General features: G+C 39.9%; 3 protein-coding genes across 7 annotated transcripts in view; all 3 read left to right on the top strand.

Annotated features, from left to right (window-relative positions):
* The window catches only part of LOC138441627 (hepatitis A virus cellular receptor 1-like), a 21,215-nt gene extending 13,604 nt beyond the window's left edge, over positions 1–7,611 (top strand). The window contains exons 5-7 of the mRNA XM_069592736.1: positions 3,706–3,930; positions 6,997–7,092; positions 7,595–7,611. Of these exons, the coding sequence (XP_069448837.1) occupies positions 3,706–3,930; positions 6,997–7,092; positions 7,595–7,611 (338 nt within the window). The remainder of the gene's footprint in view (positions 1–3,705; positions 3,931–6,996; positions 7,093–7,594) is intronic.
* A 6,147-nt stretch (positions 7,612–13,758) lies between these two features.
* LOC138441852 (hepatitis A virus cellular receptor 1 homolog) lies at positions 13,759–19,556 on the top strand. The gene is made up of 3 exons (XM_069592903.1): positions 13,759–13,859; positions 14,700–14,736; positions 18,448–19,556. The coding sequence occupies exons 1-3, from the start codon at positions 13,772–13,774 to the stop codon at positions 18,548–18,550; spliced, it is 228 nt and encodes a 75-aa protein (XP_069449004.1). The 5' UTR covers positions 13,759–13,771; the 3' UTR covers positions 18,551–19,556.
* Positions 19,557–39,148: 19,592 nt separating this feature from the next.
* Positions 39,149–70,992, top strand: LOC138440455 (T-cell immunoglobulin and mucin domain-containing protein 4-like). Of its 5 annotated transcripts, XR_011257038.1 has the most exons (8): positions 39,325–39,609; positions 39,846–39,899; positions 43,473–43,553; positions 55,631–55,964; positions 64,358–64,413; positions 66,757–66,865; positions 67,746–67,787; positions 70,072–70,992. XR_011257038.1 is itself a non-coding variant. In XM_069590005.1 (5 exons), the coding sequence occupies exons 3-5, from the start codon at positions 41,883–41,885 to the stop codon at positions 55,807–55,809; spliced, it is 450 nt and encodes a 149-aa protein (XP_069446106.1). In that variant the 5' UTR covers positions 39,149–39,609; positions 39,885–40,053; positions 41,826–41,882; the 3' UTR covers positions 55,810–56,225. The 5 variants fall into 5 exon arrangements, 2 of the variants coding, with proteins under 2 accessions (XP_069446106.1, XP_069446107.1); XR_011257037.1 differs by lacking the exons at positions 66,757–66,865; positions 67,746–67,787; positions 70,072–70,992 and adding an exon at positions 41,826–42,072 and having other exon boundaries at positions 39,149–39,609; positions 39,885–40,053; positions 64,358–64,538; XM_069590005.1 differs by lacking the exons at positions 64,358–64,413; positions 66,757–66,865; positions 67,746–67,787; positions 70,072–70,992 and adding an exon at positions 41,826–42,072 and having other exon boundaries at positions 39,149–39,609; positions 39,885–40,053; positions 55,631–56,225.
* The last annotated feature ends 826 nt before the right edge of the window (positions 70,993–71,818 follow it).

Raw genomic sequence — 71,818 nt, 5'->3', positions numbered from 1 at the left:
GGTGCCCTCAGAGGAAGGGATATAAGAATCCTATTAAGAGACAAATGGTCAACTCTGCAGATCAGATGAGATGTCTGATAGAAAACAAAGGAGAGATTTCAAGAAAGGAAAAAGGAAACATAGCCCTGAGAAATCCCAGTGAAATTTTTTGGTGAGGAATGAAAGGTGAGTTAAATAACACAGGACATCAGTCCTATGAAAGGAGTGACCGGAGCACAACTGCAGAAGGAACCAGGGAACCAGGAACACTGCTTTGTGCCTCTTTACCAAGACTCAGCCTTTGGACAGTACTTTGCCTTAATGTAAGCTCAAGAACTTGGATATTCTTAGTTGATTTTCTGTGCTGGTTAATATGTGCATCTCCCTGGAAGGATGTATAGATGGATAATTAGGAACTTGAATAAGGTCAGGAAATCCAGATTGGGGTTCTTATGAAGGGAGTGTATTAGTGCCAGCTCCAATGCCCTGCTCCACAAACATGAAATAGCACTGGTATGAACCCAAGTTTAACTGGGTGTCCTTCTTAACATGCACAATTGTAGTCTTTAGGGGAATTTTAAGTGTATAAAAAGTGAAATAATCTTGTCTATTGTTAAGCTCTCCACATCATCATTTAGAGCAAATTTATTAATAATAATAAAATATCTATATGGCAGGGTAATGCATCATGGCCATCCTTGAATTTTTCTCTAAGAAAGGGTCAAAGAGTAATTCCTGATTTTTGTTTTGTTATTTTTTTGGTAGTGGAAATTTTCCTATGCAAATTATACATTAATCTTCCTTTCTTATCCCTCGTTATGCCCCAAATATTCTTGTTCCAAACATTATTAGCTAAAAGGAAATATTTGTGAAATTAATGTTTTTTGAGCACAGAGAGTGCAGTTCCTCTTGACAGTGGCCTGCATTGCTGTGGTATTGAGAAGGTAGTTCAATGACATAAAAAATATCCTCGAGTTGTGTAGGAAGACACGTGAGCTTGTATTTCTACCTACTTTGATCACTTGCTGTGAGCTTCCATGGTTTTTTGTTTGATATAACTTCTTCTTTCATTAATAAAATTATAGGTTCCTATAGTCTTATTTTCTAATCACTCTTGGGATAAAATAACTTTTTATCTACACAAATAACTGTATTTGTGTAGAATGAAGTGTTAACACTAAACTTGATTCAAGACCATAGGCTAGAGGAACTTCCCAGTCAGAAAAGACTGCTATCTCCTAAAGCAGCCTTCAGTAGTGCCAGTTGGCTCATGAAAAAGCATCCACTGTTCCACACTGAGATATAGTAAACATTTTTATGGAGCTGAATTGATTCCACTTGAAGAACTGTCCTTTTCTCTGAGATTATTTCTCAATAGGAATTTTAAATATCCTTTCCTAACATTTTAGGACTTACAGAGAATTTCACATGTATAAAATAGGCAATATAATGTCTGATCAAGTATTTGTATAATTTGGCTTTAACAGAGGCCAGTTCAGTCTTGTTGTAAATACATTGTATGGGCCTTTATCTAATATAGTTTCACTTCCTCCTTCTGCCTTGTCTTGGATTTTTTGAAACACATTTCATACCATATCACTAAATTACTTCTTTAAAAATTAAAACAGGCTTATTGCAATATGAAAACACTTGCATCTCAATAAATGTTCACTGGTACTTTTAAAGAATATTGTGAAATAAAAAAATCAGGGAAGTTTACATTTTTCTATCTTGGAGTAGACATGCTACTTTTCCTTACCTCTTGATGAAAGGACAAGATTCTTCAGGATTTCCTGGTTTCTGGTACTCTTTCCTAATGAATGTTCTCCCACAAAAGTCTTCTATCGAAAATAGAACACTATACTCAGGACGTCATAAGTTATGTCTCTTTTTTGCTTTAAATATTTTGATATTGCAGTCTTCCAACTTTGTGCTCTGTGTCCTTGATGAAGGCAAGTAAAATAAGGTCAGTTCTGATGGAGAAGACACTGACTCTCAGGAAACTGCGTCTAGGAGTCAATTAATGGAAGCCAAAGAGGCTGGCCATAGAGACATACAGAAGAGACAGCTTGTGAAGAGATCATTTTTGGAGTTGTGATATTATATGATTGGTTTAGCTGAATATATTTTAAAATGACATAGAAGGAAATTAGGGAAATTTTGTAGTGCTCAGAAATCTTTAATAGATGAATATTTACAAATTCACTGCCCTGTCCAGAGGGAAACCAGTCCATAACTGAGCCAAAGTGACTCTGCCTCCAATCCAATTCTTTGCTTAAGTTTTCTTGCACTTTTGACAGGATGAACTTACTTTTCAACCTTCTGTTCGGGCTCTTCCTCAGCATCTTCTTCTACCCTTAGCTTCCTAGCTTCTTCCTCAGGAAATATTTACCACCAAGGAAGACAGTTAGTTAAAAAAAGCCAAGTAGACTTGGCATTTTTTTTGTTATAGTCCTTTGGTCAGATTTTTTTGCTTGCTTCCTCTTTTTGTCTAGATTTGATTTCAAAAAGAATGGAGGGGATTGGGGTGCACTTTTCATCAAAACCTCTGACTACACTTTTAGACTAGGGTTGGCAAATTGTAGCTCTAGGACAAGATCAGATTGTAAGACAGGCTCACCAAAAGTTTGATAAAGTTTTATTGAAACACAGATTCAGCCATTCACTTATATACTGTCAATGGATATTTTCACACTGACAGATCAGAGCAATTATAACTGAGATCACAGGACTCCCAAAGGCTAAAATATTTACTAATGCCTTGTACATAAGTACTTGTTGAAAAAAGCTTTTGTTCTTGAGGACAAAATTGGCTAGTTTCCAAATTAAGCTGACTTGAATTCCTCAAATGAGTTTTCACAGCAGTTGTCTCATATTAAAGAGAATTGATGTTCTAATTTATATTTTGTAGAGTTGAAAATTGAGAATACTGCTTGTGGGCAAAATAGATGTCCCTTGAGGAAAAAAGTCCGCATTCTTGAGTCTACCCTATAACTTTTGCTCTTGTGCCAGGCACTGTGTTTTGGCTCACTTCTAATTTCAGTTCTTTCTCTGGGTATGTCTGAGGACTTCAATAAGTGGTTTGGAATCCCACAGGATTTCTGATTCTGGAAAGCACCAAAGTTATTACCTGTGGTCATTATCTCTCATGTAGAAAGGAACCTTAAAACAATCTAGTCCACCTTCTAACCAAGTGCATAATGCATCTGTGTTATCTAGCGTATGCGTTTGGTGTGAATTAATCTGCATTTAGGATGCAGGTCTTTTGGAAGGGTACTCATAAGGCCGACTGACTGAATGGCATTTCTTTGGTAAATAGTCTGTTTCTTAGGAGCTACTATTTAGGTCCTAGTCATACACCACTGAAAAGACAAATGCAGCTTCAGGATCTAGACATCTTCCCCTTACTCACAGATGTTTATTTAGATACATAAACATAATATACATGACTAGTTTTTACAAAGTGTTCAGCACAAATCCCAGGTGTCATTGTTTCTATGTCCATACCTCCCCAATACTTGTCCTTTCAATGCAGCTGTTTTCTTGTTGTGACCATGTCTTCACTCACTCCTCAGTCAGAGACTCTAGTTGACCAGTGATGTGAACTCCGAGTTCATGGGAGACAAATGTTCATTTCTGCCTGAGGACAGTCTCCTTGGTTGTATTGATTCACAGGCTCTTATTTCCTGCACTATGATGAATCCTTGCTTTCATGTTGATTTCTAGCTCCACCTACGACAACAGTGAGCCCCAGTACCACTTCTGAAAGCACTTCTGAAAGCACTAGTACTACCAATATTCCAAGGACCACCTACACCACTGGTCCAAAAAGGAAGACCACTATTCCAGAAAGGAACAGCACTACCGCAGTAGTCACGGATACTCGTACGACAACGGGGGCCTCTACCTCAGCTCTTCCAATGCCAACACCCACAGAGGACCACAAGCCAGGTAAACAGTTGTGCTTCTGAGCCCAGAAGCCTCTAAAGGATTGGATATAGACCTTCCTGGGCACAGTGTTAAGGCTGAGGTATAGTCTAGGGTAAGGATTCTTAACAGGCTTCCAAATCTGGCTTCACAAAATTTGTAACTCTCATTCTTATTACATTCACCTTTTGGAAGTATAAGCATTTTCATAGTGAAGGGGACATATGGCTATTTATCTCAACTTCAAAGGAATTCACTAATGCAAAAAAAGCCAGACCGCTGATCTTCGACATTTAAGGAGGATAGTGGATTGGGCCATGTTGTACACAAAATTATAAGGAACAAAATAGAGGTGCCAGAACAAGGTCAGGTAAATGAGAATCTGTCTTTACAATGAGCTGTGAATAGAGGTCACTTAATCCATTCTGAGGCCTAATCCAACACTTGAGGAGAAAATTTCAGTGGAGATAATATTTATTCTGTTTCCTGAGTCAGGAACCAGCCTAACCACTTCTTAAGTATTAATCCACTTAATTCTTATGATAACCCTATGCACTGCAGGTGTGACTCAATCCTATTTTATATTTGTGAAGACTGAGACACAGTGTCTAAGTTCATCATTGGGTTGAGTCTAGATTGTCCCATTAATTTGAATTTTGGGCCTCTCTGCATTCTATCCTGATCATAGATCATGTGTTTGGATGAATTTGTCCTGTTCTGACATCTTCACTGGAAGCCCCTTTATACAATTACCCTGTCTTTTCAGGGTGTCAATGACTTACACACTTTTGCTTCTAGCACCCTTTAATATATTTATGTAGCAGGAAATGTACTCATATTCTAATATAGTAAGCATCAGATTTAAGGACTGAAGAGATTTAAAATGCACACGTTTATTTTTTTAATTCAGGGTCCAGAGTTTATACTTCCTATTTCTGTGAGATAAAACTTTAGGTTTAATACAAATGGAGAATAATTTGACGTATGGGTAGGGAAATAGCTTGGCATTCAGAGGACCCGTTTATGATCAAATTTTCTAATTTTTGGGTTAAAAAGATAGCTTTTACCTTTGGAGATTCCCAAAGCCTCCCCAACTCTTTGACACCTTGAAGTGACTCTGGAGTCTGAGAAGTAACAGAAATATCACAACCTCTTAGCCAAAAACATCTGATGGAACACATTGATTTTTCTTCACTCACATTGAACCGTGTGTGTATTCAACTAGGGAGGATCTGAAGGACTGGACTTTGATCTGAGTTTGGAAGAGAGGACTTTAGGTTAAAACTATGAATTTAGAGTCATGAAAGTTTGTTAAAAAAAAAGTTTTCTTCCAGGTAGCAAACACATTAGAGCATCTGTTGACTTTCTCAATATTGACTTACTTCTTAATAGTTTGTCTGCTGAGGTGCCTGGATTAGCGCTCCTCGTTTGGGGAACACGTTATGGCCCTTGTTTAAAGCAGAGGTTCAGAAAAAAAGTCTTGGTGTATTTGTCCATAGGACCTCTGCGTGGATAGAACTCACTGAGTATTACATGTATCCTGATAATTTCCCTCAAAGTCTGAGATTACAGTTGAGCTTTACAGGGTAGAAGGAAGGAGAACACAGAAGAGCCGCTGCAGGGGCATTTGTCCTTACATCCGTCCCCTCTGTATGCTCTGTGACCCTGCACGTGCTGGTCACCTGGAATACTCCTGCACTGGTTGGATGTGAAATCACACGAGCCCACCTGCTCCTTCCCCCCGCCGTGTCCACACACCTCTTCTCTATGTCTGTGTCTCTATTGCTGGCCTACTAATAGGTTCATCAGAGCCATTTTTCTACATTATCTTCTGATTAAAAAGAAATGTATTTTTTTAAATAAATAAACAAAAATTAAGTCATAGAGGCAGTGGAGAAAAGAAAGATGCCCACAAAGACCCAAACTAGAGAAAGAAGTTAAGCAGAAAAGGTCTTTCTCAGATTTAAGTTGAATAAAGACTCTGATCACCTCACTTTCTTGTTGCCCTTGTTTTAGTTCCTAAAGTGAGCCACATCCTGTTGTAGATTTGAGCATTGGGGGAAGGAAAAACAAACAAAAGAGAAAACCAAAATGCTACTACCAGAAGCAGTGACTAAACAAAGAAATGAGAAACTCCACAAAAAACAAAGACTGCTAAGAACAAGAGTAAAGGTGTTGAAATGTGAGGTCCATGGTGAGCAGGTGAAAAGAAGACCAATGAGAGGCAATAAGGAAAGTCCAGGTTTGGGAGCTCTTGTTCAGGCAGCACCGCTAACTTGCCTGGAAATTCTGCAGTGCCCTCAGAGGAAGGGATATAAGAATCCTATTAAGAGACAAATGGTCAACTCTGCAGATCAGATGAGATGTCTGATAGAAAATAAAGGAGAGATTTCAAGAAAGGAAAAAGGAAACATAGCCCTGAGAAATCCCAGTGAAATTTTTTGGTGTGGAATGAAAGATGAGTTAAATAACACAGAATATCAGTCCTATGAAAGGAGTGACCGGAGCACAACTGCAGAAGGAACCAGGGAACCAGGAACACTGCTTTGTGCCTCTTTACCAAGACTCAGCCTTTGGACAGTACTTTGCCCTAATGTAAGCTCAAGAACTTGGATATTCTTAGTTGATTTTCTGTGCTGGTTAATATGTGCATCTCCCTGGAAGGATGTATAGATGGATAATTAGGAACTTGAATAAGATCAGGAAATCCAGACTGGGATTCTTGTGAAGGGCCTGGCTTAATGACTGCTCCAAGACCCTGCTCCACAAACTTTTAATATCACTGGGAACCCAAAATAACTGAGTGTCCTTCTTAACATGCACGATTGTAGGCTTTAGGGGAATTTTAAGTGTATTTAAAGTGAAATAATTCTGTCTTTTGTTAAGTTCCCTAGATCATCATCTAGAACAGATTTCTCATGATAATGAAATACCTATATGGCAGGGCAATCCCTCATGGCCATCCTTGAATTTTTCTCTAAGAAAGTGTAAAAGGGTAATTCCTGATTGTAGTTCTGTTATTTTTCTTGGTGGTGGAAATTTTCCTCCATAAAATTGAACCCCATTTTCCTATTGTTGTTATTCCTGTAGCTTCTTCATCTTCTCCCACGCAGACTACAAGAACCCGGTCTACCTGCCCACATAAAACAAATGTAACGCACTCACCATGGCACTCTACCACCTCAGGTAACTTCAGTTTCTTTTTGGAACAGCTGGGAGCTTTCAAATTTTGATAGATATTAGCGCATTTTTAAGAGCACATATTCTGAATTAAAACAAGTCTAAATTGACTGCTACTACTGATTACTCCAATTAGCTATGTGACTTGAACAAATATCTTACCATCTTTGAATCTGTGTTTACCCTTTGGAAAATGGATTGAATGTTACTTATTCTTACAAGGATCACCTGAGATAAAAATCTTAGGACACAGTTAAAATGTAAGTGATAGAGTGGCAATTATGATTATTACTTAGACAGTCTAGACGTATGTATAACTGAGTACATAGGAAGCTTGTCTGACCTGAAAATATCCACATGCATATCCATATTTTTCTAAATTAAATGAACCAGCCTTGATTTTCAACTTATTTCTTGGCTCACTTCCCTGGACAGAGCCTTAAAAGTATTAAATCCAAACTAAGCTGGTCGAGACCGAACTAGTGACCTGTTTGTGTTTCCTCCGGAGACTACACAGAGCCATGAGGCTCCCCTGCTGCCTTGTCAAGCTTTCATTCCATGTGGGCCCTTTGAGATGGGTTGAGCACATGCACACCAGCACCAAAGAGGCATGTCCCGCTGAGATTCTGCTGTTCCACCCCTAAAGTATTCCCTATTCTCCCTAATGTGGGCAGGTCTATATTCATTGGATGTAAGATTTGTCTGTCTTTTCTGTGATGGAGAAAGGTAATGCTGAGTCCTGTCATCTTTCCCATCTAACTCTGTTACCCATGGTGGTAAGTTTGGGGAGTGCCACATGTGAACCCCTTTGTAATGCATAATTGGCTTATGTGTCCTTGCACCTGTGAAACATCCAAGCAAGGTCAGGCTTCGCAAGACTCCTCATGCATATGACTCATCGTGCTCAGGAGTTGCTAATCTGTAGCAGACACCCAGTATGGCCTACCTTTCGCCAATCATTCAAGGAAACTCTTAATTGAAAATGAACATGCAGTGGGACTCAGAATGCTGCTGCTGTTGCTATGTCGCTTCAGTCATGTCTGACTCTGTGCAACCCCATAGATGGCAGCCCACCAGGCTCCCCCATCCCTGGGATTCTCCAGGCAAGAACACTGGAGTGGGTTGCCATTTCCTTCTCCAAGGCATGAAAGAGAAAAGGGAAAGTGAAGTCGCTTAGTCATGTCCGACTCTTAGCGACCCCATGGACTGCAGCCTACCAGGCTCCTCCATCCATGAGATTTTCCAGGCAAGAGTACTGGAATGGGGTGCCATTGCCTTCTCCAGGGACTCAGAATGGGACCAATTCAAATTGGGATTAGCTAATAGTTACATTTGGTTTTGAAAGTGGAATCCTTGGTGTGAACTCAAAATCAAAAAGAAAGCGGATTAAAATACAGGTAAGAGCAGTTGGAGCAATTGCACCTCACGCTTTTAGGCTAAGAGGAAGAACAAAGTAGGAAATGGGAAATCATTCTCTAAAATATGGCTCTACAACCTGGTCAAGGTAGACTTGCCAGCATGGAACAGACGTTGGAGCAGCTGTGTCCCCACGACTTCTGTGACTGCTGCCGTCTTGGCAGCATCTCTGAGGCCCTCCAGGCAAATCTGCACAGTGCCCAAGTCACACTTCAGTGAATTAAAGCCTCACAAAGCAAACAGTATTAGTCTGGAAGGAATTTTGGTCACCATATGGCCTGCCACCTACCTTTTCAGACAAATGTGCCAATAAACTGTTGTACGTTATCTCACTTAATTCTTCCAGGGCAGGTTTACTTCTTGCCATTGCCAGACTGGGGAGGACCTTGAGCTCTGCTTTGGAGCCAAGCAGCTTCCAATTCAACTGCCCGCCCATGGCAGTTTCAAGCTGCACGCCCATGGGCAAGGTGTTTCATTCCTCACTGCATGCTTGTAAGGAATGAAGGACGTGATATTTAGAAAATCCACTGCATGGTGTCCCCCACTCATTGCTCCTATCATTATATATCAACATAATAGTATAGATAGTATAGTGGATATTTTTCTAATATGCTGTTAAGCACCTTACATGCATCATCTAATGTGACTACTTTCTGAAACAGGTGCTATCAACAGCTTGCAGTTCAAGGTTACCCAAGTTAGAAAATTATACATTTGCATGCATACATATGTAATATATATGTAAAGAACCTTAATCAAGGTCACATTGGTAAGGGACATTGTCAACACTGAAGTCAAATTTTATCTGACTCCAATCCTTGGTGTTTTACAATATCACCCATTCTGTAGAGTGTTTAGTATAGAATAGATATTCCGTAAAGAGAGAATTCTGTATTTGACCTAAAGTTGCTTAGGAGGGTCAATAAGAGATATTTTAAAACACTATTAAAATCTGAATATTCAAAACTTTAAGACATAATATGTATATGGATACTACTTAAAACTTTAATAGAAAAACACATTATATTATAGGATATTACATTATATTTATTATATATGTTATCTCAGCCCCAAGGCCAATGTAGGATAACTATATACATATATATAGTATATATATAAATATATACACACTATATACACTATATTTGTCTTGGGGGCTGACATAACATGTTTTTTATAGCACTTTTGGATCAATATCTGGGCACACTGGCACATAATGTAGGAGTTGGATGCCACCTGTGTGGGATATCTTAGTGCATTTCACTCATATTTTAAATGTGAAACCAATGTAACATCCATTTTGCACAGGGTAGTTCAGTTCTTTGGTATGCAATGGCTTCTGAGCAATTGGCAGTTTCTTAGCTGTTGTGAAAACTCCGACTACCTACCTTAAATGGAAATTTTTAACCTAGCTCTGAGAAAGGGCCACTATGACTCCTTGAACTTGTAGGTAAACTTTCTGTGAACCTGCACCTTTTTCCATAGAGACAAAAACGGGTTTCATTTTGGAAGGGACCATGATAAAATGGTTAAGAAGCACAGGTTACAGGTTAAATTAATAAAAGTCATTGACTTGGTATAACTCCTGCAGTGCCTACAGTGTCTGGCCATATGATTATTCGACTTTTCTCACTCATTACCAGATGGCAATGTGCATACACTGGTATTTGCAGTGAAAATTTAATATTTCTTTATAATTCTAATTAATTTTCCTTCTTGTTTAGCAGGTGGGAATAACACTGTGATAAACTTACCAAGTGCTGTTTGCTGTAGCATTCAAACTGTAAGCATCTTCCATTTCTATTTCTATTTTTAGCTGGATTCACTTGTATGTCTCCCTCGAAGCAAGTTACATTTAGAGATTATTATTGTAAAGCTAGACTAGTCCACAGATTGATTCTTTGTAATCCATAAAACAAAGTAGGAAATGAATCTGACTCTTAAATAGGGATACTTTGTGCTCAGTCACTGGGTCACGTCTGACTCTTTTCAACCCTATGGACTATAACTTTACCAGCTCCTCTGTCAATGGGATTGTTCAGGCAAGAATACCAGAGTGGGTTGCCATTTCCTCCTCCAGGGAATTTTTCTGACCCAGGGATTAAACCCCCATCCTTTGAGTCTCCTGCATTGGCAAGCAGGTTCTTTAGCACTGAGCCACCTGGAAAGCCCAGAGATGCTTTAATTAATTTTAAAAGTTTATATAGATGCACTAGTTTGTTAGAAACACCTGAAAAATGGTGTACTCTACACACACACACACACACACACACACACACACACACATATACACACACACCACAGACTTTCTCCTGGCCAGAAAATTGGGGAAAAAAGAATGAATTAATTCAAGGATAGTAAGTAACATTACTACTAAGGAAGATTGTGATCCTTGTTAGAGAAATAACATGCCTTGAAGTGATGTGGTGGAATGGGGGCAATCCCAACCCAAAATTTTATGCCAATAAAAGTGTGCTTGCTTAAATATATGTCCCTAATATCTTTTTCCAAGTTAATTGTCCTTCTAGAGAGAAATTTTGAGGCCTCTGCTAAGTCTTTCTATGTATAATCCTCCCCATATGATGACTTATTAAGGTCCTAAGGTCTTGAACAACTTTGTGATTCTGTAGGATGTTCTCATACATTTTCACAGTTAGCTTGAGTGAAAAATCTAAGGAGTTCTAGTCTTGTGAAGTTCATCAAAGCCTCATCTTTGAAGAATTCTTTGAAGAATTTATTAATAGGACATTTTCTTTTGGCTCCCTTGGGTGAAACAACTTTCCTTTTATTGTGTGCAAATAACTCTTAGAAGCAATAAACAAAAAGAGTTTAAGTATGAAGTAATCCTGATCCTAAGTAGTGAGTAATTGTAGCATGGCCATTGTAAGAGAGAGCCCAGCTCAAAAAAAGGGGCTATTCACTATGAGGTCAAATGGCCTATGCTGCATACCTTAGTGACAATGCAAACACCACCACAAGATTTTAATCACTTTCATGGTATGGGCACTGATTGAACTGATGGATATGGACAGAATTTTTTTTTATGCCTGTTAAATAGCAGAACTGCCACCATGTAAGTGACTGTTGTATTGTTACATAGTCAGATTATGCTGGATTTTAAAAAAGAAACAAATATACTAAATGATGAGATTGTTCTTAGCTGCCAGACAGGTATGTGTAGCAGAAAGTAAAAGCTATATCTGGGCTTCCCTAGTGGCTCAGTGGTAAAGAATCCACCTGCCAATGTGGGAGACATGGGTTTGACGTGGGAAGATCTGCTGGAGAAGGAAAAGGCAACCCACTCCAGTATTCTTGCCTGGGAAATCCCTTGGACAGAAGAGCCTGGCAGGTATAGTCCATGAGGTTGTAAAAGAGTTGAACTGGACTTAGTAACTAAACCGCAGCAACTACCAACAAGCAACATAGAAGCAAGTTCACAATAGGCAGTAGCGAAATCGTGGGCTTTTTCGTGTCTTGACTTGAAGGTGTCACGCTGTCTCCCAGGTGTCCTGAAAACCATGCAGCGTGTATTCTGTCCCAGTACTAAATCAGTTTCCTGAACTCTACCTTAAGGAAAGAACTGAGCAGATATGTGAAGATGTATAAGAAAATATGTTCATTGCTGCTATTTATAATCATGAAATGTTATAAACAACCTAAATGTTCAATAATGAGGTTAATTACTTAGTCAATTAAGCACGCCTTCTTATGTCCATTAACAAGGTTGTCACTGCAGTGTATTTACTGACATGAGAAAATAGTATCAATTGTTAAGTGAAAAAACTAACTTTTACTATAGTGTAAGGACTTCTTTGATGGTCCAGTGGTTAAGACTCCACACTTTTTATATAGACGTCACAGGTTTGATCCCTGGTGGGGGTACTTAAATCCCACATGCTGTGTGATATGGCCAAATTTTATATATATATATATATAAATGAAACACTGTGTATGCTGTAGTATATATTGAATATGGTCACTGTTTCTGTTAGTAGAAATATTGGAGAAATAAAATTCTAGAGGAGTATATTTAATGAAAAATGGTGATAGTGGCTTTTCTGGATGTTGGAATTATGATTGACTTTTGCTTTTCTTTCTTTATGCTGAGCCGATATTGTAAAATGAACCTGAAAAGTTTATGTAACATATTTTTTAAAAAATGAAGCAAAGCCTGCTTCCTGTCATCCCATATTCCATCCAACCACTTTACTCCCAACAAGTAAGGTGATAACACAGCTTTTTCCTCCCAAGACACTGGCCATTCCCCCTTTAAGCAAGGATACCTCAGAGGCTAAGTCACCCTCCTCTGTATTCCTCACTCTGTTCATCAGGAACTACATAATGTACCTTTCCCAAGAACCTTATTTAATCTGCTAATGACAGAGAAACAGAGATTCAAAGGTGTTAAATAGCTTATCTAGGGTCACACAGCAACTAAGTAAAAGTTAAGCTGAAATTCTGGCTCCAGAGTTTAAACTCTAATACAGGAAGACACTTTAGACTTAATCTTTTTCTCTGGTCTTCCACTTTTTTTCTGTTAAGATACCTTCCCTGCAGGACATCTTTAGGATTAGGGTTAAGTTATATAATGGGTCGAACATGATGCCTGGTGTATTTTGGGGTTTACCACAAGAGGTGATTCCTTATAAGCCACACCAGGAGGCTTAAATAAAACTGTATTTTTTCCAATTGTGCAGAATTTTAATTGTTAAGCAGCACCATGTATATGAGCAGCTACTTCAAGTCTACTTATAAAGAAATATATAGAATCTTGAATTCTAGGTTAGAAAAAAAAGGAGTTCTTTAACAAGAGGCCAAATTCAATAATTGAGCACATTCATGTAATACCACCATATTAACTTATATGCAAACAAAAACTGTCTTCTTTTCTAATATAATGAGGATTATATATGAAAATACCTTATTAAATTTAAAAATATGTGTAATTTACATATAGTAAAGCAGACTTACTTGAAGCTTATAGTTTGAATTTTGTCAAATGTATACACACCTGTAAATACACAATATAGAACATTTCTACCATCTCCAAATACATTTTGAATTTTAAGTTGTCTTAGAATTTCCCCATGTGGTTATAAATTCAGATCATTTAGTCTCACCCTTCATGATGACTAACCAAATATTAATAAAGATAGATGTGTCTGGTTACATTATTTTCAGAAATGTTTTCTATCCATAATTCTAACAAGATTTTTTTTTTTATCTGCTGATGTTTCATTACCCTGTGGTGCTGGCACATGATCCGTGGATGATCGCCAACAAGGGAATCTACATTGGAATCTCTGTTATTGTCTTGATATTACTGCTCATGGTGGTGGTATTCATGATTAGCAAAAGTAAGTCGCCTCAGGACTGTGCCTACGGGGGTATTCTTGAGATAAGCTGCCTGTAGTCCTACACCTCACATGATTTCCATTTCACACAAGTTCCTTGATTATTTCCTTGTTCCTTTTTAATCTTAAAATGATTTTCCCATAAAGAGAAACATTATATTTAAATTCTCCATAGGAGAAATTAAATATGGAGAGTTAGCATTGGTTGGGTAGAGTTGGGATTTGGAAGTCAATAAACCAGTATAATATATAAGATCTGTTCACTCCTCTTTTTCTCATTCTCTCCAGAACTAATTTCTGTCCTTATAGGAGGTAAAATTGTTGAGGGTTTTACAGCACCCACTTAACAGAAGCAGCTCATCAGACTTTGGGAGGGTACATGATTTCAGAGCTAGGAGGAGAACAAAGGCTTTCATAAGAGTCATCCAGCGCCTCCTGGTCTCCTTCCACCAGTTGTGTGTGCGTATGAAACCTGTCATCAATGGGAGAGAACAATCTCCCATTTCAATTACACTGAAATGTGATTGTATTGAAGTAAGCTAGGGCATATGGATGAACATACTAATCATAGTAAACACAAGATACTTTACACCAAGGGGCTTATTTGACTCCTAGAGATTCAAGAAGTTAACCTGGAGTTATCAGAGAATGGTCCAGATTGATTTGTTTCCCCTTCTTTTTTAAAACATTCTTTCTGTTAACTTTTTTAGGCTCTGATGTCCATACAGATTTTGTTCATATTAAAGTAATAACAGAAATAATATGCTTGTTTGATTAAAAAAGAAATATCATGAACTCTTTGGCTTACGAGCTTAATTTTCTCTTCATTTCCCCACAATTTAGGATCTGTTTGCCTGGGTAACAAAATGAGGCTACTATGGTAAGTTTGAAAGATTTTTTTGTCAATGCTTTTTGATGTTCTTATTCTGATAAAAATTTCTTTGTTCCTTTCCTCTTTTTCTTTTGAGCTCTCCATTTTATACTCTGGGATTCTGAAAAATCTAGTTTATTGAGCACCTCCACAGCTGTCCGACCTTCCAGTAATGATTTTAGCATCTCTATTTCCCTGAAATTGTGCCAGAATTGCTACAGAAAAGCACTTCTCACCTTACCTGTTAAAACAAGAGACTAAATTGCATTTTGTTTGATGGACCATTTGAATGAGTTGTTCAGTTTGTTATTTGACTTGATTCAGTGCTTTGTTTATTGAATTCTTATTATATTCTCTGAAGAGATGAACAAAACAGACAGAAACATATAAATGAATAAGCAGGGAACTTCCAGAACTTCCAGAGAAATACCATGGGGAATACAGAGACAGGCAACAGACTATGTGAGTGAGCCCAAGGGAGCAGAAGGCAGCTCTGCAAAGATCTGGAGGAGGACAGCTCCAGGCTGAAGATGCACAAAGGCAGCGGCCTCCAATCCTCCATAGTTCGCAGCCTTGCCCTTTGTTCCACACCCAGCCTGCTCTGCTCAATTACATTAACTGTGTGGCCTCATAGGCATTTGAATTTACAGTTGTGCAAATCTATCCCTCTGGCCAATGAAAAGTTAAATCCTCTTTGTATACATTCCTGTAGTCATTTTCCCAAACACCTGTAAAGGTGGGAACCCACTACCTACTTCCAAATCCAAATAGCCTGCTTCATCTGGTCCAGTTTAGGCTTTAAGCAAGGTCTTTCTTCAATAAAATCCATCCCTCTTAGGCTGCCATCCATTACTCCTAGTTTTCCTTCTTTGGATGTTTGTACACAGTTTTCCTTATATATGAGTTAATCACATGATCCAGTCCACAGAACATGCCTTGAATAGTCCCCAGCATATTGCAAGTGTTCCATAAATGCTGGCTTTTTATTGCAGGCATGCCCTTCACAGCAATAAACCTGTGAGACAGGCACTTGTAGTATTCTCAGGTTACAAATTGGAAAACAAGTTTAGAGATGCTAAGTGGCATCCAAGGTCACATCACACAACAGGTAAAAGATTCCATCTTAGATCTTTTAGAGTCCAAAACCCAGACTTTTAGGAGTTTTTAACTATCTGCTTCCAAGAATGGAAGAAAAGAAATACTCCCTATGGACCGAAAAGTATGAAAAATAGCATCCTGTTAGTTCATTTTTGTCCTTTCACTGTTGAAGTTTTTTTTAAGGTTCACTTTTTATCTCATAATTAGAAAAGAAAATATTTATTGCAGAAAATAATGTATAATATAGACAAGCAACACAAAACAAAACGGAAAGTTTCCTCATAATTTTATTTTTGGAGGAGCTATAACACATTGACTTATTTTGAGCAACCAACACTTAAACTGTTTCCACAAATGTATAAGTAATTCATTTAAAGATCAGACTTTAATGAAAATTCAGTACATTACATATTATTTCTGGGAAGGTGTAGGTAATAAAAATTGTGACTATCAGTTTAGTCACTCAGTCGTGTCTGACTCTTTGCGACCCCATGAATCGCAGCACACCAGGCCTCCCTGTCTATCACCAACTCCCAGAGTTCACTCAGACTCAGGTCCATCGAGTCAGTGATGCCATCCAGCCATCTCATCCTCTGTCGTTCCCTTCTCTTCCTGCCCCAAATCCCTCCTAGCATCAGAGTCTTTTCCAATGAGTCAACTCTTCTCATGAAGTGGCCAAAGTACTGGAGTTTCAGCTTCAGCATCATTCCTTCCAAAGAAATCCCGGGACTGATCTCCTTCAGAATGGACTGGTTGGATCTCCTTGCAGTCCAAGGGACTATCAAGTCTTCTCCAAGACCACAGTTCCAAAGCATCAATTCTTCGGTGCTCAGCCTTCTTCACAGTCCAACTCTCACATCCATATATGACCACAGGAAAAACCATAGCCTTGGCTAGACAGACCTTAGTCGGCAAAGTAATGTCTCTGCTTTTGAATATGTTATCTAGGTTGGTCATAACTTTTCTTCCAAGGAGTAAGCGTCTTTTAATATCATGGCTGCAGTCACCATCTGCAGTGATTTTGGAGCCCAAAAAAATAAAGTCTGACACTGTTTTCACTGTTTCCCCATCTATTTCCCATGAAGTGATGGGACCGGATGCCATGATCTTCATTTTCTGAATGTTGAGCTTTAAGCCAACTTTTTCACTCTCCACTTTTACTTTCATCAAGAGGCTTTTTAGCTCCTCTTCACTTTCTGCCATAAGGGTGGTGTCATCTGCATATTTGAGCTTATTGATATTTCTCCTGGCAATCTTGATTCCAGCTTGTGTTTTTTCCAGTCCAGCGTTTCTAATGATGTACTCTGCATATAAATTAAATAAGCAGGGTGACAATATACAGCCTTGACATACTCCTTTTCCTATTTGAAACCAGTCTGTTGTTCCATGTCCAGTTCTAACTGTTGCTTTCTGACCTGCATACAGATTTCTCAAGAGGCAGGTCAGGTAGTCTGGTATTCCCATCTCTTTCAGAATTTTCCACAGTTTATTGTGATCCACACAGTCAAAGGCTTTGGCATAATCAATAAAGCAGAAATAGATGTTTTTCTGGAATTCTCTTGCTTTTGCCATGATCCAGTGGATGTTGGCAATTTGATCTCTGGTTCCTCTGCCTTTTCTAAAACCAGCTTGAACATCAGGAATTTCACAGTTCACATACTGCCAAAGCCTGGCTTGGAGAATTTTGAGCATTACTTTACTAGCGTGTGAGATGAGTGCAATTGTGCAGTAGTTTGAGCATTCTTTGGCATTGCCTTTCTTTGGGATTGGAATGAAAACTGATCTTTTCCAGTCCTGTGGCCACTGCTGAGTCTTCCAAATTAGCTGGCATATTGAGTGCAGCACTTTCACAGCATCATCTTTCAGGATTTGAAATAGCTCAACTGGAATTCCATCAGCTCCACCAGCTTTGTTAGTAGTGAAGCTTTCTAAGGCCCACTTGACTTCACATTCCAGGATGTCTGGCTCTAGATGTGACTATATACATCCTAAAAGATATCAAAACTCCACAAATGACCTTTTCATATACTTGATATATGAGTGTACATGTTACAAAGTCAAGTAACCCATGATTTTCTAATTTTCCCCGTAAGATATGGTAAGATTTTTAACTCCATGATCCAGTGCAGATTTATGTGGAACAATACTGTTTTATTATATCCAGTAGCTCTAATGTTTTGTATACTTAGATATATATTCACCTTAAGTACAAGATATAGACGACTAAATAGATTTAATTTAACCCTCACTAAATAGTTTCAGTCCGCAATTGGAAAAACACCAGCGAAACCAGTTCTTGACCATCTTTGAGAATGTGCATCCTAGTTTAATACTTTAATTTGAGGCCTGATACTAGTCTTCTTAGATATGAGTCTCTTGACAGATACCAATTTCAGGTTTGTTTGTTTTTTTTTTATTTTAATGACTGCTGAGGTTTTCCACCTCATTATTAAGACTTTCCTGCAACTTCATATTCACAACTCTGAAAGCTTCTTTCATTCCATAGGCTGTGGAATTGGCATCTGGGAAATGCAAATACCTAGTCTTGCTGAACATAAACAGCTGTGCAGCTCATCCTTGAGGAGTGGTGCTTTTCCCTCACTTGTGTTATTCTTTCTGCAGTATGATTCCACTGAAAGAGTCTCACATTGGAGCTTTGAAAAATGCAGCCATGAAGCCTGTCCGAGCAGAAGACAACATCTACGTTATGGAGGACATTCTCTAAGTCACGGGTTGAGACCTGGTGGCCTTCTAAGGTGTTATGTCCTTCACTGTAGAAGACAGTGACCAGATATCACCACGTCAGAGTCCTTTCAAGCAGCAGGACAGTTTTTTGGTCAGTTTCCCATGGCGTTCCAAGGAGTCAGGGATGTTGGGTAGAGTGAGTCTAGCTCATCTGTGCACAGTCAGCCTCTGTCACACAGTCCTAATTTTCTATACTAAAAGTGGCTCAATCTTTCTGGTCGTTGGAGAGCCCTCTCCAAAACATGAAATGTACTCTTTAGAATTGTACATTCTCTTTAGACCCTATGAATCCTGTTATCCCATCATTGAGAAGACAGATAACACACTTCTACCTTGGTTAACAAACTGTCAAGAAATGAATGCAACTTAAAATCAGCAAACCCAACTTGGGACTAAAGGACTTCACATGAAAACATCTCATGATTCTTTTTTCTATTTAAGTGACTCCAAGTGTTAGATTCCTAAGGACCTCAGGGGTTTCAAATCATGGGAGTGTACTGGTTTTTATTTACCCACTGGGAAAATAAAAGTGAGTATGATTTTGCCATTATAGGTAGATCTGGTTTCTCAGGGCTCTGGAAATAGAAGGCATTAAGTGCTTTTCCTGGGACCAGAATGGTATTTTAGCAATTAGAAGAAGGTAGGGAAGTGAGTGGTCTCGGAGACACCAGGAGAAGCAAATCCATTGCCATGTGATTTACACTGTTTCTGCTGCCTTGGTGCTGCAGTTCTAGGTGTTTATGTAGACAACTGGTGGGCTCTGATGGAATCTTAAGAATGTGGCAGGGCGGAAATAAATATAAGGAAAAAAGAGAGGGGCAGAGTAGCAAAAGAAGCTTTCTGCCTTAGAAAAGCGAGTGTGCAAATATAGTAGTGTTGTTTCAAAGTGTTAACCAGTTTCCACCAAAAGGCTAAATTGTCCTCAGACCACTTTTATTCTTAAAATTCTTTTGGAAGGATAAGGGGTCTTTTCTGTATTGAATCAATTCCCGTGTTGTATCTTTTTCACATCTCAATTAAATTTTTGTTTTTTCCAGAAAAGTTAGCCGAAGACTAAAAGTAAGGATATTTTAGTCACTGTGAAGCATTTCTACATGAACAGTTAAGAAGGCTGGAAAAGAACTTCACTTTGAATAAACCCTGACATAATTCATGCTTGAGTTATTTAGGGGGTGTTCAGAGTTACTGACACCAAAGTGGTCCATGAGGGCTGGATGGTTGTTTTTGAAGGCAATAGCTTTCACACTTCTGTGGAATTCTCAGAAATTAATATGACTCTGAATAAACATTGTATGGGCAAAGAAGATTGATAAACATTGTATGCTAGTTTTCGCAAATGGGACAGGACTGATATAGTTTTAAAAAATTATGTTCCAACTATGATGTTTGTTTCTTTAATTCAAGGGAATGTGCATAACCATAGAGATTTGAAATTAATGCCCCACATTGTAACTTGTCAAGGAAAGCCCTGGCAACACTTGGGTGACATGCCTATGCAGCCAGGGCCCCATTAGATGCTCAACATCCCTCAGCCCTTGCGTTACGTACAGCCTCATGTTTGTACCTGCTTTGTGTCTTGTGAACCTTTGAATTTATGACTCATGTTCTATTCTCCCTTTCCTTCCTGGAGTTTTATGATGGCGCTTTACAGGTTTGGAAATCTTCTTACTGTTGTTTAATCCAGCATTTCCAAAATTTGTTTGAAACCCCTGAGCACAGTGACTACTGGCATACCCAGTAGCATTCTGTGAAACAAGACCTGGGCATGGGAGAAAGCAGGTGGAACTCAGAATTAGAGACAGAACTTGAATGCTAATCCTAACTCACACCAGTAATATTTGGATGACATTATGGTAAATCCTTCCTTATGCCTAAAATTTTAATATATTTTTAAATGAATGTAGTTAATTTACAATATTGTGCTGATTTTTTTACATATATTAGAATTATTTCCACATGCACATTGGTGTTCAGTGGTAATTCCAGTGACATTTCTTTTGGGGAGAAAGATAAAAGTGAAAAACACTATAGAAATGCAAGGTTTTGTGAAGTCTGTAGTGAAAGGAAGGAGATCTACTATCAGTTTTCAGTAAATGATTTCAATAGTGTTGCAAATCTCTTGGTATATGGTCCATTTTTATTATTTTTTGAATTACATTTCTGTTTTGGAAAAGTCTATACTGGGTAATTTGGCTATTATCTTATATTGTAGAAAAATTTGTTTATAACCAAGGGGAAGAATGATTTATAAGGAGGGAAGGGGAGGTATTTAGCTAATTCTAAATTATTTTCTATATATATATATACCAATCATATTAAAAATATTGACTTGCTTTTGATCTTTTGAGATGATGAGCTTACATTATATACAGTTGATCTTGGGGCATTAGGAGACTGGTGTATTAATAATTAAAATCATATATTTGAACTTAGAAAATTTTGTGCATCTTTAAAAAGTAGATGAACCAAGCTTTCACTAATGGCTATGAAGATAGTTTTATGAGTACATGAAAGTGTGAGAGACTCCTCATCACAACTTTCATTCATATGTACACTCATTAATTAAATACACTTTTGTTTTCATTTTGGAAACTGACTTGTTTTCTTATTTTCATCATTTACTTGAGGCCAGGCATCTTCAACGTCTTGTGAAGCTCTGGGCTTCATAGGACAAGGACAAGTGGGACCACAGTTGAGAGTCAACGTGCCTGAAACTCCTCTAGGTGCTGGGGATGGAGCAGGGAACAACCCTGAACTCCAGTTCCTGAGAAACTCCATTCAGTAGGAAGGAAACCGTGGCACCATCAGTTCCGGTACTGATGATGCTAAGGAAAAAACACGTACACTGACCGAGCGGGACTCTTCAAACATGGCATTTGGGGCCAGCTAACCATTTGTGGGGGATTGCCAAGTGGTGCTAGTGGTGAAAAATCTGCCTGCCAATGCAGGAGATTCAGGAGACATGGATTCAATCCCTGGGTTGGGAAGATCCCCTGGAGTAGGTAATGGCAACCCATTACAGTATTCTTGCCTGGAAAATTCTGTGGACAGATGAGCCTGGCGAGCTACAGTCCATGGGGCCAGAGAGAGTCAGGCACAGCTGAGCGACTCAGCACACACACACCCCCCCACCCCCCTAGCCCCCACCCCCCACCCCCATTGTAGGAGGGCTGTGCTGCGCATATAGGACCATTTATTAGCATTCCCGACCTTACCCACTAGGGGGCACTTGTGTCACCCCAGGTGGTGACAACTGCAAATGTCTGCAGACCTTCCCAGTGTCCCCTGTGAGGCAGTGTCATCCTTGGTTAAAAAATGCTGGATAGAGGATGCCTGGAGGGTGTGGGGCTGTGGGGAACTGGTGTAGCTTTAGCTGGGTTGGTCGGGAGCTGCCTCTCAGAAAGTAGGGACTTTGAGTGAAACCAGGGAATGTGTAGGTGGCCGCTGAGGGAAGAAGTCCAGCAAGCGCAAAGGTGCTGAGGTCGGAAGAGCTTGTATACTCAGAGGGAGAAAGTAAGGTGTGTTCTAGGGTGGCTGAGGCAGAGTGAATGAGGAAGATTGAAAAGAAATGAAGCTGGAGAATCGTGTGCCGTTTCAGGCGCTGATACAAAGGGCTGTATGAATGTATCTGTTTGAGGAGAATCCCATTCTTGGAAACCAAAGCCTTTTGCTATTAAGAGTTAAACCTGCAGATTACATTTTAACATTTATTAACCTGCTTGGTGATACTGTTCTAAGTTCAGATATAAAAATCCAATTTGCTTGGGGTGACAGGAGAGGGTACCTAGGGTAAGGAAGGGGGTGGATCCTGGCAGCGAGGGGCTTTTCAAAGCGCTGTGTGAAGGCGCCCAGGCCTAGGAAGGAGGCTCCTGAAAGAAGAGGGCCAAAGTTTGAATCACATGGGCCTGAAAGCAGCTGAACTCATTCTTTCTAGACTTATAGCTTGGAATCCGTGGAATGGAGCCGTTGCTGCCTTCAGCTAGTCCGTGATGGATTTTTAAAATAGTTATGTGTTCTAATGTGTGTTTTTAGAAAATAATGCATCAAAACTATAATTTAGTGGACATTTTTTAGGATGACTAAAAATTTAAAGTTGACCTAAAACTACTTGAGTGAACGATGGCGAAAGGACAATGTGAGTATGGCAAAGGTTATGCAAATGTCTGAAGCCAGAGAGGCAATGAGTTAGATGAGGTGGGCCTACCTCCTGGGCCGTGAACCAGCCGGGTCCAAGACCTCTCAGGAACAGGGCCACAGCGCAGGAGATGAGAGAGAAAAACTTCATCTGCTACTCCCCATTACTCCCCATAGATCTCATTACAGCATGAACCATCCTTCCCACCCTATCCCTGGAAAATTTGTCTTCCAGGAAACAGGACCCTGGTGCCAAAAAGATTGGGGATTGCTAAGTTAGATCAACTGGGAACTGATTAGAATACAGATTCCCAGGCTCTGCTCCTAGAGATTCTGATTCAGTAAGAAAGAAATTTATTTCATGTTTGTTTAAATTACAGAAGGTGACTTTAGAAGTAAAGATTTGACAGCAAAGGGTCTGAAAGAAAAGCTTTCTTTAGCAATGTATCTCTGGGAGATTCATTTCCCCCTTTTCCTCTTCTTTTCCCAAACTAGAAAATTCTTAACATGCATGGGCCCTGTTGAATAGAGCTTCAGTAGTAGAGTGGGTATAGGGCTGATGACAGGGAAGGAGCCAGTTCAGTAACCAACCACAATGACAGCAATAAAAATAATTACCTTCCTCTCGCAAAGAGTCTTCTCAAATTGTCCTTGTGCAGTTGTATGTGCTAAACTTATTCCTCTTGAGTTCCCACAAAGAATAACTCTTTTCAAAGCCTCTTTGCTAGAAAAGCCAATAGAACTGGAAAGTCAGTGGAGGAGATTGATTTATACTTAAAATTATTTTTTCATTTCCACTCTTTCATTTTCTAAAAGGAATATTTTCAGAGCCCTTAGGTAGAAGGAAATTTAGTTATCATTTAGTACAGTCTCGTCATTTGATGGATGAGAAAGTAGGTGGAGAATATATTGTGTAGGTTTCACTCTAATCTTCGTTTTCGTTTTTGCTCTAGAGTTTAGATTGTTCCTTCTTGTATTATATAACTCTTTTTAAAAGGGTTGTTGCCTTAGTAACTCTGACTCACAATGACTCTCCTGGGGTTTTTCTAACAGAAACGTATCTTCTTTCTTTAAGAGATGAGGTTCAAACCCATCAGGATTATTTCTATTTGAGAAATGAACTGTTCAACTCCCCTCACTTAATCAACTGCATTTTCCTGTAATTTTCATCTTTTTTGTGTCACTCTTCCTATTATAGAGGAAGAAATAGCCCTATTTCTACAGAATCAAATTTTTCACTTGTGTTCCTTTCTCCATTTTGCTTCACAAATTTTAAAACATTAATTTATGTTAATTGAGTACAAAATAGAAAGTACCAAGGATTCCCTGGCAATCAAGTGGCTAGAATTCAGTGCCTTCATCATGCTGGTCGGGATTCAATCCATGGTTGGGAAAAGATGACCCTGCAAGACAATCAGCAAGGCCAAAAAAAAAAAAAAAACACAAAAAACAAAAAACAAAAAATAGCTAAGATGTGAACAGCAATTGCTAGCAATAATTGTCTAGAAAATATAAGGTATAAGTTACAATAGCTATAGGAAGGTAGTGCTAGAGGTAAAGAATCCACCTGCCAATGCAGGAGACTCCAGAAACATGGGTTCAATCCCTGAGTCAGAAAATGGCAACACACTCCAGTACCACTGCCTGGAGAATTCCATGGAGAGAGGAGCCTGGTAGGCTACAGTCTGTGGGGCTGCAAGAGTCAGACGCAAATAAGAGTCTGAGCACAGAGGAAGTATAAGGTAGTAACTAACCTAATAAAGGTTAAAATTATTCTCTCAGCAACTTTCAGATATATGATATAATATTGTGAACCTTTGTCACCACGTTGTACATTATATCCTCAGAACTGATTTATCTTACACCTGAAGTTTGGATCATCTGACTGCCTTGACCCATTTCACACCCCCATCTTAACAGGATCTTTTAAAGTACTCAACAATTGAATCTAGAATTTTCATGAAAGCTTAAAGTATGCTAAGTCGCTTCAGTCGTGTCCAACTCTGTTCGACCCCATAGACGGCAGCCCACCAGGCTCCGCCGTCCCTGGGATTCTCCAGGCAAGAATACTGGAGTGGGGTGCCATTTCCTTCTCCAGTGCATGAAAGTGAAAAGTGAAAATGAAGTCGTTCAGTCGTGCCTGACTCTTAGTGACCCCATGGAGTGCAGCCTACCAGGCTCCTTCCTCCATGGGATTTTCCAGGCAAGAGTACTGGAGTGGCTTGCATTGCCTTCTCTAGTTTTAAACTTTTTTAAAGAAGACCAAAGTAAGTTGGAGAGTTTAGAGTTACCCTTCTTTATATTAAGTCCTGACACAAAGCTGTTATAATAATATATGAGAAAAACAAAGATGAAGCCCCAGTGATTCAGAGTAGAGCATAGAACACACACACATTTACTTACCTGTCTAGTAATCTATAAATATACGATAAATTTTTGTCACCAATCATTGAAGAAATAATAGGCTTATATCAGAAATTAGTGATAAACATTGCTTATTATATTAAAAAAATGTTGAATCTCTACATCATTCCATATATGTGGTAAACTGGACTGGAATTAAAGAACAATTTCAAAAGCAAAACTATAAACAATAGAAAAAGTATAGGGAAATACTACAGTAAGTTTGGAGTAGGAAAAAATACTCTTAAATAAGACCTTCAAGGCAGAAGGCATGAGGATAAAGGTGTATTTTAACTCATCATTATTGAGGATTTCAGTTCATTGGGAAGAGCTGGCAGAGGGATGACAGAGCAGAAAGAATTACTTGTAATGTTCAGAGTTGACATTGCTGGTGTTGCTTAGTTGCTTCTGTCATGTCCAACTCTGTGTGACCCTACTGACTTCAGCTTGCCGGGTTCCTCTATCCCCGTGGTTCTCTAGGGAAGTGTACTAGACTAGGTCGCCATGACCTCCTCCTCCAGGGAATCTTCCCAAGGGATTGAACCTGGGTCTCCTGCACTGCAGGCAGATTCTTTACCTCTGAGTCACCAGAGAAGCCCAGATTTGACATTATGCATACATATATTAGAAAAATGGGCCTAGAGGAGAGAAGTCAATTCACTGAAGGGGAAATGCAAGCAGTTACCAGTAAGTGAGGAGATTACTAACGTCACCAGTAGTCAAAGAATTCCAAAGGGAACACTGTAGCACATTTCATCTATTTGCATGGCAAAAATTCTAGAGGGATCATGTTGTTAGCAAGGCTGTGGGGAAACAGAACTCTCATGCTCAACTGGTTGGAGTAAAACTGTGTGGTTGTTCTGCAGAGAAATGTGTCAATATGCATTGAAATTAATTGCTTGACTAGCCTATAATTTAACAATCCCTTTTCTGGATATCAGTCCCTATGAAACTATTTCTCAAGTCCATGTCAGGGCATGTATGAAGTTTTCCATTCAAACATTTTTTGTGTGTTAGCAGAGAGTTGGAGGCAAACTAAATGTTCATTCTTAAGAGAACAGATGACTATGTAGGGGGTATGCCTACAATTGTATATCATACAGCAGTTAGAAACTCTAAGATAACTGTATATATGGTAATCTAGCTATAGCTCTGGAGAAGGCAATGGCACCCCACTCCAGTACTCTTGCCTGGAAAAACTCATGGATGGAGGAGCATGGTAGGCTGCAGTCCACGGGGTTGCAAAGAGTTAGACACGATTGAAGTGACTTAGCAACAGCAGCAGCTATAGCCCAAGAACATCTGGTTGAGTAACAAGGAAGCAGAGTGAGATCTATATATATCAAAATATTTTATGAATTTGAAAAATTGTATACAAAGCAATACTATGTATTTTTCAAGGAAAGTTACATATTCAATGACATTTCAGTTCAGTTCAGTCGCTCAGTCGTGTCCGACTCTTTGCAACCCCATGAATCACAGCACACCAGGCCTCGTTGTCCATCACCAACTCCTGGATTTCACTCAAACTCACGTCCATCAAGTCAGTGATACCATCCAGCCATCTCACCCTCTATCATCCCCTTCTCCTCCTGCCCCCAATCCCTCCCAGCCTCAGAGTCTTTTTCAATGAGTCAACTCTTCACATGAGGTAGCCAAAGTACTGGAGTTTCAGCTTTAGCATGATTCCTTCCAAAGAACACCCAGGACAGATCTCCTTTAGGATTGACTGGTTGGATCTCCTTGCAGTCCAAGGGACTCTCAAGAGTCTCCTCCAACTCTACAGTTCAAAAGCATCAATTCTTCGGTGCTCAGCTTTCTTCACAGTCCAATTCTCACATCCATACATGACTATTGGAAAAACCATAGCCTTGACTAGACGGACCTTTGTTGGCAAAGTAATGTCTCTGCTTTTCAATATGCTATCTAGGTTGGTCATAACTTTCCTTCCAAGGAATAAGCGTCTTTTAATTTCATGGCTGCAATCACCATCTGCAGTGATTTTGGAGCCCCCCAAAATAGTCTGACCCTGTTTCCACTGTTTCCTCATCTGTTTGCCATGAAGTGATGGGACCAGATGCCATGATCTTAGTTTTCTGAATGTTGAGCTTTAAGCCAACTTTTTCACTCTTCACTTTCACTTTTATCAAGAGGCTTTTTAGTTCCTCTTCACTTTCTACCATAAGGGTGGTGTCATCTGCATATCTGAGGTTATTGATATTTCTCCCGGCAATCTTGATTCCAGCTTGTGCTTCTTCCAGCCCAGCGTTTCTCATGATGTACTCTGCATATAAGTTAAATAAGCAGGGTAACAATATACAGCCTTGACATACTCCTTTTCCTATTTGAAACCAGTCTGTTGTTCCATGTCCAGTTCTAACTGTTGCTTTCTGACCTGCATACAGATTTCTCAAGAGGCAGGTCAGGTGGTCTGGTATTCCCATCTCTTTTAGAATTTTCCACAGTTTATTGTGATCCACACAGTCAAAGACTTTGGCATAGTCAATAAAGCAGAAATAGATGTTTTTCTGAAACTCTCTTGCTTTTCGACAATCCAGCAGATGTTGGCAATTTGATCTCTGGTTCCTCTGCCTTTTCTAAAACCAGCTTGAACATCTGGAAGTTCATGGTTCACATACTGCTAAAGCCAGGCTTGGAGAATTTTGAGCATTACTTTGCTAGCATGTGAGATGAGTGCAATTGTGCGGTAGTTTGAGCATTCTTTGACATTGCCTTTCTTTGGAATTGGAAAGAAAACTGACCTTTTCCAGTCCTGTGGCCACTGCTGAGTTTTCCAAATTAGCTGGCATATTGAGTGCAGCACTTTCACAGCATCATCTTTCAGGATTTGAAATGGCTCAACTGGAATGCCATCACCTCCACTAGCTTTGTTCGTAGCGATGCTTTCTAAGGCCCACTTGACTTCACATTCCAGGATGTCTGGCTCTAGGTGAGTGATCACACCATCATGATTATCTGGGTCATTAACATGATATATTAAAGAAACATTCAGTTAAGTGTGGGGATATAAAGGAAAATCTGAAAAGGCTTAAGGTAATATTGTGCCTTAAACTGCAAAATGAACTTGACTCTGCACCTGTGAAAAAATACACACATTCACACATAGAAAGAACATTTGTTCATTTAACAAATACTCATTGAGCACTTGCATGAAGACAAAAGAAAAAAATCACCAAAACCTCACCATACAGAAAGAACCATTTTTAACATTTTGTATACGTATGCTGTTTTCTCTACCTCCTTCTCTTATTTCTGAATCTTTGACTAACAAAATTTTACTTTTCTGCCAAAACACATTTTCCCCTTTGAATAATACCATTCCTAGTGCTATAAAACTGGCTTTTTCCCATCCTAAAAAAGACCCATTCTCTTCATCATCATCATCATTTGCCTTGTATTTCTTGTGTCAAGTCACCATCTTCAAATAATTTACTTTCACAGCCACCTCTAAACTTAGAATGGTCATAATTTCTTCCAAGCTTCCATTTATTTTCTCAGAGGTCACCATCGGTTACTTAATTTTAATCAACTGTTGTTTTCTCTGTTTAAAAAAATCAGCATTTATTGTGTGTATACCTTGATATGTAGCATGATGCCAAGATCTAGGTGCTGAGAATACAAGATTTTAGTACAGTCCTTGTGTTCTGGGAGATCACGCTCTGGTTGGAAAGTAGGTGTGGAAATGGAAAATCTTATGTGATGTTCTAATTACAGAGATCAGATATGACCAGATTGCTACTGGAGCTCACGTGGGAACTTTGGGTGCAGGAGAACATTTTGGAGAAGATTCAGTCTTAGTGTTGAAGGGTGAACTGGCTAAATAATGTTAAGGAATTGTAAACAAGTAGCTCTCAAACACAGCTTCACATTTGGCTTTAAAAGTGCTAATGCCTAGACTCTACCCCAGACCAATGAAATCACAATGTCTGGGGTAGAAGCTGGGAATGTATTTGAGGTTCCTCTTGTGATATGAAGGTGCAGCCAGATCTGAGAACCACAGATCTAGGCTGATAGAGGAACAGGAGCAAGGCTAAAGGGCACAGAGTGGTACGACATGTGGACAGTAAGTGTCAGAGCCTCTAATCCTGGAAGGTCTTACTTCAAAGAACGTTTTAACCCCTCCTATTGCTGCTCCCACATGACCGCAGTGATGTTAGGACAGGTGACATCATGCTGCGGTGAAACAGTTTAGTGGTTTAGAATAATACAGCTGTGTTTTTTTTCTGTTTGCTTCCACAGAGGGTCATAGTGGAGGGGTTCCTGCTTGACCTCATTCTTGTCCTGGGGCCCAAGCTTGTGACGCTTTCACAGTTTCTAACCAGTTTCTCTGTCAGGGGAGGGAGAATAGTGAGTTGTACGCCAGTTTTTACAGACTTCTATTATCTATTGGGAATACTGGGGTAGCTGCAAGGGGTGCACACGCGTGGTCTCTTGTCTTGGAGGAGTGCTCTACTAAACAAAGTGTTATTTGTTGCTCAACTAACATCCTTTTTTTCTCCTATTAGAACTCTAATACTTATTCAGGAAGCTAGCATATTCCATCCCCTGATCAGAGACCCTAAGTTCCTACCCTAGTTTCAGGGGATGCCCCTGCTTGGTCTAAACCTGTCATAGATAGCTCATAGGTTGGATTAGAGAATGGACTGGTAAACTTGACAGAGGAAATCTGTTTAGAAGGTCTTCCCTTCCCCAATGAAAGTCACAAAACAATGATGTGAAACTGCTCTGACCCTCCTTTCCCCTTCCAAACAATGAACTTGATGTCCAGAAGTACCTCAGCCCTGTTGTAACAATGTGGTAGCAAATCAGTAGGGTGGAACATAAGGAAAAGAACCTGGGGCCTTGGTATTTTTTAACCTATAGGTTGCCTGTATCCAGATCTCTTGTTGTGAGAGGAAAACCCTCTGTGTGTTTAGGCTTCTGGGAATTGGATTCTCTGTTGCTCACATTTGAATGGATCCTTAAGTGACTTGACTGACTATTTTGGTGACAAACATAAGTAATTCATATTTGTGTAGAATTCTTGGTCATTGCTGGTTCACCTCAACCACTTCTGAAGAACTATACCCCATTCATAGCCCTCATTGCTCAAACTACAGATGGAATGATTGTATTCTACCCAGTAGGGTCTTCTCATGGTCATGAGTGACCTTGAGCTTCTAACCACAGACCTGCCAGTGAACTACAACCTGAGGTCTACCATGGGAATAAGAACTGGAGAGACTGGGGTCCTTGTTCAGGGCTACGGTATTCGTAATTGAGAGAATGGGTCACTGAGCTCAGATTGCTGAGGTCAGGGTCTCAGAGAGGACTTGGGGGCTGGGATGTATGATGTGGACCAGGAGCAAGCTGAGGCTATGAGAAAACTGATGATGAGGAGTGATTCGGAGAGCAGCAGGAAAAGAAGAGCAGGGCAAATGATGCCTTGAAGATTCCTAATGGGGCAGTGATTCCTGACCATGAGGGCCATCAGGAGTCACCTTTTTCCTGGGACAGTATGAGTGACCCACTGTCCTTGTCCTCAAGTAAGCTCTAATACACTAGAGAGCAAAAGCTATTTGTGAGTTAAACTTTTAACTTATCCAATCCCTCTTTCTTTGCATATATAGTATAAAAGGTAATAATACTTCTTTATAGGTTTGTAGTTGGGATTATATGTGAACAACACAGTACTTGGCCCATAGTGGCAGCTGAGAGAATATTACTTCCTTTCCATTTCCCTAACAATTATGGCTGTATGGAGCTAGAAAGGACCGCTTGGAAGAAAGACACAAGCAGAGGCTTGACCACATGTATCAGGTTTTGGATGGATGGTAAGTTAGTGATTTTTCCCTTGACTTTCATTTCCAAGATTCATGATTCTCCATGCCTCTGAACTAGCTCTCCCAGTCAACCAGTGTATTTTCTTTATACTAGTCTCTCTACAAAAGAATAGATTAAATTATTGATTGTACTCATTGATTCAGATGCTGGACAGGAGAGTTCCACAAAGGAAGGGCTGTTGAGCAGGCAGTGAGAAGATACACACTGAAACAGGTCACTCTGTCTTCTGTGCTCTTCCAGCACTATTGGAATAGCAGCCACTTGGATAATCAGGACCACTTGTGAGGTGTTCACTATTTGCCTGGTAATCTGTCAAATGCTTTTCAAGGACCTTATCATTTAGTACTCACAGCAATCCAAGATGTTGTTACTATTATCTGCATTTTATAGAGGGGTTATTGTGCACAGAGAGGTTAAGTAAGTTGCTCATATCTGCACAGCTCATGTGTGGTCAAGACGGAGTCCAGGCAGACCGATTTTTCACCCCACAGGAAATCAAAGAAAGAACAGAAGCGATGCAAGGGTCACAGATGAGAGGAAGCTTGCTGAGGGGATCCTCATGGTTGATGATAAGCGTGAGAGGATACTCTTCTCCTCCTATTAAAAAAGCCCATAAAAACAGGCCCCTTCTCAAGTTAAAGTCATTTCCTGATCTCAAGAGTCATAGACTGTATAAGTTGGAAGGTATTTACAACTAGTTAGTTATTGAAAATTCTCCTAAATGTGAGATTCTCTTTTCTTTTTAATAAGATATACTCTCAGGTTCAATTATAATATTCAAAATATAGAAATCAACAATACTTCAATAAAAGGAAAAAATGAGGAGTTCCTCTATGCTCTCCTGACACTGTCCATACCACTTCATAGGGCTTTTCAGGCCCTTGGTGTCCTGAACCCTAACCTGTGTTCCAGTCTCCTCACTTGGCACTTCCACTTCGTCTTTCTGATTTCAAGTCCAACCATAGTGACAAACACACACCCATCAGTTGTAATACTTGGACTGCTACATGATCTCATTATTGGTCTACCTATAGCTCTGTTTTATATTTTTAGCTCATTTTTTTTGTAGAAAACATTTAAGTTCTACTTTTATTTTTAAATAGTATAATACAGGTATTGAATGGTTTAAATAATATTATAAACACCTGAAAACCTGAAATTCTTTAGTTAGTCTGAGGTGCCTTGCAGCTATCACCACTGATAAGCTCCTCCTTCTACCTGAAATTCTTGCTACCCTACCCAAGTCCTCTCCAATGTCCCTTTGGTCTAGACTTAGGAAGTGTTCTTGACTCTCCTTCCACCTTTGAGACTGGGCTAGGATTCTTTCCTACCACTCCCAGCGTTCTGTCCTTCCCCTGTCACATCTTATCACAATGTGCTCTGTTGTCTGTTAACTTGCTTGTCTCCCCTTAGGAAGCACTAGCCTGCGAGCTTATTGAAGACAAGAATTGCTAGGGTAACTCTGCAGCCTGGCACAAAGGAGGAACTCAACACATAGCTCAGAGGTGGAGAATTCTTTACTGTTGAGAGGATAGTAAACATTTTTGGCTGTGCAGGCCATGTTTTATCTGTTGAATTTACTCAAGTGTGTGCACAGGCTTAGATGCATCACGAACTGTGGGATCTTCCCAGCTTAGGGATCAAACCTATGTCTCCTGCATTGGCAGGTGGATTCTTTACCACTCAGTCACCAAGGGAAACCCTAGACTGTCTTCATTTTTTATGACCTTGAAAGTTTTCAGAAACATTTGTCAGATGCTTTGTAGAACACCCCTCAATTTGGTTGTATCTGATGGTGTGTTCTAGGGGGAGACTGCAGAAATAAAGCTCCATTTACCTCATATTTCTCAAATGTCTTACCTCTGTTGACATTGATCTTGACCGTCTGCCTCCAGCAGCGTTTGCCAGGTTTCTCCATGGTAAAGTTAGTATGTTTCTCTCCCTCTTCTTGCAGCACTTTTTGGGAAGAAAATCACTGTACCCAGCCCACATTGGAGGAGGAGGGGAATTTTGCTTTACCTCTTTGAGGAGGGAGTGTTTACATCAATTATTTGGTACTCTTCTGTGTAGTAGATTTGTCTCTTCTCCCCCACATATGCATTGATTCAGTTATTTATCAATATGGACTCACGTTGTCTACTTTGGGTTATAATGCAGTACTGCTTTATTTTGTTGTTTAGATTGTTCCAGTTCTGGTCACTGGGAACTCTTCCTGTTGTCTCCTCTGTCCCTTTAATAGTCCTATTGTTAAATTATGGATTTTTTAAAAACATTTCCTACTTCCTAGTCCTGCAAGATGCTCTGGAGACTTTTAATATTTTTTCCTTATGTCTGAAATTCTTACATTTCATGATAACATACTATTCTTGTGCAGTTCTTTTTATTCATGTGGGCTTCCCTCATAGCTCAGTTGGTAAAGAATCCACCTGCAATGCAGGAGACCCTGGTTTAATTTCTGGGTTGGGAAGACCCGCTGGAGAAGGGATAGGCTACCCACTCCAGTATTCTGGCGTGGAGAATTCCGTGGACTATACAGTCCATGGGGTCGCAAAGAGTCAGACATGACTGAGTGACTTTCACGTTCACTTTTTATTCATGAAATTTAGCATTTGGTTGGCTATCCCAGTCTGTAGACTCATGTCTTTTGGGTATTAGAATTAAGAAAAATGTTTCTTTAACAATTTCCTCTTCTGTATTTTCTATTTTAATATTTGGAACACCCCTAGCCATTTGGCTTTATAGATGGGTTATATTTTCTAGAAAATTTCCTTTATTTTTCAAACATCCCGAAAAATTTGGGGATAGGTATAGACTTTTTACTTCTAAGAGTTCTTTCTTTTCCTAAGTTAACTTTTTCTTTTTTCTTTTTAAATTTATTTTTAATTGGGCGATAACTGCTTTATAATGTATTGCCTTCTGCCATATACCAATGCTAAACAGTCATATATACACATTTGCTCCTCCCTCTTGAACCCCTTCCCCACTTGCCATCCCGCCCTTCTTGGCGTCACCGAGCACAGGTTTGATTTCCCTGTGTTATACATCAGTTTCCCACTAGCTATCTATTTTACATATGGTGTAGAACATGTTTCAATGCTACTCTCTCAATTTATCCCACTCTCTCTTTCTCTTGAAGTGTTCACAAGACTGTTCTTATGTCTGGATCTCTATTCCTGCCCCTCAGAGAGGTTCCTCAGTACCATTTTTCTAGGTCTGTGCATTTGCCTTAATATATGCTATTTGTTTTTCTTTTGCTGACTTAATTTCGCCCTCTATAACTGGCTCTAGGTTATAGTTTCTCTGTTCCTTCTCTTTTTTTCTTGGATGAGACTAGTTTTGGGTTTTTTCTTTGTCTGCTTGGTTTCTTCTACTGCCTCTGTTGTTTTCATCTTTTTCATACTGAGTATTTTCCTGAAAAGTCTGGAGATCCTTGGTTATCTGTTCATCTCTTGAAGTGATGGCCTAAACACTAATTAGGACGGATGCATGCATGACTGAGATTCATGCTCTGATGACTTTATTGAAGTGAGATTGGATGATATTGTTGGAGGGCACAGAAATCTCAGTATCTTTGAGTGTTTTATTCAGACCATTCAGTTTATTCAGAGAATATATTCCCCAGGTTCCTGGAAATGGGGTGGGAAAGGATCCCACAGTTTAGTGAGCATTCAGCGGAAAGATTGTCTCAGAATCACTCTATTACCATCTTTTCCCCCCTTTTCTGGCTTCTCTGAGTCTAAACTTCACCCAAGATTTCTATTTTCACTAATCTTTCAGTGTGAGAAATTGGAAGGGTTAAGGTTCATTTGGTTGGTTACAATCAAAAGAGATTTTTTAAAAGTGCTGGAACTTTTTTGCATTCTTATCCAATGGCAAAGAAAAGCAATGTGAAAGAATGCTCAAACTACCATACAATTGCAGTCATTTCATGTGCTAGCAAAGTAATACTGAAAATCCTTCAAGTTATGCTTCAACAGTACGTTTCCGAGAACTTCCAGATGTCCAAGCTAGATTTCAAAAAGTCAGAGAAACTAGAAATCAAATTGACAACATCCGTTGGATCATAGAAAAAGCAAGGGAAATTGAGAAAACCATTTACTTCTGCTTCATTGACTACACTAAAGGCAATGACTGTCTGGATCACAACAAACTGGGGAAAATTCTTCAAGAGATGGGAATACCAGACCACCTTACCCGATTTCTGAGAAACCTGTATGCAGGTCAAGAAGCAACAGTTAGAACCATACATGGAACAACATACTGGATCAAAATTGGGAAAGGAATACATCAAGGTTGTATATTGTCACCCTGCGTATTTAACTTACATGCAGAGTACATTGTGTGAAATGTTGGGCTGGGTTAAGCACAAGCTGCAATCAAAATTGCCAGGAAAAATATCAACAACCACAGATATGCAGATCTTACCACTCTAATGGCAGAAAGTGAAGAGGAGCAAAAGAGCCTCAGTTCAGTTCAGTTCAGTCACTCAGTTGTGTCTGACTCTTTGCAACCCCATGAAAGGCAGCACGCCAGGCCTCCCTGTCCATCACCAACTCCCGGAGTTCACCCAAATTCATGTGCATCGAGTTGGTGATGCCATCCAGCCATCTCATCCTCTGTCATCCCCTTCTCCTCCTGCCCCCAATCCCTCCCAGCATCAGAGTCTTTTCAAAAGAGTCAGCTCTTCGCATCAGGTGGCCAAAGTATTGGAGTTTCAGCTTCAACATCAGTCCTTCCAATGAACACCCAGGAGTGATCTCCTTTAGGATGGACTGGTTGGATCTCCTTGCAGTCCAAGGGACTCTCAAGAGTCTTCTCCAACACCATAGTTCCAAAGCATCAATTCTTCAGTGCTTAGCTTTCTTCCCAGTCCAACTCTCACATCCATACATGACCACTGGAAAAACCATAGCCTGAACTAGATGGACCTTTGTTGGCAAAGTAATGTCTCTGCTTTTTAATATGCCATCTAGGTCGGTCATAACTTTCCTTCCAAGGAAAGAGCCCCTTGATGAGTGTGAAAGAGAAGAGTGAAAAATTTGGCTTAAAACTCAACATTCAAAGCATGAAGATCATGGCATCCTGTCCCATCACTTCATGGCAAATAAATGGGGAAAAATGGTAGATTTTCTTTTTGGGGGCTCCAAAACCACTGCAGATGGTGACTGCAGCCATGAATATAAATACACTATAAATACAATATAAATACTCCTTGGAAGGAGCTATGACAAAATTAGCCAGCATATTAAAAAGCAGAGACATAACTTTGCCAACAAAGATTCATATAGTCAAAGCTATGGTTTTTCTAGTAGTTATGTGCAGATGTAAGAGCTGGACCATAAAGAAGCTGAGCACCAAAGAATGGATGCTTTCAAATTCTGGTGCTAGAGAAGACTGGTTTGCCATTGCCAGACAGAAAAGATATCAAACCTGTCAATCCTAAAGGAAATCAACCTTGAATATTCATTAGAAGGACTAATGCTGAAGCTGAATCTCCAATACTTTGGCTACCTGATATAAGAGCTGACTCATTGGATAAGACCCTGATGCTGGGAAAGACTGGGGGCAGGAGGAGAAGGGGACGACAGAGAGTGAAATAGTTGAATGGCATTACCAATTCAATGGATGTGAGTTTGCGCAAACTCTGGGTGATAGTGAAGGACAGGGAAGGTTGGCATGCTGCAGTCCATGGGTTCACAAAGAGTCTGACATGACTTAGCAACTGAACAAATTCCTTCTCTATAGCTAGGTAGGAGCTGCCACTGATATACTTGGTCTCATGGTGCATTGCCCTTAGGGTCACAGATCAAAGGAATGTATAGTGATTAAAATCAGGAGCTTTGGGATCAGAAAGTCTTGGCTTGAGTTCTGTTTCTGAAAATTTTGCTATGAATCCCAATTACTTGGCTCTCTTAAGCATTAGCTTCTGCATATATTAAATGAGGAAACAGTATTATCTCTTTCTTAGGGTTGTGAGAATTAAATAATACTTCTATATCATGTACTAGAGTTCCAGGCATATAATTAAGCATTCAATAACTAATGATGATGAGATAAATATGCTTTAAAAAACACATCTGGTGGATGAGCATTGATTTGATTCCTCATCTAACTGATTCTGTGGTCCTGGATATATTGTTGAATCCATAGAATCCAGAGGGTTAGAAATATCATGAGATTTAAGCCCCGAAATCTGGTTCATGAATTGTATTGTATGCTCTTCCCCATCAAGCAGTTTCACTAAGAAATGGTGGAAATGGGCCCAGACCTTGGGCTTATTTGTTACCTGAGGCTGTCTGGTAGCTATCACCACATGTTTCCTCTATTGAACCTCTTCTTTCTTTGCTCAAAAAACTCTAATGGTGTTTTTGGCTTATGGGATGGTTGATGGGAGCTGTGCTTTTATTTCTCTATTAGCAGGTCAAAGAGCCCAAGGGCTGGGTGAGGGAGAACTCAGGATGATAGCAGACCCAAATTCCCATCTAATTTCCTTTTGGCTGTCATGGGGTCTGTGTGTGAACCCCTGCCAGTAGGGGGAGTTAATTGCATTTGATTACGAGCTGCACAGTAGCCAGGAAGACCATGGCTGATGCAGTTTACGAGTGTGCACATACACAGCGCAGATCCTCATGTACATGTGGAAACCCACTAAATGAGTGGACAAGTGCACGTCCACACCACCACTCCACGTGTCTGTTACACATAATAATAACCAGGAGAAATTGCTTAGCACATTTCATCATATATCCCAGATTGAGGAAGGCCATTCAGGACAGGGAAAGGGAAGATAATGAGGCAAAAAGAGAAATGAAACTTCAAGGTCCTGCCCTGTCAGCATTCACAGGAGTGTAAGAAATGGAATTTGGACAGACAAACAGACTCCTGGGGCCTGCCAACAGCCAAAATGTTTAAAAGGCCTCGGATTCTCTGGCTGGTAGTTGAACTCAGGCAGCTTTGTCTGAGTAAGAGTTCTCAGTCCTGCCATCAGGAGTCCCTGGAGGCTTGGCTCCCTGTGATGAATTTCCACGGATGATCTGTAGGGCAGAAGCTCACTGCACTCCTGCATCCACTCACTTTCTTTACTTTGGAGCCACTCCCTTTCTTTGTGACACAGGGTTTTTCCTGAGACTTGTTTGGGAATTTTCAGTTCAGTTCAGTTAAGTCACTCAGTCATGCCTGACTCTTTGACAAGCCCATGGACTACAGCATTCCAGGCCCCCCTGTCCATCACCAACTACAGGAGTTCACTCAAACTCACGTCCATTAAGTCGGTGATGCCATCCAACCATCTCATCCTCTGTCGTCCCCTTCTCCTCACACCTTCAATCTTTCCCAGCATCAAGGTCTTTTCCAATGAGTCAAATCTTCACATCAGGTGGCCAAAGTATTGGAGTTTCAACTTCAGCATCAGTCCTTCCAATGAATATTCAGGACTAACTTCCTTAAGAATGGACTGGTTGGATCTCCTTGAGGTCCAAGGGACTCTCAAGAGTCTTCTCCAACACCACAGTTCAAAAGCATCAGTTCTTCGGTGCTCAGCTTTCTTATAGTCCAACTCCCACATTCATACATGACTACTGGAAAAACCATAGCTTTGACTAGATGGACTTTTGTTGGCAAAGGAATGTCTCTGCTTTTTAATATGCTGTCTTGGTTGGTCATAAATTTTCTTCTAAGGAGCAAGCATCTTGTAATTTCATGGCTGCAGTCACCATCTGCAGTGATTTTGGAGCCCCTCAAAATAAAGTCTGTCGCTGCTTCTACTTTTTCCCCATCTATTTACCATGAAGTGATGGGATCAAGATGCCATGATCTTAGTTTTCTGACTGTTGAGTTTTAAGCCAGCTTTTTCACTCTCCTCTTTCACTTTTATCAAAAGGCTCTTTAGTTCTTCACTTTCTGCCATAAAGTTGGTGTTATCTGCATATCTGAAGTTATTATTATTTCCCCCGGCAATCTTGATTCCAGCCCAGCGTTTCTTATGATGTACTTTGCATATAAGTTAAATAAGCAGGGTGACAATATACAGCCTTGATGTACTCTTTTTCCTATTTGGAACCAGTCTGTTGTTCCATGTCCAGTTCTAACTGTTGCTTCCTGATCTGCATACAGATTTCTCAAGAGGCAGGTTAGGTGGTCTGGAATTCCCATCTCATTAAGAATTTTCTACAGTTTGTTGTGATCCACACAGTCAAAGGCTTTGGCATAGTCAATAAAGCAGAAATAGATGTTTTTCTGAAACTCTCTTGCTTTTTTGATGATCCAGCAGATGTTGGCAAGTTGATCTCTGGTTCCTCTGCCTTTTCTAAATCCAACTTATACATCTGGAAGTTCACGCTTCACGTGCTGTTGAAACCCGGCTTGGAGAATTTTGAGAATTACTTTGCTAGCATGTGAGATCAGTGCAACTGCGTGGCAGTTTGAGTATTCTTTGGTATTGCCTTTCATTGGGATTGGAATGAAAACTGACCTTTTCCAGTCCTGTGGCCACTGCTGAGTTTTCCAAATTTGCTGGCATATTGAGTGCAGCACTTTCACAGCTTCATCTTTTAGGATTTGAACGAGCTCTACTGGAATTCTATCACCTTCACTAGCTTTGTTTGTAGTGATGCTTCCTAAGGCCCATTTGACTTCACATTCCAGGATGTCTGGCTCTAGGTGAGTGATCATACCATCACAATTATCTTGGTCATGCCCAGATAAATTTATCTGGGAATTTTAGGGCAATATTTATGTTCATACCAGAAATGGTAATTTAAGACACAGAAATAAGGGGTCAGATAACATGGAGAAAAGACATGTCTTTTGCAGGTGTTACTAGCAGAGTGTTCTAGCAGAGGAATTTGTTCTACTAAGAGCTCTTACTATAATCTTTATTTTCTCTTTACTTATAGGAATTTTTGTTTGCTTCTTGGTTTGTTTTATTTTCCCAGAGGTCAGGATTCAAGGTGAGCTTTACGTTTTCTTTTGGACAACACAAATGTACACACTCAGTGTGGACTGGTGCAGACCCTCACATCCTGATGCTATAGGGTGGGATACTCTGAGCTGAGCTGAAGTCACATCTTGGTTATTATCCTTTGAGGACTATGGCCCTTCCAGGTAAGAAAAGAGGGACCTGGATAGGACCAGTTTTAACAATCCATGACCCTAGGACTAGACAGTATCTAATGTCGCTTGCAGTTTAAACAGTTCATCGTTTCTGCATATGAATCTTTCAGATGTGCTGTATGAGAAAACACCTGTATTCCAAGAAATATTAGCCTTTGTCCTACTGTTCTCTCTGCCTTTCTTTCCTCTATAACTCTATGCATCCTGAGGTTTCCACCTAAGTCAGGCTTTTCCTGACCACCCGTAGTCTCCAGACTGGTTTAAATGTTTCTGCTGTGAGTTCCTGTCCTCCCTGGAGTCCCCCACTTTAGAGAACTTGTTGCCCCATAGTAATTACTCCTTTAACTACCTCTCTTCCAAGACACCCTATGGGAGTTAATAGAATGAAAGCAGTTCTTGTCACTTTCTTTACCATTGTTTTTCCTGGTCTATATATTGTTCTTGAGCTGAAGGCGTGAAGGGTTTGGTGATGCAGATAGTTGCTATGGCCGCCTTTACCGCTATTGGCTGGATACTGATTAAATGGGCGTCTCCAACCCTACTTGAAGAAGGCAGCACCTAGTTGATGACTGTCTTTATTTGGTGCCTTTTCTAAAAGATGGGTTTTGGTCAGTGACTACTCAGACTCATCAAGCATCAGAGGTGAGAGTGCTCTTGAATGATGTCAAATTAGCCTGCACCAGGGACTGAGGATCCTTGGTCTCTCTCCCCAGTGGGACTGGCATCTCAGGAGGCAAGGTCTTGCTAGCCATAAGTGTAATAAGCTTCTCAGATGAGTCTCATACACTCTAAAATTTAAGAACTGATGTGAATGCTTCCAGTAAGAGAACTTTCATAAGCATCAGTGTACTTTTCTCTCAAAGCAACTTTGTGAGATAGAAGGTATAATTTGGATTTGATGAAGACAAATGATGCCAATCCAAGTCTTTGCTTTTCATGCCTGATATAACCAGCTAGTAATATTATTTTATAAAATATTGGTTGACTTCAATACTCTATGACATCTTCAATACTCTATGAGTTCTAAGCTCAGTTGAAACTAATGATAAGTTTCTGGTCCACTAGTGTTAATGGAGATTTGGCATATTTAAGAAAGGGTGGTATATGTAGTGATGCTAATTCAGATGTTTAGGGGGTGAGAGGTTTTGACATGAATCAATATGAAAGAGACTACATTTTCACCATATATTATAGTCTTTGAGCTTGCTTTTTTTTTAGATTTTGATTTTTATTGTTGAAAGAACACCAAGAATAAGTTCAACTGTCTTCACACATTATCAACTATATAATAAATTATTGATAACTCTGGGTACAATGTGTGCAGCAAATTACTAGAGCTTATTCATCTTGCTTAACTGAAGTATCATGTTTAGACTCACTTTTAATGGACTTGTTCATTTACTCATTAATGTTGTATTTGGGAATACTTACTATCTACAGGACACTGTGGTAGGTATTAGATTAGTAGCAGAGAACAATATAAATCCCAGCTTTTTGCTCATGGAGCTTACAGTGTACTAGGAGAAACAGACATTACATAATAATTGGTTACTTTCAAAGATTACTCTAGCCACTCTGTGAAGAATAAGTTGGATAGGCCAAGACTAGAATTAAGAAACCCAATTTTCATGAACATTTAAAGGTCTAAGTTGTGGACCAGATGAGGCAGCTAAAACACAGAGAAATGGATGGTTGCCAGCTATCTCTGTGATGTTTCCCTCTTCCTCCATTTCCACTTGGTACATATCTTCTATTGGTTACAGCCAATCACTCACACAACAACCACCCACTGCCCAACCACCACCACCACCACTGCCGAGATGATGCCCACAGCGGTGTTTCCAACAACAGTCATGACTACACCTGACCTCACAACCACAAGACCACTTCAGATGAGAGCTGCGCTCTCAGGCATGGCCTCCACATGCTTTCTGAGAAGCTCGCTTCCTGAGGAAGACACGACACTGCTGACCCTTGAGCCTTCCAACGAAGGGCCCATCCTCCCCGCAGGTACCGGGCTCACCTGGCCACTCTTTTCCTTCTGCTGCTCAGATGTACCTTGAATCCCTTGGAAGAAGTTTCTCTACTGAACGGGGCAGCTCAGCAACTTGCTCTAGGGTCTATGTGTGTGTGTGTATGTGTGTGAGTTTCCCAGGGCTGTCATAACAAACACCACAGACTGGGCAGCTTAAACAGCCAAAGTTTACTTCTCACAATTCTAGACGCAAGAAGTCTGAAACCAAGGGGCCAGCAGGGTTGGTATCTTTGGAGGTCTTTCTCTTTGATGGCTGCCTTCTCCCTGTGTCTTCACGTGATCTTTCTCCTTTGTGTGTCTTTGTTCTAAATTCCTCTTTTTGTGAGAACATCAGTCATATTCAAGTAGAGCCCATCCATATAACATCATTTTTACCTTAATTATCCCTTTTAATGTGCAATCCCCAAATATAGTCACATTCAAGGTCCTAGGTGTCAGGGCTTGAACAGATGAATTTGTGGGTGGGGGCCGCACAATTCATTACGTAACTCTGTGTGTCTGTATGTGTGTAGTTTAAATTAGATTGTTGTCATTAAATTGTTCTTTTTTTAAAAAAAAGTTCTTTTATATTACTCAATGGTTTCCTTTTGTTTGTTGCTATTGTTTTTTTAACCTTTGTACTTTTGAAAAGTCAGCATTTTGGGTTCTCCTGTTGACCTCCCTCCAGGAGACTTGGAGACACTTAGTAAAGAACCAGGAAATGTTACCCTGGGTCAGAAGAGTTCCATCCTGCCAGGGCTCAACTCTGTACTTAGGCATTAGCGGAAAGACCTCTAGATGCCTTAAAATATCCCCTGATGAACTGATTCTACTTGTTTTTTTTCTTCCTTCTTTTCTTTCTCTCCCTTCCCTTCTCCCCCCTCTGTCTCTCTCTATTCTTCCTATCTCCCTCCCTTCCTCCTAAAACCTTCTTAATACTGTATCTTGGAACTCTCACTGAGTCACTAGCTCCATTAATTATGGGGACTTATCAGAGCTCCCACCGTCTTTCAACCTCTGATTCTGAGGTAAGATTTTCAGAAAAGAATCATGAGATAGCTTGAAGCTTAGGCATTTTGGCTGCCTCAATAGGGCTTGGATTATTTAAACAACTTTATAGTATTGAATTGGCTAATTCCATTATGTAGTGACCTAAGGTCTATGAACCCTAAGCGAATTTTTATATGTAAATTTTATTCCTTTGGTCTTTAAAATCATCATCTTAGAATACAACATTTGCAGTTTTTCACCTAGATTCTAAAAATTACTTAAAATCATTGGGAAAAAAATTAAAGATAGAAGAGTAAAAAGACAATGATAAAAATAGCTCCAAATCCCACCACTCAGCACAAATACTTCTTTTTAACTGCCTTTATCAAACTTTTCTCTCATCCAGAATCAGAAAGTGTCCTCCCCAGGACCTCTCAGAGAAGCACAGAGGCGATTTCAGGAGACACTGCCTTGCTCACATCCAAGGGTACGTGGATGTGGTTCTCTTTCTTTCCTCTCCCCTTAGATTGAGGGGGAAACACTGAACAGAGTGTCACCAAATCAGATGGCTAGAGATGACTGTTGGGTCCTGTGTGGTGAAGCCCACCTGGGACACACTGGTGTCAAGACTGTGTTTGTGGCTTATTCCTCCTATGGATTTTAGAGGGTAAGAGAGACCATTGACCTTGATTTGTTTCTGCAGTTCTCCATGGTAGATCATCTCTAGAATATTTGCCTGTCCACTCTAGGCTGGGTGGAGCTCAGCTATCTCATCCTATTTCCAAATACAGTGGTCTTCTTCCTTGAAGCCCCAGAGGGTGAACTCACTAGACCCCTTGACTCTGTATAGTGGAAGGAGCGTTTTTTCGTTCATTTGTCCTCTCCTCCCTCTACCAGACTTCTTTAGGTGTTTACTAGGGCCCAGGGGCAGAGAATATCCAAATAATTTACATCCTTGGAGGTGCTAGAGGGGCTGCCTGGGTTTGATTATCAGCTGCTACTGCTGTTCTCTAGGGGTCTCTGGCCTCTGTTGTGTAACTCATGCATGTAAAATTTAGACGAGTGCCGGGCTAGCTAGTAGACATACAGAAGGTAGTTGTTACCTTAGTGAAGTTTATAATCACGAAGGGGAAAACAGACTTCTATGAGGTAAATAAGCCAATGCTTGTGAGAGTAGAATGTAGGGGGCAGTGAAGTCGAATGGTTCATGTGTGTGTGCACGTGTCCACTGCATGCTGCCTCTTCTCTGCTGTGTGATTTTGGCAAAGTTCCTTAATCTCTCTGGGCCTTGGCTTCCTCACTGGTCAAACAGGAATAATGAAACCCCAATCCTTGTCTCTTTCTGGGGATTAAATGAGACAGTGCATGTAGATCACATAGGAGAGTGTCTGCTGCTGCCTCTGTTGCTGCTGCCAAGTCGCTTCAGTCGTGTCCGACTCTGTGCGCCCCCATAGACGGCAGCCCACCAGGCTCCCCCATCCCTGGGATTCTCCAGGCAAGAACACTGGAGTGGGTTGCCATTTCCTTCTCCAGTGCATGACAGTGAAAACTGAAAGTGAAGTCACAGAGTCGTGTCTGGCTCCTAGCGACCCCATGGACTGCAGCCTACCAGGCTCCTCCATCCATGGGATTTGCCAGGCAAGAGTACTGGAGTGGGATGCCATTGCCTTCTCCATAGAACAGTGTCTGCCATGTACTAAATAAAAGGTTTATTCAGTAAACCTTTGCTCTTCTTTTTTTTTTTTTTTATGACAGAAGTCAGTTTAGGGCAATTGTGGGGCCCCCCAGATAGGAATACAAGCATTTACCTAAGTTTGTTTTATCCTTTTCTTTTTTTTCCTCCAGTGTCTAAAGTTTGGCTTCTTCAGTTGAAATCCCAGACTTTGATGCAGGAAGTGTATGACTTGGTGACTTCTGAGTCAGGAGATAGGGGGGCTGTGCTGCTGTGAGGGATTTGCCTTTGGCCATGGGAACAGTCTGTCATCTGCCTGCTTGTCTAGGATTCTGCTCTTTGCGTAGCACTGTGGTCACGGCCTACATCCCCCTGCAAGCTGGGATGAGAGTGGAACAGACTAAAAGCATCAGCGCTGGCTCCTTCCCTTCTCTGCCTCATTTCTGAAACCAGTCTTGGGATCTAAAGCTAGGACTGCTAGTAGGAAAAACCCACATTCATCCTTCAAAATGTTATTAATTTATTTTATTTTTTATTTATTTATTTTTGCTCTTTATTTTATTTTATTTTTACTTACAATACTGTATTGGTTCTGCTGTACATTGACATGAATTTACCACGAGTGTTACTGACAGTTCAAAAATATATTTTTGTTAGAGATAAAAAGTTTTTTTTAATGTAGAAATAGCATGCTCTTTGACTCCCTGTCTTTAATCTCAGTTCCTCCCCAGATTAATGATTGATATTAGTTGAAGGTGATCACTGTTCGGATCTTTTCCTAGTCCCTTATGTATGGAGTTATAGAAATATACAGCATTATGTATAAGTTTTGAAATATACTTTCAGCCTTCTGCCTGTTTATCCACCTAACATTATACATTGGACCACTTTCTTTACTGGTCCATGTAGATCTTCATCACTGTGTTAAATTGCTCTGTAGTCTTTTGTTCTTCCCTGGTGGCTCAGCAATAAGGAATCCGGCTACAATGCAGGAAACACAGGAGACACAGTTTCGATCCCTGGGTCAGGAAGATCCCCTGGAGGAGAAAATGGGTTGCCATTTCCAGTATTCTTGCTGGGAAAAATCCCATGGATAGAGGAGCCTGGCGGGCTACAGTCCAAGGGATCGCAAGGAGTCAGACAGGACTGAGCAACTGGGCAGGCATGCTGCCTCACCCAGGCCTTTTTTTTTTTTTTGCTATGAATACTTATAGTATCCATTGCCCATTGAGGGGCACTTAGTTGTTCCAAAGCTTCATTCTTAAATAATCTGCACTGAGCATCCTTGTAGGTATCTCTTTAAGCGATTAAGCAAGTATCTCTCTAGCTAGGGCAATGACCAAGAAGGAGAACTGCTAGGTTCAAAGAAATGTGTGCTTTTAAATTTAGTATCTTTTATGAAATTTTTCTCCTGATAATTTCATTTCACTTGATAAACCCTGGGAGAGAAAACACGTGTGACCAACCCATAGGTGGCACTGTTGAAGAGGAGGTCTCTTGGTCCCTTTGTGACATCTGCTCAACCAGGGTTTACTGAGCACAGATCATGTGCTGGTGTGGGGTCAACTGTTCTCAGGGGCCATGTCATTCAATCCCTCTTAGCAATGCTTCTATCTTTCTTCTGTCTTTCTCAAGGTTGCATAGCTCTTGGTTGCCAGACCCAGGAAGTCTTGCTCTGATTCCATACTTTTAGATATTATTTTATTTTGCCTTATCTTCCAGTCTGAAATAAAACATCATGTTTTTGTCATTGACCTTCCTTGTCCCCTATGTTATTTGCAATGAAACATTTATAATCCATACTGAGGATTTAGGTAGGTGTTAGCTGTTGTATAAGGGTTTTAACATGTATTCTCTTATTTACATTTCACAAAGACCTTCTAGCCAGGAGCGAATATTATTCCCACTTTACAAGTAAAGATAAGGAGGATCAAAGAGTTTACTAGAGAAGCTAACACACACTGAAGTCTGTCTTTGTTTCAACATTATACATTTTATGTTTATTAGCTCATTTGGTTTTTCACAAAATATTATGAAATAGATATGATTATCACTTACATTTTAGAATCCATGAGGGTTATACAACTTGTCTGGTAGATGATAGGCCTTAATTTAACTCATGTCTGCTCAATTCTGGTGCCATTCTGACATCATGCCACAGTGCCCCTGCCCCATCTACCCGCTGGAGATACATATATTGAGTAAAACTTCTTCATTTGCATAAAAATGCTTTCAACCTACTCAGAGAACCTGCATGCCTCTGTGGGACTTTTCTTACCTTGGCTAAATACTCCCAATTCCTTCCTAGTTTCTTCATTTAGTTTTTGGGTGGCAAGTGGATGGTTACAGGCCACTTTGAACATAAACACACACCACACACATATAATTGTGTATGTATAAAAGTCTAGAACTCTTATTAGATTCTCCAAGAATTCTGCAAAGCCCCAAATGATTAAGAACCTAATTCAAACACAAGCAAACAGCAATACCAACAACACAATTAACATTCTCATAGGTTTCCTAGACCCAGGTAAATGCAGTCTGTTAGGGGAATATGAACTGTTACACCTCAGTTAGATGGGAACTCAGATCATTCCATTGAGCCTGGGGATTAATTTCATTTCTCATCTGGCTGCAGGAATGTGCAAAATGGTCCCAAATTGTTTCCTACAGAGCCAACGTCTCTACTGAGTCGGGAGCTTGAAGCCAGCATGAGGAGACCCACATGCCTAAGTCACTTCCTAAACAAAATCCAGTGGCCTGAGATTAAATTCCCTGTGTTTATGCCTCAGCCTTGCTTTTACTACCTCAATAATATCCCAAATTATTTCTTTTTAGTCCTTTTCCCTCCCAGTCTTCTGGTAGCACTGCTGCTGCTGCTGCTAAGTCACTTCAGTCGTGTCCAACTCTGTGTGACCCCATAGACGGCAGCCCACCAGGCTCCCCCGTCCCTGGGATTCTCCAGGCAAGAACACCGGAGTGGGTTGCTATTTCCTTCTCCAATGCATGAAAGTGAAAAGAAAATTGAAGTCGCTCAGTCGTGTCTGACCCTCAGCGACCCCATGGACTACAGCCTTCCAGGCTCCTCCGTCCATGGGATTTTCCAGGCAAGAGTACTGGAGTGGGGTGCCATTGCCTTCTCTATCTGATAGCACTAGGTAGAGGTTAAATACCTCTGTTGGGAAGAGTAAGTCTCAGCTCCACCATTGTATGCCTTATTTTTTCTTTTAAAATCTCAAGTTCTTTTTCTAAGCTTTTCTAAATCTCTTTCCTCAAAATGTACCATGGAGATGATAGTAAAGGTTTCACAGGGCTGTGACTTAGGACATGAATGAGGACAGTGCCTGGTCCATAATTCCTGGTGGTGAATGAGAGCCCTCAGGCAGGACTCCCATCCCCTCTCCTCACTGCATCTCTGTTGATCTTCCTACTCACATACCTTCATTCTCAGGCCAGGCTGGCTGGGAGCAGAGGCCACATCTACCAGCTCCCAGCTGACTTGGTTCCTTCCAAGTACAGTGACATTTATTGGTTTTATGATTTTTTTACCCCCACTGTTCATCATACCAGGGGAACAAACAGCTGATGAGTGGCAAAATTACAAACTTGGAGAACTGACAAAAATTAAAAAAAAAAAAAACAACTCATGGTAGTCCTACTTGACTCACTATTAGAATAAATCTGAGATTCTGAAAGCTCCACTGACTCCTTTTCACATGGTTCTACAGAACTCTCAGTTTTGTTTCTCTCTAGGTTTTGTTCCTCCGGATGGACATCTTTAATCTTCGGATTCCTCTCAGTTGTTATTTCCTGCTCACATCACTCAATAGAGAGGCTCCATTCTATGATTTAGGCTCAGAAATTGTTTTTTTTTTTTTTTTAAGAGCTGTGGTCAAGTATGCCATGCAAAGGCTTCCTGACTTGTATTTCGTATTTTATAAGACATCTCCAAGTATGGATCTCCTGCTGCAGGGCCCTCCTCTACTCTGAATGTGTTTGGTCTGCAGACACCATCTGAAGAAACCCTACCTAGGTAGACAAATCCTTACCTCCACTCTGTGGCTGCCTAGAAATGGAGCTCAGAGACATGGTTTGACTTTCCCCAGATCACACAGCAAAGCAGAGGGAGAGCTGAGACTCGTTCCTCGGTTTCAGATGCTTTAAATTTGGGCCCAGAGACCCCTGAGGGTGATGTTTACAGTAGAGAACTGATATTAAATTGAGTCCCAGAAAAGGCCAGTGAGGTGAGAGAGGGCTTGCAGTAAGTTAGGGAGATTGCTGAGACCAGAGGCCAGTTTTTCTAATCTCATGTACTGTTTGTCCCACGACTGGCAGCAGCTATCTCTCAGGAGAGCTCCCTGAGGGCAGGTTTTCCTATTTACTCCTCAAGTATCAGGATTCACTTCTTCTCAGCCCTGAATTGGATCATAATGCTCATCAACAATATGAAGTCCAAGCAGTTTTTAATGACCCCAAACATGCATGAGGACTTGGCTGTCAACCCAGGAAAACTGCAAATAAAGTGAACACGGAAATAAAGTGAACACTGCTCTGATAATAGGCACATTTTTCTTTCCTTGAGGTTCTTCAGTTCAGTTTAGTTAAGTTGCTCATTCGTGTCCAAATCTTTGCGACCCCATGAACTGCAGCACGCCAAGGCTCCCTGTCCATTACCAACTCCCGGAGTCCACCCAAACCCATGTCCATCGAGTAGATGATGCCATCCAACCATAACATCCTCTGTTGTCCCCTTCTCCTCCTGCCCTCAATCCCTCCCAGCATCAGGGTCTTTTCCAGTGAGTCAACTCTTCACATCAGGTGGCCAAAATATTGGGGTTTCAGTTTCAACATCAGTCCTACCAATGAACACCCAGACTGATCTCCTTTAAAATGGACTGGTTGGATCTCCTTGCAGTGCAAGGGACTCTAAAGAGTCTTCTCCAACACCACAGCTCAAAAGCATCAATTCTTCGGTTAGTCCAACTCTCACATCCATACATGACCACTGGAAAAACCATAGCCTTGACTAGACGGACCTTTGTCGATAAAGTAATGTCTCTGCTTTTTAATATGCTGTCTAGGTTGGTCATAACTTTCCTTCTAAGGAGTAAGCATCTTTTAATTTCATGGCTGCAATCACCATCTGCAGTGATTTTGGAGCCCCAAAAATTATAGTCAGCCATGGTTTCCCCATCTATTTCCCATGAAGTGATGGGACCAGATGCCATGATTTTCATTTTTTGACTGTCGAGATTTAAACTAGCTTTTTCACTCTCCTCTTTCATCTTCATCAAGAGGCTCTTTAGTTCTTCTTCACTTTCTGCCATAAGCGTGGTGTCATCTGCATATCTGAGGTTATTGATATTTCTCCCAGCAATCTTGATTCCAACTTATGCTTCTTCCAGCCCAGCATTTCTCATGATGTACTCTTCATATAAGTTAAATAAGCGAGGTGACAATATACAGCCTTGATGTACTCCTTTTCCTGTTTGGAACCAGTCTGTTGTTCCATGTCCAGTTCTAACTGTTGCTTCCTGATCTGCATACAGATTTCTCAAGAGGCAGGTCAGGTGGTCTGGTATTCCCAACTCTCGAAGAATTTTCCACAGTTTTTTGTGATCCACACAGTCAAAGGCTTTGGCATAGTAGATGTTCTGTTAAAGCAGAAATAGATGTTTTTCTGGAAATCTTTTGCTTTTATTGATGATGTAAAAGATGTTGGCAATTTGATTTCTGGTTCCTCTGCCTTTTCTAAATCCAGCTTGAACATCTGGAAGTTCACAGTTTATGTACTGTTGAAGCCTGGCTTGGAGAATTTTGAGCATTACTTTACTAGCGTGTGAGATGAGTGCAATTGTGCAGTAGTTTGAGCATTCTTTAGCATTGCCTTTCTTTGGGATTGAAATGAAAACTGACCTTTTCCAGTCCTGTGGCCACTGCTGAGTTTTCCAAATTAGCTGGCATATTGAGTGCAGCACTTTCACAGCATCATCTTTTAGGATTTGAAATAGCTCAACTGGAATTCCATCACCTCCACTAGCTTTGTTTACAGTGATGCTTCCTAAGGCTCACTTGACTTCACATTCCAGGATGTCTAGCTCTAGGTGAGTGATCATACCATCATGATTATCTGGGTCATGAATATCTTTTTCCTATAGTTCTGTGTTTTCTTGCCACCTCTTCTTAATATCTTCTGCTTCTGTTAGGTCCATACCATTTCTGTCCTTTATTGAGTCCATCTTGGCATGAAATGTTCCCTTGGTATCTCTAATTTTCTTGAAGAGATCTCTAGTCTTTCCCATTCTGTTGTTTTCCTCTATTTCTTTGCATTGATCACTGAGGAAGGCTTTCTTATCTCTCCTTGCTGTTCTTTGGAACTCTACATTCAAGTGGATATATCTTTCTTTTACTCCTTTGCTTTTTGCTTCTCTTCTTTTCTCAGCTACTTGTAAGGTCTCCTCAGACAATCATTTTGCCCTTTTGAATTTTTTTTCCCTTGGGGGTGGTCTTGATCCCTGCCTCCTATAGAATGTCACAAACTTCCATCCATAGTTCTTCAGGCACTCTGTCTATCAGATCTAATCCCTTGAATCTACTTCTCACTTCCACTGTATAATCATAAGGGATTTGATTTAGGTCATACCTGAATGGTCTAGTGGTTTTCCTTACTTTCTTTGATTTAAGTCTGAATTTGGCATTAAGGAGTTCATGATTTGAGCCACAGTCAACTCCCAGTCTTGTTTTTGCTGACTGTATAGAGCTTCTCTACTTTTGGCTGCAAAGAATATATCAATCTGATTTCAGTATTGACCATCTGATGATGTCCATGTGTAGAGTCTTCTCTTGTATTGTTGAAAGAGGGTGTTTGCTATGATCAGTGCGTTCTCTTGGTAAAACTCAATTAGCCGTTGCCCTGCTTTATTCTGTACTCCAAGGCCAAATTTGCCTGTTACTCCAGGTATTTCTTGACTTCCCACTTTTGCATTCCAGTCCCCTATAATGAAAAGGACATCTTTTTTGGGTGTTAGTTCTAGAAGGTCTTGTTGGTGTTCATAGAACCGTTCAGCTCCAGCTTCTTCAGCATTACTGGTCAGGGCACAGACTTGGATTACTGTGGTATTGAATGGTTTCCCTTGGAAATGAACAGAGATCATTCTGTTGTTTTTGAGATTGCATCCAAGTACTGCATTTTGGACTCTGTTGTTGACCATGATGGCTACTCCATTTCTTCTAAGGGATTCCTGCCCACAGTAGTAAATATGATGGTCATCTGAGTTAAATTCACCCATTCCAGTCCATCTTAGTTTGCTGATTCCTAAAGTGTTGATGTTCACTCTTGCCATCTCCTGTTTGACCACTTCCGATTTGCCTTGATTCATGGACCTGGCATTCCAGGTTCCTCTGCAATATTGCTCTTTATGGAATCATACTTTACTTCCATCACCAGTCACACCCACAGCTGGATGTTGTTTTTACTTTGGCTCCATCTCTTCATTCTTTCTGGAGTTGTTTCTCCACTTTCTCCAGTAGCATATTGGGCACCTACTGACCTGAGGAGTTCTTCTTTCAGTGTCCTATCTTTTTGCCTTTTCATTTTGTTCATGGGGTTCTCATGGAAAGAATACTGAAGTGGTTTGCCATTCCATTCTCCAGTGGACTACGATTTGTCAGAACTCTCCACCATGACCCCTCTGTCTTGGGTGGCCCTACATGGCATGGCTCATAGTTTCATTGAGTTAGACAAGGTTGCGGTCCATGTGATCAGATTGGTTAGTTTTCCATGCTTGTGGTTTTCAGTCTGTCTGCCCTCTGATGGAGAAGGATAAGAGGCTTATGGAAGCTTCCTGATGGGAGAGACTGACTGAGGGGGAAACTGGGTCTTGTTCTGATGGGCGGGGCCGTACTCAGTAAATCTTTAATCTAGTTTTCTGTTGATGTTGTTGGCTGTGTTCCATCCCTGTTAACTACCTGGGGCAAACTATGGTGGAGGTAATGAAGATAATGGTGACCTCCTTCAGAAGGTCCCTTGCATGCACTGCTATACTCAGTGCCCCAAACCTGCAGCAGGCCACTGCCAACCCATGCCTCCCCTGGAGACTCCTGGATACTCACTGGCAAGTCTGGATCAGTCTCTTGTGGGGTCAGTGCTCCTTTCTCCTGGTCCTGGTGTGCACAAGGTTCTGTTTGGGCCCTCCAAACAAGAGTCTATTTCCCAGTCCTGTGTGAGTCTGGCAGCTCTATGGTGGGGTTAACGGTGACCTCCTCCAAGAGGGCTTATGCCATACCCAAGTCTGCTGCCCTCAGAGTCCCTGCCCCTGCAGCAGCCCACTGCTGACCCGTACCTCTACAGGAGATACTCAAACACAGTTTTGTCTCTGTCTCTGTGGGGTCTCTGGGTCCTGGTGCACACAAGGTTTGTTTGAGCCCTCTAAGTGTCCCTGGCGGGTATCAGGTTTGATTCTAAATGAGATTTCACCCCTCCTACCATCTTGCTCGGGCTTCTTCTTTGCCCTTGGACATGGGGTAGCTCCTCAAAGTCGCTCCAGCACCACACAGCCACCACTCTACTTGAGTGGGTAGCCTTTCCCTTCTCCAGGGATCTTCCCAACCCAGGGATCAAACCCAGGTCTCCCACATTGCAGGCGGATTCTTTACCAGGTGAGCCACAATGTATGAGCCAATATAGTGTCACCCCTTCCCTCTGCTCTGTCTTGGATTTTTTGAAACATGTTTCACCCCTTATCATTAAATTGCTAGTTTTAAATTTAAAATAGCCTCATTGTTCTATGAGAACATTTGCATCTCAATAGCTTTTGACCTGTGGCTTTTAAAAATTTTGTGAAATTCAAAAAACTGGAAAGTTTACATTTTTCCATCTTGAGGTAGATATTCTAATTTTCCTTACTGTTTGATGAAAGGATCAAGTTCTTCAGGATTTCCTAGTTTCTAGTGCTCTTTCCTAATAAATGTTCTTCCACTAAGGTCTTCCATTGACAACAGAACCCAATGCCCCGGCCTTCTTGAGCTATGTCTCTTGTTTAATTTAAATGAGCTTGATATTACATTACAGTCTTCCATCTTTTGTACTTGGCTTGTGTCCTTGAAGGAAAGTAAAATAAGGTCAAGTTTGATACAGCAAATAGCTGACTCTGAGGAAAGTACATCTAGGAGGTAATTTAAGGAAAATAGGCTGGTGCTAGAGACATAGGTAAGGAGGCTGCATGTGGAGAAGAGATATTTTTTAGAGTTGTAAAATTGTATGATTGGTCTGGCTGAATATTTTTTCAATGATACAAAAAAAAATTAGTAGGGGACTTTTATAGTGTTTAATAGATGAATGTTTAAAGTCACTGCCCTGTACAGCAGGAAACTGGTCCATAACTGAGCCAAAGTGACTCCACATCCAATTCAATTCTTTGCTTAAGTTTTCTTGCCCTTTTCACAGAATGAGCTTACTTTCCAACCTTCTGCTAGGGCTGTTCCTCAGCATCTTCTCATACCCTTAGCTTCCTAGCTTATTCCTCAGGAAATATTTACAACTAAGGAAGACACATAGTTAAACAAGCCAATTCAGTTTCCTCCTTGTTACAGTCTTTTATCAGATTTTTTTGCATATTTCCTTTTTTTTGGTCTAGATTTGATTTCAGACTGAATGGAGGGGATTGAGACTGCTCTCTTCGTCAAAACCTCTGAGTACACTGTTAGACCAGAGTCAGCAAACTGTAGCTCCAGGGCTAGGTCAGATTATAAAACAGGCTCACCAACAGCTTTATAAATAAAGTTTTATTGGAACATAGCCACATTCATTTGTTTATATTGTGTCTACAGTTGTTTTCGCACTGACAGATTAGAGCAATTACCACCAAAATCTCAGGACCTCCCAAAGCCTAAAATTTACTAATGCCTTATACATGATAGGACTCACAAATATCTGTTGAAAAACAGTTTTTCTTTTTTAATGCAAAAATGAACTAGTGTCCAAATTAAGTTGACTTGAGTCCCTCAAAATAGTTTGCACACCAATTTTCCCCTGTTTAAGTGAGTTGAGGTTCCAATTCATAGTTAGTAGAGTTGAAATTTAAGAATACTTCTGTGCAAAAAGATGCCTGGTGAGAAAAAAAAGTACTTATTTTTCATTCAACCCTACAATTTCTGCTTTTGTGTCAGACACTGTGTTTTGGTTTAATTCTAGTTCCAGTTCTTTCTCTGGGTAACTCTGAGGACCTCAGTAAGTGGTTTGGAATCCTATACCACTTCAGACTCTGGAAAGAGTCAAAGTTATTACCTGTTGTTATTATCTCTTAGGTAGAAAGGAACTTTAAAACATATAGTCTCTCTTCTAACCAGATTCAAAATGCATTTGTGTTATTGAGTATATGTAATAGTTTCAATTAATCTGCATTTAAGATGTAGTTCTGTTGGGAGAGTACCCCTAGGACTGATTAAACTGAATGCTGTTTATCTGGTAAATATTTTGGTTCTCAGGAACTACTATTTAGGTCCTAGGTGTACAGCACTGAGAGGATAAAGACGGTTTCAAATTCTAAACATTTTCTCTTTCTCACAGATGTTTTTGAAGATACATAGATTTGGTATGCACGACTAGTCTTTACAAAGTGCTTCAATACAAATCCCGTATGTCAGTTTTTTTTCTTTTGACACTTCCTGAAATTTCATCCTTTCAATGCAGCTGTTTCCTTGCTGTGACCATGTCTTCACTCCCTGTTTGTCACAGATTCTAGCTGACCAATGATTAGAATTTGGAGTTCATGGGAAATAAATACTGAGTTCTATCTGGGGACAGTCTCCTTGGTCATGTTGTTGCACAGGCCCAGCACATGGCTCTTGTTACCTGCAGCTTATTGAATCCTTGCTTTCATGTTAATTTCTAGCTCCAACTACAACAACAACCACTACTCCAACAACAACCACCACTACTACTACTCAAAGAAAAATGACCATGACTACTACACCTCCAAGAGAAACAACCAAGGCTATTACTCCAACAACGACCGAAACTAATCAGACAAAAACTACTGCTTCAACAACCACCATCACCACACTCCAGTGACAACCACCACTGTTCCAAAAACGACCACCACACTACTCCAGTAACACCTGCCACCACTACTTCAATAATCACGATGATCACCACTGTTCCAATGACAACGAAGGCTTCTACCTCTGCTCTTCCAATGGCAACACCCACAGAGGACTTCCAGCCAGGTAAACAGATGTGCTTCTGATCCTAGAAGGCTTTAAAGGAGAGGATATTGACTATGCAGAGCACTGTGTTAAGTCAGATGTACAATCTAAGGTAAGGATTCTTAACAGGCTTCCAAAGCTGGCTCTACAGAGTCTGTGAATCCCCTGTCTCCTGTTATATTCACCTTTTATATCTATAAGCATTTACAGAGTGAAGGAGACCTAAGGCTTTTTATCAGACTCTCAAGAAATTCATTAATACAAAAAAACAAAAACAAAAAACCCAGATCACTGATCTTGGACATCTAAGGAGAATGGCTCATTTGAACACAGAATTCTGAGGGAAAAATAAGGATGCCAGAACAGGGCCTGGTGAATGAGATTCTGCCCTTTCAAGGAGCTCAGAATAGAGATAATTTAATCCATTCTAAAGCCTAACCCAACACATGAGGATAAGATTTCAGTGAAGTTAATGCTTACTCTGTTTTCTGTGTCAGGAAACATGCTAACTGCTTTACAAATATTAGGCCACTTAATTTTTATGACAACCCTCCCCATTGTCATTGTCCCTGGTGGCTCAGACGGTAAAGCGTCTGCCTGCAATGTGGGAGACCCGGGTTCAATTCCTGGGTTGGGAAGATCCCCTGGAGAAGGAAAGGGCAACCCACTCCAGCACTCTTGCCTGGAAAATCCCATGGACAGAGGAGCTTGATAGGCTATGGTCCATGGGGTCAGGAAGAGTCGGACATGACTGAGCAACTTCACTTCACTCACCCATTGTCAGTGTGATTCAATCCTACCTTATATTCCTGAGGACTGAGGCACAGAGTCTGAGTTCATTGTTGTTTCTGTTCATTCATATGAATAGAAAATGGTTGGGTCTAGATAGTGGGTCTAGCTAGTTGGGTCTAGCATTAATTTGAATGCTGGCCTTTGCTGCATTCTATACTGAACATAGAGTTTATGTTTGGATGAGTTTGTTCTGATCTGACATCCTCGCTGGAAAAGCTTTCATATAATTACTCTGCTTTTTCGGAGTGTCAGTGACTTACACATTTTGCTTCTAACCTCCTTTGTTCATGTATCAGAGGAGTGTCATTTATACTGATGACAAAGTAAATATCAGATTTAAGTATTATGCAATTTAGAATGCATACACTTGTTTTTTTCAATTCAGGCTACAGTGTTCATACTTCAAATTTCTGTTAGATCATAGTTTAGGTTTAATATAAACAGAGAATATTTTTGAATTATAGATGGGGAAATAACTCTCATTTTGAGGACATGTTTGGGTTCAAACTTTCTCTTTTTAGGATTAAAAAGATAAGTTTTATGTGGAGATTCTCAAAGCCTCCACAACCCTTTGGCACTTTGAAGTGGCTCTAGAACTGAAAAGTAACAGAAATATCACAAACTCTTAGCCAAAATGTCTGTGGGAACACACTGATTGATTTCCCATCACCCCTGTTGATCCATGTGTGTATTCAGTGAGGAGGGATCTGAAGGATTTTCTTCAAGTTGAATTTGGAAGGAGGTCTTTAGGTTGAAAGTGGGATTTTTACAGCCATAAAAGTTTGCAAGAAAAATACACTAGAGCATCTGTTGACTTTTTCAATATTGATTTAGCTTAATAGTTTATGCCTGCTGAGGTCGATGGATTCGAGTTCCTGTTTTGAGGGACATGTGTAGGTTATGGCCTTTGTTTAAAGCAGAAGTTCAGAAGGAAAGTGTTGGTGCATATGTTCGTGTGACCTCCTAGAGGCAGTATTAGTTGAGTCTTATACATGTCCTGATAGTCTCCTAGTGAGTTTGAGTTCAGAGCTGAACTTTACAGTATGGAAAGGATGTTAGCACTGGAACAGATCTATAGCAGGGGCATTTGTATTTACATTCATTCCCTCTCTGTGCTCTGTGCCCCTGTCCATGCTAGTTGCCTAGAATATTCCTGAACTGGTTGGAAGTAAAGTCCTAGGAGAACAGGAGAACAGAAAAATGCCCACAAAGACCAAAACTACAGAAAGAAGTTAAGATCAACAGGTCTTCTGCACAGATTTAAGTTGAATGAAGACTGTGATCATTTGATTTTCTTTTATTGTCCTGTTCTTAATTCCTAAAGAGAGCCATATCCTGCTACAAATTTGAGCATTAGGCAAAAGCAAAGCCAAAAAAAAAAAAAGAAGAAGAGAAAAGAAATACACCACCAACAAGAATGACCAAAAAACTCCCATAAAAACAAAAACAAAAGATAGCTCAGAACAAGAGAACAGGTAATGTTGAAATGTGAAGTCCATGGTGAGAAAGTGGAAAGAAGACCAATGAGAGGCAATGGGGAAAGCCTAGGTTTGAGAACTCTTGTTCAGCCAGCACCGCTGCCTTGCTCTAAAATTCTGTGATGCTCTCAGAGGAAGGGATATAAAAATCTTATTACGAGGCAACTGGTCAACTCTGCAGGTCAGGTGAGATGTTTGATAGAAAATAAAGGAGAGATGTCAAGCAAAGGAAAAAGGAAACATAGCCCTGAGAATTTTCAGTAAACTTTCTGGTGAGAAATAGATGAGTCAGATAACATATGAAATCAGTTTTATGAAAGGAGTGATCAGAACACAACTGCAGAAGGAGCCAGGGTACCAGGAACATTGCTTTGAGGTTTATTACCAAGACTCAGACAATGGACTGTACCATCTCCTTAAAGTGACTTCAAGAAATTGAATAATCTCAGTATGTTTTCTGTGCTGGAAAATGTGTACATCTCCCTGGAAAGATGTAGATGGATAATTAGGAACTTGAATATGGTCAGGAAATCAAGATCGGGGTTCTTGTGAACAAGGTGGGTTAGTGCCAGCCCCAAGGCCATGCTCCATAAAATTGAAATGTCATTGGTATGATAAAAGTTTGATATGAATAAACACTTAACTGAGTGCCCTATATAAGATGCTCTATTGATAGGTTTTAAGAGGATACTAAGAGTATAAAAGGAGAAATGATTCTGTCTATTGATAAGCTCTTCAGATCATTATCTAGGTGATATTTATTCATGGTAATGAAATACATATATGGCAGAGTAATGTCTCAAGGCCATCCTTTAATATTTCTCTAAGAAAGAGTCAAAGGGTAATTCCTAATTTTAGTTTTGTTTGCTATTTTTTTGCTGGAGTTGGAAATTTTCCTCCACAAATTGAATAACATTCTTCCATTCTTATCATTTCAGTACCTTCTTTATCTTCTCCAACGCAGGCTGCAGAAACCAAGCCTACCACCCCATATGAAACAAATAAAACTTGCTCACCATGGTACTCTTGCTCAAAATGTAACTTTGTTTTCTTTCCTGAAAGCCTGGGAGCTTTCAAATTTTGATAAATAGCACACTGTTAAGAGCACATATGCTGTAATAACACAGGTCTGACTTGAGTACCTACAAAGGCTACTCCAATTAGCTATACAACTTGAACAAATGTCTTACCCTTTTTGAATCTGTGTTTATCCTTTGTAAAATGGATGGAATTTTACTGATGTAGAATTCTTTCAAGGATTAAATTAGATAAAGATTGGAACATAGTCAAATGGTAGTGATATATAGAGTGGCAACTATGACTGTCACTTAGCCTGTCCAGATATGCACACCTGAGCAACATAGCTAGCTTGTAAGATTTGGGAACATCCACACGTGTATCTGCATTTCTCTAAATTAAATGAACCAGCCTTTTCTTTAAACTTATTAGTAGGTTTAATCCCTTGGACAGAGCCTTTAAAAGCTTAAATCCAAATTAACCTGGTCCAGACCAGACTAGTCACTTGTTCATGTTTCGCCTAAGCTCCAGAAACTACTCAGAGCCACAAGACCCTCCCGCTGCCTTGTTAAGCTTTCATTTCACATGGACGCTTTGAGATGGGTTGAGAAAATGGACAAGAGAACCAAAGAGGCATGCCCTACTAGGACTGGGCTATTCTATCAGAAAAGTCTCCCTGCTCTCCCCAATTTTTGAAAGTCCATATTCTTTTCAGATGTAAGATTTGTCTTGCCTTCCCTGTGATGGTGAAAGGTGATGCTGAATCCTGTCATCTTCCCCAGCTAATTTGCTGCCTGTGGTGGTAAATTTGGGGGTGTGGCACATGCTGAACTCCTTTGCAATGCAGAGCTGGCTTATGTGTCCTTGTGCCTGTGAAGCATTCAAACAAGGTCAGGCTTTTCAAGACTCCTGGTGCATATGAGTCATCATGTTCAGGAGCTGCCAATCTGTAGCAGACCCGCAGTATGGCCTACCTTTTGCCAGTCATCCCTGGAAGCTGGTTAATAGAAAATGGACCAGCAATAGAATGCACAAAGGGACCAATTCAACTGGGAATCAATCTCTAAAATATGTCATTAAAACCTGGTCAAGGTAGAGATTTTCAGAATGGAACAGACATTGGAATAGCTGTGTCCCCACAACTTCTGTGACTGCTACCTCTTGGCAGCGTCTCTGAGGTTCTCCAGCCAAATCCTCACAATGCCCAAGTCAGACTTCAATGGGCTAAAGCCTCACAAAACAAAGAATTTTAGTATGGAAGGAATTTTGGTCATCATATGGCCTGCCACCCACTTTTGGACAGACAGATGTACCAGCAAACCGTCAGTTGTTGTGGTTGTTCATTAGCCACGTCATGTCTGATTCTTTGTGGCCCCATAGTCTGCAACATGCCAGGCTTCCCTGTCCTTCAGTATCTCCTGGAGTTTGCTCAAATTCATGTTCATTGAGTTAGTGATGCCATCCAACCATCTCATCCTTTATCACCCCCTTTTCCTTTTGCCTTCAGTCTTTACCAGCATCAGGGTCTTTTCCAGGGAGCTGGCTCTTCACATCAGATGGCCAAAGTATTTGAGCTTCAGTCCTTCCAATGAATAGTCAAGATTGATTTCCTTTAGGATTGTCTGGTTTGACCTCCTTGTAATCCAAGGGACTCTCAAGAATCTTCTCCAGCTCCACAGTTCAAAAGCATCAATTCTTAAGTTCTAGTCTTTATGGTCTAATTGTCACATGCATACATGACTACTGAAAAAAAACCAGAGCTTTGACTCTACTCACCTTTGTCAGCAAAGAGATGTTCTACTTTTTAATATGCTGTCTAGGTTGGTCATAGCTTTTCTTCCAAGGAGCAAATATCTTTAATCTCATGGCTTCAGTCACCATCCACAGTGATTTTGGAGCCCAAGAAAATAAAATCTGTCATTGCTTCCCTTTTTTTCCCCTTCTATTTGCCATGAGGTAATGGAACTGTATGCCATGAGCTTAGTTTTCAAGTGTTGAATCTCCTCCTTCCCCATTTTCACGAGGCCCTTTAGTTCCTTTTCACTTTCTGCCATTAGAGTGATATCATCTACATATCCGAGGTTGTTGCATTTCCCCTGGCAATCTTGATTCCAACTTGTGATTCATCCAGTCTGGCAGTTTACATGATTTACTCTGCACACAAGTTAAATAAGCAGGATGACAATAAGTAGCTTTGTCATACTCCTTCCCCAATTTTGAACCAGTCAGTTGTTCAATGTTCAGTTCTAACTGTTGCTTCTTGACCAGCATACATATTTTTCAGGAGACAGATAAGGTAGTCTAGTACTCCTGTCTCTTTAAGAATTTTCCACAGTTTGTTGTGATCTACACAATCAAAGAAGTCAAGAAGAACAAACCAATCAATCCTAAAGGAAATCAACCCTGAATATTCATTGGAAGGACTGATGCTAAAGCTGAAGCTCAATACTTTTGCCACCTAATGTGAAAAGCTGACTCATTGGAAAGGACCCTGATGCTGGGAAAGACTGAGGGCAAGATGAGAAGGAGACAACAGAGGGTGAGATGGTTGGATGACATCACTGACTTAATGGACAAGAGTTTGAGCAAACTCTGGGAGATAGTGAAGGACAGGGAAGCCTGACATGCTGTAGTCCATGGGGTCACAAAGAGTCAGATATGACTTAGTGACTGAACAATAACAACATAATCAAAGGCTTAGCATAGTCAATGAAGCAGAAATAGATGTTTTTCTGGAATTCTTTTGTTTTCTCCATGATCTACCTAATGTTGGCAATTTGATCTCTGGTTCCTCTGCCTTTTCTAAACCTAGCTTGGACGTCTGGAAGTTCTCAGTTCATGTACTGCTGAAGCCTAGCTTAAGGATTTTGAGCATAACCTGTTAGCATGTGAAAGGGTTATCCAAGTCATTAAGACCTTTTCGTATCATTCTTCTTTTGTATCATTCATCATTCTTGCCAACTCTTTTAAATCTCTTCTGCTTCTGTCAGGTCCTTACCATTTCTGTCCTTTATCATGCCCATTCTTGAATGAAATGGAGAAAGGGAAGATATACACAACTGAAAGGGAAAGATATATCCAACTGAATGTAGAGTTCCAGAGAATAGCAAGGAGAGATAAGAAGGCCTTCTTAAACGAACAATGCAAAGAAAACTGTCATACATTATCTCATTTAATTCTTTCAGGGCAGGTTTATTTCTTGCCATTGCCAGACTAAGGAGCCTGTTTAGTTCTGTTTTGGAGACAGACAGTCTTCAGTTCAACTGCCAGTTACTAGCTGTGCACCCATAGGCAAGATGTTGCATTCCTCACTTCAAGGTTGTGAGGAATGAAAACTAAGATGTTCGAAAAGTCTATTGCATGGTGTCTCTCCCCACATTGTTCCTATTGTTATATAATAACATAATAGTAATGGCTGATATTTGTTTAACATGGTGTTAAGCACCTTATATGCATCATCTAATATGACTGCTTTATGAGATGGGTGCTATCAACAGCCTGGAGTTCTAACTCTTACCCTAGCTAGAAACATAAATATACACATTTATGTGCATGCATACATAAATGTGTATGCAAAAGGACCTCGATCAAGGTCACATTTTGAGGGACATTGTCAACACTGAAGTCAAGCTTTATCTTACTCAAGTCCATGCTGCTTTTACAAAATCGCCCATTCTATACCTGAAACACTTACCTAAGGTTATAATACAAGTAATGCACAAAGCCTAGACTGTAGATATTGTCTTTGGCTCTCCAAGAAGTACTGTCAGAATAATTAAAACGTAAACACAGTAATGTAAAGTGTAAAACTTTAGAGGGGATATGGTGGATTCATTTTCACTGCCATTGCAAACTGACATGACAAAAGTTTTGTCAGTAGTTGAGGATTTTCTAAGACCTTCAGTATTTTCATTGGATGAGAATGTAACTTGTGTAGTGGTTATGAACTGAAGCTCTTGCCCCATTCTATAGCTGGAAACTTCAACCATTTCAGGACTACTTCCTCGGGTATAAAATAGGATTAAGAAAATTGGTATAAGAATATAAAGGTCTTGGTCTATAATAGATACTCAGTAAAGAAAGAATCCTGTGTCTGACCTATGTGTCAGATAGGTTGCTTAGGAAGGTCAACAGTATGTGTTCTGTGTAACAAAAGGCATATTTCAAAACACTATTAAAATTTGAACATTCAAAACTTTAAAGCATAGTATTATTTTATATCAAGATTTTAGGTACATAGCATCCCTGTGTGTGTGTGTGTACATGTGTGTCTGTATGTGTTAGTTGCTCAGTTGTGTCCAGCTCTTTGTGACCCCATGGACTGTCCCACCAGGCTCCTGTGTCTGTGGAATTCTCCAGGCAAGAGTACTGGCATGGGTTGCCATTCCCTTCTCCCGGGGATTATCCTGACCTGGGAGTTGAGTCCAGGTCTCTTTCATTACAGGCAGATTCTTTATTATCTGAGCCATCAGGGAAGCCCATAGAGTATCCTTAGAAATTCTGCATATATCCTCATGTTACATTAGCTTTGGAGCTGATGTAACATATTTTCTAAAGCTCGTTTGGATCAATATCTGGGCACACTAACACATAATGTAGGAGTTGGATGCCACCTGTGTGGGATATCTTAGTGCATTTCACTCACATTTTAAATGTAAAGCCAATGTAACATCTGTTTTGAAAAGGGTGGTTCTGCTGTTTGGTGTGCAGTGGCCTCACTGCAGTTTCATAGCCGTCATTAAAAAAACTGGTTACCTACCTTAAGTGGTAATCTTTAACCTAGTTCTGAGAATGGGCCACTATAACTTCTCAAAAATTGTAGGTAAACATTCTGTGAACGTATACTTGTTTCCGTAGATAGAAAAAACAGGGGTCCATTTTGGAAGGGTTGGTGATGAAAATGGTTAAGAAGCATGGGTTACAGGTTAAATTAAATAACGTTAATTATTTGATTTAATTTAACGTTAGTTATTTGATTTAACTCCTGCAGTGCCTACAGCATTTGGCCATATGATTATTCAAGTTTTTATTCATTACCAGAAAGCAATGTGAATGAATATATTTGGTGTTTGCAATGAAAATTCAGTATTTTTATAATTCTAATAAATGTTCCTTCTTGTTGAGCAGATGGGAATGACACTGTGACAGAGTCTCCAGATCCCCTTTGGCGTAGCTATCAAGCTGTAAGCGTACTCTTTCCTACTTTATTAGCCTGATTCACTTGTATGCTTCCTTGGAAGCAAGTTACGCTAGAGAGTATTGTTAACAGTCTTGTTCACAGTTGATTATTTCTAATCCATAAAATAAAGGAAGAAAAGAATTTGACTCTTAAATAAGGATGTTTTAATTAATTTTAAAAATTTATATAAATGCACTATTTTGTTAGAAATATACAAAAAAGTGATATTATACTTCACACAAACACTCTAAAAATGTCTCCTGGCCATAAAATTAGAAAAAAAGAGTGAATTAATTCAAGGATAGTGAATTAACATTACATATCAAGGAAGACTTCGACCATCATTAGAGAAATAGCATACCTTGAATTGACATGGTGGAATGGGGGCCATCCCAACCAAAAATATTATGCAAATCAAAGTGTGCTTGCTTAAACTTAGGTCCCCTAATATCTTTTTCCAACCCAATTGTCCTCCTATTGAGAAATTTTGAGGCTACTGCTGAGTCTTTCTATATGTAATCCTCCCCATTTGTTGCTGGTGTTTAGTCACTAAGTCTTGTCCGATTCTTTGCAACACCATGGATGGTAACCTGCCGGCTCCTCTGTCCATGAAATTTTCCAAGCAAGAATATTGGAGTGGGTTGCCATTTCCTTCTCCGGGGAATCTTCCACACCCAGAGATCAAACCCATGTCTTCTGCTTGGCAGGCAGATTCTTTACTAATGAGCCACTTATGAAGCCCTTATCCTCCCCATATGATGACTTTTTAAGGTCCTAAGGTCTTGAACATCTTTGTGATTCTGTAGGATGTTCTCATACATAGTTTGAGAAAAAATATAAGGAGCTATAGTCTCATGATGTTCATTAAAGTCTGATCTTTGTAAGTTAGAAGAATTCATCAATAGAATCTTTTCTTTTGGCTCACTTGGTTAAAAAACTTTTCTTTTTACTATGTGCAAGTAACTCTTAGAAGCAACAAACAAAAAGAGTTTGGGTATGAGAGTAATCCTGATTGCAAGTGGTGAGAGATTGCAACATGGCCATTGTAAGAGAAAGTCAAGCTCACGAAAAGTGGAGTTATTTATTGTGAGATCAAATGGCTTTATGTTGCATACCTTAGTGACAATGATAACACTACCATACAGGAATGATATGAAAGATATTAGCCACTCTCACCAATCAGCTATGGGCACTGACTGATCTGATGAATATGGATAGAATTTGTTTATATCTATTAAATAGCAGAACTGCCACTGTGTAAATGACTGTAATATTGTTATACAGTTAGATTTATGCTGGATTAAAAAAATATTCTGAATGGTGGGTTTTTTTTTTTTTTTTACCTTTAGGACAGGTATGTTTAGCAACAAATAGAATCATTACAAAAGCAAGTCCACAATAGGCAGTAGCAAAACTGTGGGCTTTTTGTGTCTTGACTCTAAAGATGTCACAGTGTCTTCCAGGTATCCTGAAAACCAAGGAGTATATATTTTGTCCTAGTAGTAAATCAATTTCCTGAACTCCACTTTAAAGAGAGAATTGAACAAATACCTGACAATATATAAGAAAAGATGTTCTTTGCTGCTATTTATAATCATAAAAATGTTTCAAATAACCTTAATACTCAGTAATAGGGATTAATTAGTCAATTAAACATGCCCACTTATTGCCATTAACAATGTTGGCACCACAGTGTATTTACTGCCATGAAAAGACAGTATCAATTGATAAGTGAAAAACTAACTTTTAAAATAATGTAAGGACTTCCCTGGAAGCCCAGTGGGTAAGACTCCACAATTCCAATGCAGGGGTTCACAGGTTCCATCTCTGGCTGAGGAACTAAGATCCCATGGATTGTACAGCCAAACACATATGTATATATATTTAAAATATGTATATATATATTTAAAAATATCAGAACTAAAAAATGTGTCAAACTTACATAAGAAAAAACATTTTTTGTTTTAGTATCATAAGAATAGTATATATGGGAATACCTTATTCATTTTTTAAAGTATTTGTAATTTACATATTATAAAACAGGCTCATTTGAAATGTACAGTTTGAGTTTTGACAAATGTATACACCTTTGCAAATACCATCACTAGCAAGATATACATTTCCACCATCCCTAAATGTATTTGAATTTTAAATTGTCTTAGAATCTCACCATATGATGATAACTTCAGATCATTTGGTCTCACCCCTCATGATAATAAACTAGCCAAATGTTAATAAATATATCTAGGTAGTTTATTTTAGGAAGTGTATTCTACCCACAATTCTAATAATATGGTTTAATTTTGTTATTTGTTATTTTGTTTTTGATCTGCTGGTGCTTCTTTAGGGGCTGGTACAAGGTCCATGGATGAGCACCGACAAGGGAGTCTCCACTGGAATCTCTGTTGCTGTCTTAGTAGTATTGCTAATATTTGTGGTATTCTAGATTAACAAAAGTAAGTCACCTCAAGACTATGCCCACAGGAGTATTCTTGAGCCAAACTATCTGTAGCCCTACATTCCATATGATTTTGGTTTCTCATAACTTTCTTTGTTCTTACTTTGTTCTTTTTTATTTTTATTTATCTTAAAATTATCTTCCCAGTGAAGAGAAACATGATACTTAAGTTCTCCATGGGAGAAATTAAATATGGAGAATTAAGCATTGGTTAGGTAGAGCTGGGATTTGGATATCAACAAACCAGTGTAATATACAAGGTTTGTTCACTCCTCCTTTTCCCCTTTCTCCAATAACCAATTTTTGTTCCTATAGGGGATGAAATTGCTGAGAGTTTTACAACACCCACTTAACAGAGGAACCAAATGAGCCATTGGGAGGATACATGATTTCAGGGCTAAGAAGAGAACAAAGGGTTTCACAAGGCAGCCACCCAGGGCCTCCTGGTGTCCTTCCACCAGTGTGTGTATGTGTGTGTGTGTGTGTGTGTGTGTGTGTGTGTGTAAAACCTGTCATCTATAGGAGAAACACAATCTCCCATTTTTTTACAGTGAAACATGATTGTATTAAAGTAAGCTAGGGCATGTGAGTGAATGCATTAACCCTAATAATCATAAGATACTTTCCACTAAGGGGTTTATTTGGCTTCTAGAGATTCAAGAAAAGTTATCTGGAGTTATCAAGGAAGAGCCCAGATTGATTTGTTTCCCCTTCATTTTAAAAATATTCTTTCCTCTTAATTAATTTTTTCAGTGTCTGATATCTGTACCTATTTTTCTCATATTAAGGTAATAACAGTAATAATATACTTATTGGGGAAAAAAATCTCATGAACTCTTTAGCTTATATGTTTAATTTTCTCTTCATTTCTTATCTAGTTTAGAATATCTTTGCCTGGGTAACAAGGTGGAGCCACTATGGTAAGTTTGAAAGAGTTTGTGTCAATGCCTTTTGATATTCTTATTCTATTAAAAATAAGGAAAATGTCTCTGTCCCTCTCCTCTTTTCCTTCTGAGTTCTCCATTTTATACTCAGGATTCTGAAAAATCTAGTATATAGAGAATTTCCATTGCTGTCTAACCTTCCAGTAATGATTTTAGTGATGTGATGAGAATACATCTCTGTGTTTTCTGCAAATGTGCTAGAACTGTACAGAAACAGCACCTGAAACCAGACCTTTTAGAGCAAGAGAACTAAACTGCAGATTTTGTTTCATGGGCTGTTTGAGTGGGTTGTTTGGTTTGTTTTTTGATTTCATTCATTGCTTTGTTTATTGCTTGTCTATTGAGTTCCTATTATATTCTGAAGAGATGAGCAGAACAGACTGAAAACATGTAAGTGAATAAGCAGGGCACTTATAGGACCTCCAGAGAAATACCATGGGGAATACAGAGCAGGGCAGTGGGCTATGTGAGTGAGCCCCAAGGGAGCAGAAGGCAGCTCTGCAAAGATCTGGAGGAGGACACCTCCAGGCTGAAGACCCACAAAGCTGGGATGTGCCTCCAGCTCTCCACGGTCCCACCATCCCCTATTGTTCCATAACTAGCCTGCTGTGCTCAATTACATTAGTTGTGTGGCCTCAAAACCATTTGACTTTACAGTTGTGTAAATCTACCCCACTGCCCAATAAAAAGTTAAATCCTCTTTGTATGCATCCCTGTAGTCATTTTCCCAAACATCTGTAGAGGTGGGAAACCACGATCTACTTCCAAATCCAAATAGCCTGCTTCATCTGGTCCAGCTTGGGCTGTAGGCAGTCTTTCTTTGATAAAATCCATCCTTCTTAAGCCACCATCCATTATTCCTAGTTCTCTTTTATTGGATGTCTTTCCTATACCTGAGTTAATCACATGAGCCAGTCCACAGAACATGCCTTAAACAATGACCAACACATTGCAACTGTTCCATAAATGCTGACTTTTATTATTGTAGGCATGCCCTTCACATCAATAAACCTGTGAGACAGGCACTAGTATTAGTCTTAGTTTACAGTTTGGAAAACAGGTTTAGAGATGTTGAGTAATATCGAAAGTCACATCACACAGCAGTTAAAAGGTTCCAGTGTAGGTCTGCTAGAGTCCAAAACCCAGACTTATAGAAGTTTTTTACTATCTGCTTCCAAAAATGGAAGAAAAATAAACACTCCCTATAAGCAGAAAAGAATGGAAAATAGCATCCTCTTAGTCCTTTCACTGTTTAGATTTTTAAAATTTTCACTTTTTATCCCCTAATTAGAAAAGAAAATATTTATTGTAGAAAACACCTTACAAAAACAAAAAACAAAGCTGAGCGTTTCCTCATCGTGTTATTTTGGGGGCAGCTATTAATTTACCACATTAACTGTTTTGAACCACAGACACCTAAACTGTTTCCATACATACGTGACTAATCTGTTTAAAGATCAGAGCTGAGTGAAGATTCAGTGCATTTCATATCATTTCTGGGCAGGCTTAGGTAATGAAAATAGTGACTGCATACAAGTTCTAAGAAAGTAGCTCTATCAAAGCCCCACAAATTACCTTTTTGTACCCTTGATGGGTACAAGCTATAAAAATCATCTAACTCGGCTTTCCAGTTTTGACCATTAAGACCTTTTTGTACCCTTGTATACTCATACAAGCTATAAAAATCATCTAACTCATAGCTTCCCAATTTTGACCATTAAGACACAGTAAGATTTTTGGCTGCATGATCTAGGACACACTTAGATGAAGCAATGCTGTTTTAATATATCCAGTATGCTTTGATATTTTGTATGCTGATATATATTTATCTTAAATATAGGATTTAGGCCACTAAATAGATTTAATTTAGCCTTCTCTAAAGGGTCACAGTCTCCATTCAGAAAAACACCAACCAAACCATTCCCTGGCCATCTTTGTGAATGTGCATCCTGGCTTAGTACTTCATCTTGATGTCTGATATTTGTCTTCTTACATTTTCAATTTTTGTTTTCTGTTACATAAGCCTCTTAAAGGAGACAAGTCTAGGATTTTGAAATGACTGCTGAGGATTTCTATCACTTCATTAAACAGACTTTCCTAAAACTTCATATTTATAAAATCTGGAAACTTCTATTGACTTCATAGGCTGTCTGAATGATGCCCTAGGAAATGCAAATACCCAGTATTGCCTGAACATAAAGAACTGTGCTGTTCATCCTTGAGAAGTGTTTTTCTCTTAATCATGTTATTCTTTCTACAGTGTGATTCCCTTGAAGGAGTCTCATATTGGAGCTTTGAAACAGGCAGCTCTGAAGCCTATCCAAGCAGAAGATAATGCCTACATTGTTGATGACTCTCATTAAGTCGTGGGCCCAGATTCTAAGGCATTATGTAGAAGACAGTGCCAAGTTATCACTATGTCAGAATCCTTCAAGCAGCAGGACAAATTTTTGGTCAGTTTCTGATATTCCACAGAGTCAAGAACATTGGGTAGAGTGAGTCTAGATCATCTGCGCACAATCAACCTCTGTCACACAGTCCTAATTTTTTATATTAAAACTGAGTCAATCATTCTGGCCATTGCAGAAATCTATCCAAAACATGAAAGGTACACTTTAGGATTGTACATTCTCTTTAGACTCTATGAATCCTGTTATCCATCAAGAATTCTTACTGGGGAGACAGAAAACACACTTCGACCTTGGTTAATAAAGCTGTGGAGAGGAGCTGACCGCAACTTAAAATCAGCAAATTTAATTTGGTACTTAAAGGATTTAACATGGAAGCATTTCATGATTTTTTAAAAATTGACTCCAAATGTTATATTCCTTAGGACATCAAGGGTTTCAAATCATGGGAGTGTACAGGTTTCTATTTACCCATTGGGAAAATAGAAATGCATGTGATTTTGCCCTTATAGGTAGATCTGGTTTCTCAGGGCTCTGGAAATGGAAGGCGTTAAGTGCTTTCCCTGGGACCAGAATGGTATTTTAGCAGTTAGAAGAAGGTAGGGTAGTGAGTGGCCCATGGAGACACCAGGGGAAGAAAATCCATTGCCATGCGATTTACGCTGTTGCTGCTGCATTGGTGCTACAGTTCTAGGTGTTCATGTAGACAATTGGTAGGCTCTGATGGAATTGTTAGAATGAGGCAAGGCAGAAATAAATACAAGGAAAGAAAAGAGGGAGGGAGTAACAAAAGAGGCTTTCTGTTTTGGAAAAGCCAGTTTGCAAATATAATAGTCTTTGATCATGTTACCACCAAAAGGCTAAATGGTCCTCAAACCACTTCAATTCTTAAAATTACATTGGAAAGATAAAGAGTCTTTTCCGTATATAATCAATTCCTGTGTTATATCTTTTTCACGACTCAATTAAATTTTTGTTTTTTCCAGAAGATTTAGTCAAAGACAAAAAGTAAAGCTGGTTTTAGTCACTTTGAAGTATTTTTGCATGAACAGCTAAGAAGGCTGGAAATTAATTTCACTCTGCGTAAACCCTGAAATAACTCATTCTTGAGTTTTTTGTTTTTGTTTTGGTGGGGGGAAGGGTAGTGGTGTTCAGAGCTGCTCACACCAAAGTGGTTGATGAGGGCTGGATGGTTGTTTTTAAAGGCACCATTTTTTAATCTTCTGCAGAGCTATAGAAAATTAATAGGACCTCTGAATAAAGGTTGTGTGGGCAATGAAGAGGTGGTGCTAGTGGTAAAGAACTTATCTGCCAATGCAGAAGTCATAAGAGATGTGGGTTCAATCCCTGGGTTGGGAACATGCTCTGGAGGAAGGCATGGCAATCAACTCCAGTATTCTTGCCTGGAGAATCCCATGGACAGAGGAGCCTGGCGGGCTAGAGTCCATAGGGTTGTGAAGAGTTAGACATGACTGAAGTAACTTAACAACATGTGTGCATGGGCAATGAAGATGGCTAAACATTGCATACTAGTTTTCGTAAATGAAACCACGCTGATCTGGTTTAAAAAATTATGTTCCAACTACGATAACTTGTGTT

The sequence above is a fragment of the Ovis canadensis genome, chromosome 5, assembly GCF_042477335.2.
Source record: "Ovis canadensis isolate MfBH-ARS-UI-01 breed Bighorn chromosome 5, ARS-UI_OviCan_v2, whole genome shotgun sequence".
Lineage (NCBI taxonomy): Eukaryota > Metazoa > Chordata > Mammalia > Artiodactyla > Bovidae > Ovis > Ovis canadensis.
Note: the sequence above shows the minus strand (reverse complement) of the source record. Positions and strands in the feature narration are given on the sequence as shown.

Coding starts and splice junctions, on each gene's coding strand:
- LOC138441852 (XM_069592903.1), top strand. CDS start 13,772: ATGATCGCCAACAAGGGAATCTACATTGGAATCTCTGTTATTGTCTTG. Junction 13,860..14,699: donor GGTATTCATGATTAGCAAAA/GTAAGTCGCCTC, acceptor CCCACAATTTAG/GATCTGTTTGCCTGGGTAAC. Junction 14,737..18,447: donor AACAAAATGAGGCTACTATG/GTAAGTTTGAAA, acceptor TTCTTTCTGCAG/TATGATTCCACTGAAAGAGT.
- LOC138440455 (XM_069590005.1), top strand. CDS start 41,883: ATGATGCCCACAGCGGTGTTTCCAACAACAGTCATGACTACACCTGAC. Junction 42,073..43,472: donor AGGGCCCATCCTCCCCGCAG/GTACCGGGCTCA, acceptor TCTCTCATCCAG/AATCAGAAAGTGTCCTCCCC. Junction 43,554..55,630: donor TGCCTTGCTCACATCCAAGG/GTACGTGGATGT, acceptor GTTAATTTCTAG/CTCCAACTACAACAACAACC.